Consider the following 72,089-nt stretch of genomic DNA (forward strand, 5'->3'; position numbering starts at 1 on the left):
AAAGGGCAAGTTACCGTTTTTGATCACTTGCATATCCCTTACAAATGGAGCTTCAGTCCCTCTATTCACTGATAACTTTTCCCTTTTAACAACAGTGGGTTTTTTCAGCTCTTTCTCAAATCCTCAGCCCTCTCTATCCTAAACTATCTATCCAGAACATTTTGGTTGTCAAAGATGTGTCCTTTATTGTTGAGGTGAAAGTGTCCAGAGCTGAATTTTACCCAGAACTGTTGCCTCTCCCGTGTTGTGCCATGAGTTTGGTTTCTCTGATTTAGGATTCTGAGCAGTCCGAGCTGCACTGGACAGCACAAACCACACGGCTCAGCCTTGGTTTCAGGGTTCCTTCTTTGGGTTGAAACTATTTTTTGTCTGATTGTGTTTGAGGGTTTGAAATTCACTAGTCTGTTATGTTTCAGAAAAAAAACTGAGCCTGATTGGTTCCAATCCTAGCCTATTTTTGATAATTTTTTAAGAAGATACAATACAATACACACTTTAGAGTTAAAGTTGTTTCCCTAATATGTAGTCTCCTTTTTCTTCAAGTCGTTGAAGAATATATTTGTTATATGTATTGAGAAATGCACCTTGATACCAGACTTAATTTTGCTATTTAACCATCCATCCATTTTCTGTCATGCCTATCCCAGTGGGGTGGTGAGGGGTGCTGGAGTCTATCTGCAGCTGTCTATGGGTGAGAGGCGGGGTCCATCCTGGACAGGTCTCCAGTCCATCACAGGGCAACACAGAGACAAACAGGACAAACAACCAATCACACACTCTCACACCTACGGAGAATCTAGAGAAGCCAATTAACCAGACATTTTCTAACTTTTGGGATAATATGGTCTGATAAAGAATACATTTATATACACGTTTAAGCCAGAATTATTTGAAATTTAAATATGACTTTCCTACGACTTTAATAATAAAGTTCCAGGGGGAAAAAAACAAGATCAGGAGATGTGATTGGTTCCTGCAGTGTAGCCCTGCCCACTCCCTCCTTAGTGATTGGTTTCTGCAGTGTAGCCCCGCCCATAGCTGTCCAGTAACCTGTAGCTACTGATTTCTTCGCTGGACATTAGATCTCAGATTGGACTCAGTTTAACATCATAAACACAGAGAACAGGTAAGCTTTGTCTCAGTGTTCAGCTTCTACAGTGGAAAAGTTTCTTTCTTGGTTTAAAGTTTCAGTTTATGTGTCCTAAAGTAGAAGTTAAGTCCAGCTAAACTCATAGCTGCTGTTCTGCTGTTTTGTGTATTAAAAATGAAACCTTTCCCAGCCTGTTTATCGGTAACATTTAGCAGGGCTTCTTCTTTCTTTCTTGGTAAATTATTGTTTTTTGTTTTTACTATTTCCTTTGAATAAAGTTAAAGCTGTTTATTAGTCGCCGGTTTAAAGCCCAAACTGAATCGGCTGTTCTCGGTTCTTTCCGCCGCCTCCATAGAGCCCGAGGCTCTGCTCTCCTTTATATCAACCTTTATATCACTGAACATCGATTATTATATGTTAATTAGTATAAACCCATCAGGCATGTCATTATGACCGCCGACGCAGGAAGTTCTTCTTCACTCCTGCAATGAATGTTTGGAGTAAATCAAACCTTTTCCTCATCAAAGCTGGTTAGTTTGAAGCAGGAAGTGTTTGGCTTCAGGATTTCAGTGACTTTCTATAAGATGCTCCATATAATAGATGATGCATGTTAATCTGCTGCATATTATTTAGGAACCACCTGGTTCCACCACATTCCAGCCATGCTGTGATCGGCCTCATTATGATTGCAAACATTTAACAATTGCAGAGGGGTGTTACTATAAAAAAGGGGCAAATATGCTGGTAAAGATTCTCAGGCATCCAGGTAACCCAGGTCATCCAGGTCAAAGTCATTCCAAAAAAGTAAAAAAAAAAACAATCCGCTGGACACTTTTTTGCAAGTTTGAAGACATTTCACTTCCCATCCAGGAACGCTTTTCAATTCAAAATATCAGAACCATAAACAGAGGGGTTGGACCCAGATTTCAGCTTTCAGAAACCTAAAATTCAGCAATTGAGTTTAGGGTTGGGAATTGAAAAGATTTTCACGATTCCGATTCCCTTTTCGATTCTATGAAACGATTCGATTCTTTATCGATTCTTTTTTCGATTCCAATTTGGGGGAAAAAGGAGAACAAACAGTTTGATTATCAGCATCAACTTTGCTTACTTAACTATTGCACAATCTTACAAACTCAACAAGATCAAGATGTCCACAGGAAATATGAAACTGGAGTAACATCCGTGTTTAAATGAAAAATAAATATACAAGAACAAACTTAATAACCAACAATGTCTAATAACAAATGATGGGATAATAACCTATTTTAAATAACAAAAAATACTAATTATAAAACAGTAGTAGGGAAAATTAACAGTTCTTTTGCAGAAAGATGAGCATATCTGCTTTTTCTGGAAGGATACGGGATCTTTCAGGGCTTATGGTGTCTCCAGCCGTGGAGAACACCCTCTCAGATGGGGTGGAGGAAGCCTGCACACAGAGGTAGTTTTTAGCCAGTCCAGATAGCAAGGGCAGCGTATCTTGCTTGTTCCACCACCACAGTGTGGCGCTATCCCTGCAGGGGATGGAGGGCAAGCTTTTACAGAGTTGGATTTCCTGATCTACCCCCTGGGCTAAGGAAAGACGGGGCTTTGATTCACAAAGTGACCGCAGCTCGTTGTCTTCCTCCTCGAATAGTTCTTCCAACTTGCGTAACTTGCGTAATAAACGTGACGTAAGTCGTGCTCCCCAGAGCCGGCGCTCTAGGCTCTGGTGCTGCGGGAATCGAAAAAAGAATCGTTCAGCGAGCTGCCAAACGATGCCATGGAATCGGAAAATACGGACCCGGTTCTTAACAGGAACCGGTTTTCGATTCCCATCCCTAATTGAGTTGATTCCTTCCTGCAATCATCGCAACCCCCGCTACCTTACAGGGGATCAGAGCACCTCTTCAACCAGGCCAACAATTCCCTCTAACGAGCCCCTTTTCAGAGACATAGACAGGTTTCTGTCATGTCTGGCTGAACCTTAGGGACTCACATGCAGAATCGGCACGGACACCAACTGAAGGAAGAAGTTTTATTGTAAACTCAGCCAAACTGGATGGGGACGGACTGGGTGCCCCTGGGGAGACACGGCCACAGGCTGCGCAGGTGGCTTGAGGCGCACGCTGTGGTGGAGAGCGGGCAGGCTGACTGAACCTAAGCTGCAGATGGGAGCAGCTCGCGGAGTTAGACGCTGAAGGAATCAGTCCAGGAGTGCTTCGATTGAACCTGGGAATCCAGAGACACAAGAGGTGAGCAATTAGGAACTTTTCACCCGGAATCAGACAGAACTTTCTCGTGGGGAATTTAACGTTGGCTAGAGTGGTACCAGAGTATGGGACCATCAGGCGAGGAACAGATGGCTGCAGCTCCTTAAATCCCTGACAGGTAGATGGGTTGATGGATCTCAGGTGCTCAGACAGCCGGCCACGCCCACCTGCAGCGCTCAGAAGGAATAAAAAAAACACTCCACACAAGGGTTCTTACAGTTTCAGGTACTCAAGATAACAAAGAACCAAACGACCCCCATTCCAAAGGGGTGGACCCGTTCGTCCGTTTCAATTAGCATGTTTTCTAAGCCAAAACAAGGCTTTGATTGGTCCAAAAACTTCCTGGATGGGAAGCGAAACGTCTTCAAACCTGGAAACAAAGTCCAGGAGAGAACAAATATTGATATTTGAGTTTTAAATATTACTTATTTGAGTCGGGCATCATCAAAATTTTGTCCTTAATGAAGCTTTACGTTTTAATAAAGGCAGAGATGCTCACAGGTCCTTGAAGGGCAGGTCCAAGACAAGTCTCAAGTTTCAAAGTCTCTAATGATGAAGAACGTTTCCAGTGAAATCCATGACGTCTTTTACTTCTTACCTGCAGCTCTTCCCTATTTGATGTTGATCTTTCAGCCTTTAACCCTTTATAGGGCAAGTTACCGTTTTTGATCACTTGCATCTCCCTTACAAATGGAGTCCCCCCCCCTGTCCCTCATTGAGTTCTAGAAGCACTAGATCTATATCCAGCCATTTAGCAAAGATTCTGCTACACGGCTGTACATCTTATTTTGGCATTTGACCAATTAGATGAGCCCTTCAATGATATATTAGCTACTTTAAATTAACTTGGCAAAAAAAGTTAAGTGAAGAAAAAAAGGTAAAAAGCAAATTGAAAAGTTAAAAAGTTAAGTTCAAAAGTTGATAAACCTAGTTAACAATTTTATTTAGGTTTATAAACTAAAAAATGTAAGTGCCAGTATCAGCATTAATGCCTCTAAGGTTATGTTTGACCGAAACAAAAATGTGTTTCCTTCACTTTTGTCATGAATTTCTTTTAGAAGCACTTTTATTATTTTACTTAATATATTTGGGCAAATGGCCGTTTCTTGTTATTACATTGACGTTAATTTTTGCCATCAAAATATCCATATTTTTTGAATGTTACAAAGGTAATAAGGTCTTTTCCTGGATTCCTATAACACTATTGGCTTGAAATTTAGATTTTTAAAGTATTTTAGGGTTGCGTAGTCCTATTATTGGGCTTTTTTAATACTGTGTCCCTGTTTACATTTGTTTTTTTTTCACTTGATTTTCTGGTAGGATGCTCTAAAGAGGCTTCACTGAAACTAGAGTTGCTGTAGATCCGCTTATTTTTCTGATATATTTTATTGCATGTCTAAAAAGGGGACGCTTTCACTCCACATCATGACATTTTATGTACGATTGATATTAGTAGTATTTGACCATTAATGCTCATCATGCAGCCCTTGGGCGAGCAGTGCTGAGGAGGATGGAGGAGGAGGCGGTGTTGTGGATTCTCTCAGTCTAACTCTGCTGGTTATAATAATAATAATAATGAATTTTATTTGTAACGCACTTCACATTTGACTTCAAATCTCAAAGTGCTACATAAAACAAAAAGGGAAAATTAAAACAAGGTTAAAAGACCATAACATTAAAAACAGAGTAAAAAGACACTCATTAAAATCAATACATTCAAAGGCATACGTAGCCTATTAAAAAATCTAAAATCAGCAATTGTAGGCATTTCTAAGAAGGTTAGGCTGTGCAGGACCCTGTTCCCCTAATATAAGACTCAGTCCAAGACAAGAGAAAGTCTGTGGAATGATGGTGATGGAGGCCGAGAAGAAATCCAGGAAGACCAGACAGATGTAGGAGTTTCTGTAGAAATGCACAATTTGGGCTTTTCAGAGCTTACCTCCGATCTCAAAAATCAGGATCTGCTGACGGATCACAGCATCACATCCATAAATTCTTCAAATGCTAAATGTAGACTGACATTGTATTATTAGGTATCATAATTATAGATGAGAAATTGTCATTAATTGACCACTGTTTTAGTGAAGGAGGCAGCGGAGATTAGCTTTTTATTTATATAAAAATGAAAGACAGAGAAAATAATGTTGATAAATGATGACACAGGGATGCTCTTTAGAGCTTTGCTGGTGATTTGTCCTCCTGTTTGGGCACTCTGACTAAAACAGACACTCATCGACAATGACCAGTACTTTAAAAGTGTGGTCTTCATAACGATCGGCCGGTTGCGGATCGTGGCCGATCAGGTGATATCAGACCGATGCAGGTTTCTGCTCCCTACGTGGTGAGGGCTTTGTGGACCACCAAAGAGACGCCATTAGTGATTGATCGGTTCCTCCGGTAGGCGTTGGCGCTCCACAGTGACAATGACATGGACCATTCAAGAAGTTAAGGTTGTAGCTCGGCAGCTATTCACACTGTCACTGTGGAGGAAAGAGACAACAGTGACGACTTTAAGCAACTTGGGACAGTGAAGTATGTGAAGATGTCTGCCAATTTTTTGCCCTTTTCTGTCCGATTCTTCAGTGATGCAAAAATTTTTTAGATCAGGCTGACTTTCAGGCTGATGGTGCGTCCTGCGTCTTGTAGTCAAGGCATTTTACATAGACAATTCAACCAGATCATACAGTCAGACTGGTTCAAAGTTTTCTATCTTAGGAAAACCAGCTGATTGCATCGACTCATTGACTCAACAGCAATTCCTCACGCCAAGGATTCTTGTAGCGACAGTGGAGAGGAAAAACTCCCTTTGAACAGGAAGAAACCTCCAGCAGAACCAGGCTCAGTGTGAGCGGCCATCTGCTGAGGCCCATTGGGGTTCAAGGAGACAGAAGCAGACATAGAAAAAGAAGCATAGATACAAAAGGCAACTGTCAACCAGCTCCACAGGCGGCCCCGTCCAGGAAACACACAGCCAGGCAGACGAGCTCCGAGCCAGCTCCCATGTCAGAGGATGGAGAGAGCACATCCAGTTAGTCACACTCAGAGAAACAGGACTACACTGGAAAACATGCCAAGCTCCAACATCTAGAAACAAAGGTGTTGATGGCAGCAGCACAGCTGATATTTCTCTCCAGGATGGAGTCACAGCCAAACAGGAACAGACCAGATGAAGCTACTATGAGAAAAAGCAGAGAGAGCAGAACGTTAGAGATTGAACTAACAGATTCTGCAGAGTGGGAGAATAGAGATAGAATGAAGCAGAATGATGAAAAAGGGGTCCCTATGTCCTCCAGCAGTCTAAGCCTACAGTATAGCAGCACAAACTCAGAAAATATCTCAGGATAACCTGAGTATTTTGGATGAGGTATAAGAAAGGTAGAGCCAATGTCACCTGTGATGGTCCGAGCAGTCAAAGGGAATTCAGGCACAGGTTTAGATTCAAAAAGTATTCTTTTTATTGAACCAAAAACAAATAACTTGGGTCAATAAAGAACAAATTACAAAGTTGAGACAAAGGGGAAACTTAAATACTGACTGATCAGGCCACATAGAAGATACAAAGGGGGAGATACACAAAAGCCTAACTGAAACTAACAGAGGAAAATCCCATTCCCCCCCTCCTTGCTGATGAGTAGTGGTGTAAACCAATTTGCAATTTCAATAGGCTGGCTCCACCCCTTCTCCACCTCTGTTCTCCTGAAGGACTGGAGCAGCCGGCACTGAGGTGATCAAAAACAAACAAAGATTAAATCAAGTATTCCAGAATACAGTGTTTTGCCTTTCCTTACAAAAATTATTCTGTAAATTAAATCCTAAATTTAAAGAAATCCCAATATAAATGTAATGAGACTGGCTGACCTATTGTGTGATGTGATTAAATGTTACCGCATTTGGGTGGCTGTAGTGGCAGCCATCACATCACCGTTGGGAGTAGAGCTGGGCGATATGGCGATATATATCGTGAGGACGAGAGAAACATGTCTATCGTGACCTTTCTCCTCTATTTTTTCTATCGTGATAAACTTTTTTATTATAATTATAACTGCTAATATACATTTTAATATAATTTGTTAATATAACATTTTGCGTTTTTGCTATGCAAACTCTAAGTGTATATAACGAAAAAAAATAGAATAAAAAGATAATGTGTAGAGAACGTGGTTTTGCGACACTACACCGCTTTACGTCACGCGGCTTTGCACCATATGTTTGCGACATTACTGACGGAGAGAGCCCGCGAAATTTCTTTCTGGCTTGAAAAAAAATGAATGATGGACACCCAAGAAGATGTTACCACAGCAGCGGTTACAGAGTCCGAAACGGTTGCCAGGTCACAGACACAACAAACACCACTTTTGCCCAAAAGGGGAGGCAGCTCGGTTGTTTGGTTATATTTCGGATTTCAGCCATCTGATAAAGAACAAACGCAGCCGATATGTAAACTGTGCAGCAAAGCCGTTCCAGCGGCTGATGCAAATACTTCCGGCCTCTTTTACCACCTGAAGAAAAATCATGAACAAGAACACGGGAAACTACAACCACTCCGATCAAAACAAACAAGGGATGAATATACAGGAAGCACTGGAAAGAAATTCTCACAGCCGAAGCTTAAGGAAGCATTCGCCCAAGGATCACAATATGAGAAGACGTCTCAGCGACACAAGCAGATCACAGGTGCTATTTCACGCTATATCTGTAAAGGCATGGCCCCCGTTTACATAGTCGAGAAAGACAGCTTTCGGGACCATATAATTACCAGTGCAGACACATTTCTTCTTAAATAGGCGAGGCGCCTCCTAGTGGAAAACAAGGTAAATGAAAGACAAGAGAAAAACCTTGCCTTGGAATTTTATAAAATGTCAATAACAAACGAATATTAAATGATTAATTACTGCAGCGCAATAGCCAAGATTCTATACTGTTCACTGTCATGGCCGCAAATTGCATAACTGGTGTTCTTGGTTTGGGGTTGGGATTCTCATATTAGGAAACAAGATGATGGGTAAAAAATAGGCGATGAAAGATTTTTTTCAACCCTGTCCATCTGACGGACTATGAAAACATAAAATGCAATATCAGTTGTGGTATATCGTGATATATATCGTTATCGTGATATAAAATAATCCATATCGTGATATAGTTTTTTTTCCATATCGCCCAGCCCTAGTTGGGAGATTTGCTGGCTGGGTGATATTAGCCTCGTGAGACCATCCTGATCTCGCGAGCTTTCAAGTTTTCACTCGCTAATCAGTCTGGAGACTCTCCGTTAAAGAAAATTTGGAGCCGTTCACCAAACGAACATCCAATCAGCGTTGGCTTTGATGCGCGACAGTTCAGTCTAAAGAACATGGCGGCTTCAGCCGATGAAACTAGCGTTAGCGTGGCTATCGAGCAAGTTTTATCGGAATTACAGAGTATTTCTTCACTGAAAGAAGAGCAAAACACTGCTCTGGAGGCTTTTCTCAGAGGAAAAGATGTTTTTGCTCTTCTCCCGACTGGTTTCGGCAAGAGTTTGATCTATCAATTGGCTCCTCTTTGTCGTCGCTCTGTTAGTACATCATATGCTTCGTTGATCTGATTGGTTTATTTGGCCCGTCTATCACCAACATAGGCCAATCAGCTAACCAGTATTTTCGCCCCTTCCCAAAATTACTTCAACAGAAGGTTTCCAGATGGATATGCGGAGCAAATCCATCTAGCGGAGTCAGGTTAGGGTGATATTGCTCCATAATATAATCTCACATTTTTCTGTCCTACAAAATCTGATTAATCTATTTGTCCCCTTTTATTTCATACTCAAAAGTGAAAAAAATTACATACATTACTTTAAAAAGTAACTTTTATTTTATTCATTACCTCTGAAGGATGACCTTACTTTAAAATTCAGGCTATGCAACATGTAAAACAATCATGTTCCACAACAGAGCAGCTAAATATTTGCAGCTGGTGGTTTTACACAGTGAGCTTGTTTATCAGGTAGTAGCACACATCTAAGAACAAAACGTGATGCCAGTCTATGAGTGGACTGCTGAAAAAAATCCAGGTTTTCTAAAAAAAGAAAATCTACCTAAACAGAACATTTGATTAATGATTATATTTCTTTTGAAGCTCGCTGCCTTTTGTCTTCTTCTGCTTTAGGGATGTTGGAGCCTGAAGAACGCAGAGCTTCAGTCTCGTCTGTTTCATCCATCTCTCTGATAGAGATCAAGGCTGAAACTCATCTTGTCCTCCAAGCTTTCCTAGAGCGAGCTTTGTCCACCCCCCACAAAGACAGACCGGGCCGGGTAGCGGGAGCCTATGTGGACCAGAACCTCTACAGGTAAAGTCGTTCGTCTCTGTGGGCTTTGACTTTCCTTCGGTATAAATAATATTCTCTCCAATTTAACTCTATTAATTACGACGGAGTCTTAGGGCCAGGCTAGAAATGTTTTTTTTTTTTTTTTATATGAGAGTAAAGTCATAACATTGTCACAATAAAGTCATAATATTATGAGATCAAAGTCATAATATTACAAGAATAAAGTCCTAAATTTACGAAAATAAAGTAATACAACTATGAAAATAAAGTTGAAAATTATGAGAATTAAGTCCTCATACCACAATTATTGCGAGAAATAAAAATCAAATGGACTCTCAGTCTCTGTTAACTAAAAATACACTTGAATAAAAACTAAACACAAGATAAACCACAGTGAAAATAAAAACTATATTTTTAACCAAAAGAGTACAGATAATGAAGTCTGTATATCATTAGATTTTAAAAAAGATAGGCAAAACGGCCATTTTATATATAAAAAAAAATTGAACTTGACCACATATCCTACGTAGCAGAGTAAAATCAAATTTCTTGTATTTCCTTCAGTATTTCCTCTTTAATACTGCTGTACAGTTGTGGAATTGCAGTTTGTGATATGTATGTTTTCCGGTGGAGTTCATCCTGTCTATCAAATACCTGCCACGTTTTCTGAAATGCTGGTTTTTAAACAATATTATACTGAAGAGGATTAGGGCCACTGAAAAAAAAAAACAGTTAACTGATTTTTAAATTTTATTTCAGTTTAAAATGGGAAAAACGTCAGAATTCTGACTTTTTTCTCAGAATTTTGACTTTAATCTCAGAATTTTGACTTTTTCTCAGAATTCTGACTTAATCTCAGAATTCCGACTTTATTCTCAGAATTTTGACTTTTTTCTCAGAATTCTGACTTTAATCTTAGAATTCCAACTTTAATCTCAGAATTCTGACTTTTTTTCTCAGAATTCTGACTTTTATCTCAGAATTCTGACTTTTATCTCAGAATTCTGACTTTAATCTTAGAATTCCAACTTTAATCTCAGAATTCTGACTTTTTTTCTCAGAATTCTGACTTTAATCTCAGAATTCTGACTTTTTTCTCAGAATTCTGACTTTAATCTTAGAATTCCAACGTTAATCTCAGAATTCTGACTTTTTCTCAGAATTCTGACTTTTATCTCAGAATTCTGACTTTTTTCTCAGAATTCTGACTTTTTTCTCAGAATTCTGACTTAATCTCAGAATTCCGACTTTATTCTCAGAATTCTGACTTTTTTCTCAGAATTCTGACTTTAATCTCAGAATTCTGACTTTTTTCTCAGAATTCTGACTTTAATCTTAGAATTCCAACTTTAATCTCAGAATTTTGACTTTTTCTCAGAATTCTGACTTTTATCTCAGAATTCTGACTTTTTTCTCAGAATTCTGACTTTAATCTTAGAATTCCAACTTTAATCTCAGAATTCTGACTTTTTTTCCTCAGAATTCTGACTTTTATCTCAGAATTCTGACTTTTTCTCAGAATTCTGACTTTAATCTTAGAATTCCAACTTTAATCTCAGAATTCTGACTTTTTTTCTCAGAATTCTGACTTTAATCTCAGAATTCTGACTTTTTTCTCAGAATTCTGACTTTAATCTTAGAATTCCAACTTTAATCTCAGAATTCTGACTTTTTTTCTCAGAATTCTGACTTTTTTCTCAGAATTCTGATTTTTTTTCTCAGAATTCCAACTTTAATCTCAGAATTCTGACTTTTTTTCTCAGAATTCTGACTTTAATCTCAGAATTCTGACTTTTTTCTCAGAATTCTGACTTTAATCTTAGAATTCCAACTTTAATCTCAGAATTCTGACTTTTTTTCTCAGAATTCTGATTTTTTTTCTCAGAATTCTGTTTTTTTTCCTCAGAATTCTGACTTTAATCTTAGAATTCCAACTTTAATCTCAGAATTTTGACTTTTTCTCAGAATTCTGACTTTTATCTCAAAATTCTGACTTTTTTCTCAGAATTCTGACTTTAATCTTAGAATTCCAACTTTAATCTCAGAATTCTGACTTTTTTTCTCAGAATTCTGACTTTAATCTCAGAATTCTGACTTTAATCTCAGAATTCTGACTTTAATCTCAGAATTCTGACTTTTTTCTCAGAATTCTGACTTTAATCTTAGAATTCCAACTTTAATCTCAGAATTCTGACTTTTTTTCTCAGAATTCTGACTTTTCTCTCAGAATTCTGATTTTTTTTCTCAGAATTCCAACTTTAATCTCAGAATTCTGACTTTTTTTCTCAGAATTCTGACTTTAATCTCAGAATTCTGACTTTTTTCTCAGAATTCTGACTTTAATCTTAGAATTCCAACTTTAATCTCAGAATTCTGACTTTTTTTCTCAGAATTCTGATTTTTTTTCTCAGAATTTTGATTTTTTTTCTCAGAATTCTGACTTTAATCTTAGAATTCCAACTTTAATCTCAGAATTTTGACTTTTTCTCAGAATTCTGACTTTTATCTCAAAATTCTGACTTTTTTCTCAGAATTCTGACTTTAATCTTAGAATTCCAACTTTAATCTCAGAATTCTGACTTTTTTTCTCAGAATTCTGACTTTAATCTCAGAATTCTGACTTTAATCTCAGAATTCTGACTTTAATCTCAGAATTCTGACTTTTTTCTCAGAATTCTGACTTTAATCTTAGAATTCCAACTTTAATCTCAGAATTCTGACTTTTTTTCTCAGAATTCTGACTTTTTTCTCAGAATTCTGACTTTAATCTTAGAATTCCAACTTTAATCTCAGAATTTTGACTTTTTCTCAGAATTCTGACTTTTATCTCAAAATTCTGACTTTTTTCTCAGAATTCTGACTTTAATCTTAGAATTCCAACTTTAATCTCAGAATTCTGACTTTTTTTCTCAGAATTCTGACTTTAATCTCAGAATTCTGACTTTAATCTCAGAATTCTGACTTTAATCTCAGAATTCTGACTTTTTTCTCAGAATTCTGACTTTAATCTTAGAATTCCAACTTTAATCTCAGAATTCTGACTTTTTTTCTCAGAATTCTGACTTTTTTCTCAGAATTCTGATTTTTTTTCTCAGAATTCCAACTTTAATCTCAGAATTCTGACTTTTTTTCTCAGAATTCTGACTTTAATCTCAGAATTCTGACTTTTTTCTCAGAATTCTGACTTTAATCTTAGAATTCCAACTTTAATCTCAGAATTCTGACTTTTTTTCTCAGAATTCTGATTTTTTTTCTCAGAATTCTGATTTTTTTTCTCAGAATTCTGACTTTAATCTTAGAATTCCAACTTTAATCTCAGAATTTTGACTTTTTCTCAGAATTCTGACTTTTATCTCAAAATTCTGACTTTTTTCTCAGAATTCTGACTTTAATCTTAGAATTCCAACTTTAATCTCAGAATTCTGACTTTTTTTCTCAGAATTCTGACTTTAATCTCAGAATTCTGACTTTAATCTCAGAATTCTGACTTTAATCTCAGAATTCTGACTTTTTTCTCAGAATTCTGACTTTAATCTTAGAATTCCAACTTTAATCTCAGAATTCTGACTTTTTTTCTCAGAATTCTGACTTTTTTCTCAGAATTCTGATTTTTTTTCTCAGAATTCCAACTTTAATCTCAGAATTCTGACTTTTTTTCTCAGAATTCTGACTTTAATCTCAGAATTCTGACTTTTTTCTCAGAATTCTGACTTTAATCTTAGAATTCCAACTTTAATCTCAGAATTCTGACTTTTTTTCTCAGAATTCTGATTTTTTTTCTCAGAATTCTGATTTTTTTTCTCAGAATTCTGACTTTAATCTTAGAATTCCAACTTTAATCTCAGAATTTTGACTTTTTCTCAGAATTCTGACTTTTATCTCAAAATTCTGACTTTTTTCTCAGAATTCTGACTTTAATGTTAGAATTCCAACTTTAATCTCAGAATTCTGACTTTTTTTCTCAGAATTCTGACTTTAAACTCAGAATTCTGACTTTTTTCTCAGAATTCTGACTTTAATCTTAGAATTCCAACTTTAATCTCAGAATTCTGACTTTTTTTCTCAGAATTCTGACTTTAATCTCAGAATTCTGACTTTAATCTCAGAATTTTGACTTTTTCTCAGAATTCTGACTTAATCTCAGAATTCCGACTTTATTCTCAGAATTCTGACTTTTTTCTCAGAATTCTGACTTTAATCTCAGAATTCTGACTTTTTTTCTCAGAATTCTGACTTTAATCTTAGAATTCCAACTTTAATCTCAGAATTTTGACTTTTTCTCAGAATTCTGACTTTTATCTCAGAATTCTGACTTTTTTCTCAGAATTCTGACTTTAATCTTAGAATTCCAACTTTAATCTCAGAATTCTGACTTTTTTTCTCAGAATTCTGACTTTTATCTCAGAATTCTGACTTTTTCTCAGAATTCTGACTTTAATCTTAGAATTCCAACTTTAATCTCAGAATTCTGACTTTTTTTCTCAGAATTCTGACTTTAATCTCAGAATTCTGACTTTTTTCTCAGAATTCTGACTTTAATCTTAGAATTCCAACTTTAATCTCAGAATTCTGACTTTTTTTCTCAGAATTCTGATTTTTTTTCTCAGAATTCTGATTTTTTTTCTCAGAATTCTGACTTTAATCTTAGAATTCCAACTTTAATCTCAGAATTTTGACTTTTTCTCAGAATTCTGACTTTTATCTCAAAATTCTGACTTTTTTCTCAGAATTCTGACTTTAATGTTAGAATTCCAACTTTAATCTCAGAATTCTGACTTTTTTTCTCAGAATTCTGACTTTTATCTCAGAATTCTGACTTTTTTCTCAGAGTTCTGACTTTAATCTCAGAATTCTGACTTTTTTTCTCAGAATTCTGACTTTTTTCTCAGAATTCTGATTTTTTTTCTCAGAATTCTGACTTTAATCTCAGAATTCTGACTTTTTTCTCAGAATTCTGACTTAATCTCAGAATTCCAACTTTAATCTCAGAATTTTGACTTTTTCTCAGAATTCTGACTTTTATCTCAAAATTCTGACTTTTTTTCTCAGAATTCTGACTTTAATCTTAGAATTCCAACTTTAATCTCAGAATTCTGACTTTTTTTCTCAGAATTCTGACTTTAATCTTAGAATTCCAACTTTAATCTCAGAATTCTGACTTTTTTTCTCAGAATTCTGACTTTAAACTCAGAATTCTGACTTTTATCTCAGAATTCTGACTTTTTTCTCAGAATTCTGACTCTAATCTTAGAATTCCAACTTTAATCTCAGAATTCTGACTTTTTTTCTCAGAATTCTGACTTTTATCTCAGAATTCTGACTTTAAACTCAGAATTCTGACTTTTTTTCTCAGAATTCTGATTTTTTTTCTCAGAATTCTGATTTTTTTTCTCAGAATTCTGACTTTAATCTTAAAATTCCAACTTTAATCTCAGAATTTTGACTTTTTCTCAGAATTCTGACTTTTATCTCAGAATTCTGACTTTTTTTCTCAGAATTCTGACTTTAATCTCAGAATTCTGACTTTTTTTCTCAGAATTCTGACTTTTTTCTCAGAATTCTGATTTTTTTTTCTCAGAATTCTGACTTTAATCTCAGAATTCTGACTTTTTTCTCAGAATTCTGACTTAATCTCAGAATTCCAACTTTAATCTCAGAATTTTGACTTTTTCTCAGAATTCTGACTTTTATCTCAAAATTCTGACTTTTTTCTCAGAATTCTGACTTTAATCTTAGAATTCCAACTTTAATCTCAGAATTCTGACTTTTTTTCTCAGAATTCTGACTTTAATCTTAGAATTCCAACTTTAATCTCAGAATTCTGACTTTTTTTCTCAGAATTCTGACTTTAATCTTAGAATTCCAACTTTAATCTCAGAATTCTGACTTTTATCTCAGAATTCTGACTTTTTTTCTCAGAATTCTGACTTTAATCTCAGAATTCTGACTTTTTTTCTCAGAATTCTGACTTTTTTCTCAGAATTCTGATTTTTTTTCTCAGAATTCTGACTTTTATCTCAGAATTCTGACTTTTTTCTCAGAATTCTGACTCTAATCTTAGAATTCCAACTTTAATCTCAGAATTCTGACTTTTTTTCTCAGAATTCTGACTTTTATCTCAGAATTCTGACTTTAAACTCAGAATTCTGACTTTTTTTCTCAGAATTCTGATTTTTTTTCTCAGAATTCTGATTTTTTTTCTCAGAATTCTGACTTTAATCTTAAAATTCCAACTTTAATCTCAGAATTTTGACTTTTTCTCAGAATTCTGACTTTTATCTCAGAATTCTGACTTTTTTTCTCAGAATTCTGACTTTAATCTCAGAATTCTGACTTTTTTTTCTCAGAATTCTGACTTTTTTCTCAGAATTCTGATTTTTTTTCTCAGAATTCTGACTTTAATCTCAGAATTCTGACTTTTTTCTCAGAATTCTGACTTAATCTCAGAATTCCAACTTTAATCTCAGAATTTTGACTTTTTCTCAGAATTCTGACTTTTATCTCAAAATTCTGACTTTTTTCTCAGAATTCTGACTTTAATCTTAGAATTCCAACTTTAATCTCAGAATTCTGACTTTTTTTCTCAGAATTCTGACTTTAATCTTAGAATTCCAACTTTAATCTCAGAATTCTGACTTTTTTTCTCAGAATTCTGACTTTAATCTTAGAATTCCAACTTTAATCTCAGAATTCTGACTTTTTTTCTCAGAATTCTGACTTTTATCTCAGAATTCTGACTTTAATCTTAGAATTCCAACTTTAATCTCAGAATTCTGACTTTTTTTCTCAGAATTCTGACTTTTATCTCAGAATTCTGACTTTAAACTCAGAATTCTGACTTTTATCTCAGAATTCTGACTTTTTTCTCAGAATTCTGACTTTAATCTTAGAATTCCAACTTTAATCTCAGAATTCTGACTTTTTTCTCAGAATTCTGACTTTTATCTCAGAATTCTGACTTTTTTCTCAAAATTCCGACTTTTTTTCTCAGAATTCCGACTTTAATCTCAGAATTCTGACTTTTTTTCTCAGAATTCAGATTTTTTCTCAGAATTCTGACTTTAAACTCAGAATTCTGACTTTAATCTCAGAATTCTGACTTTTTTTCTCAAAATTCCGACTTTTTTTCTCAGAATTCCGACTTTAATCTCAGAATTCTGACTTTTTTTCTCAGAATTCCGACTTTTTTTCTCAGACTTCCGACTTTAATCTCAGAATTCTGACTTTTTTTCTCAGAATTCTGACTTTAATCTCAGAATTCTGACTTTTTTTCTCAGAATTCAGATTTTTTCTCAGAATTCTGACTTTAAACTCAGAATTCTGACTTTAATCTCAGAATTCTGACTTTTTTTCTCAAAATTCCGACTTTTTTTCTCAGAATTCCAACTTTAATCTCAGAATTCTGACTTTTTTTCTCAGAATTCCGACTTTTTTTCTCAGAATTCCGACTTTTTTTCTCAGAATTCCGACTTTAATCTCAGAATTCTGACTTTTTTTCTCAGAATTCTGACTTTAATCTCAGAATTCTGACTTTTTTTCTCAGAATTCAGATTTTTTCTCAGAATTCTGACTTTAAACTCAGAATTTTGACTTTAATCTCAGAATTCTGACTTTTTTTCTCAGAATTCCGACTTTTTTTCTCAGAATTCCGACTTTAATCTCAGAATTCTATCTTTAATCTTAGAATTCTGACTTTTTTCTCAGAATTCTGACTTTAATCTTAGAATTCCAACTTTCATCTCAGAATTCTGACTTTAATCTCAGAATTCTGACTTTTTTCTCAGAATTCTGACAGCTAACAAACATGTCAGCATCAAGCCATAACCATGTCTGTTTTAGCGACTAGCTCTCTTGTTTTAATGACCTTCTGCTCCTCTATTAATGAGGGGACCCCTCGGGCACGTAAAAAGTTGCCTAAATCCGTCATTTTCCACCAATGTGTCACTGGCCCTCTCAAACAACTCACATCTTTGTCAGTGAAGTTGAGTGATCCCACATCTCTTCCTTCATGGTGCCCATCTACATTAAAATAAAAAATTCTGAGATTAAAGTCAGAATTCTGAGATTAAAGTCAGAATTCTGACTTTTTCCCCCCATATTAAACTGAAAGAAAATAAAAAAAATTAGTTAACTTTTATTTATTCTTTTCAGTGGCCCTAATCCTCTTCCGTAATATTAAATGGAAGCATCTCTTTAGCAATTAAATGAACTATGCTGTCTGTGAGCATGCGCAACTTTGTGCCGTCCTTTAGTGTGCTGCCTGTTGATTAATTGCTTCAGTGATGGTGGACTGTCACGAACTTGAGGACGCAGACGGGCCACCGCTTGTACTTTTTGTCCCCAGCTGGAGAAACTTCATAGGGTGGTTGTGCTTTAGGTGCATGTTAAGGTTGGTTGTATTGCTACTCTCAGTTGCTACTGTTTTATGACAAATGCGACATACTGGTTTGCATAGGTTCAGCGGTTCGCTTGAATCCGAAATACTCCCACACTGCGGCTGTTCCGTTCGGCTTTGAAACCAGTTCCATTTCGAGCTTTTCCCCCCTGCATAAGATGTGTTTTTTTTTTTTACCTTGCTAACTCCTCACTGGGCTCTAAAGCTGCAGAAGTACAAAATGATGCACGCTGACTACTTGATGCGATAGTCAACTCCTCCTCTCAGGGGTCAGTGGATAGCACCGATGTTAAGCCTTTTCATCCAGCGTCATAAATAGAAAGAGAAAAACACAGACAGAGACGATATAGCCGATATATTAAATGACGTGGATAGTTTTAATTTATCGTGCGATTAATTGATTTATTGATTATCGTGACAGGCCTACCAATGCATAAGTTAACTTCACAACATGCAAGATGTTGCAACTTTATACTCATAGCTAGGGCTGCAACAACGAATCGATAAAATCGATAAAAATAGATTTTTAAAAGCGTTGGCAACGAATTTTATCATCGATTAGTTGTGTCGCGCGATTAATGCGTCATCCGCCGCCGCCATCATCAAATCCACTTGACTGAAACGGGGGAAGAAAAAAAAGTACGGCAGAGCGAGCCAGCGCCGCAGGTGCTGTGTTGCCAACTCAGCGACTTTTCAGACCCCTCCAGCGACTATTTTTCAAAAAAGCGACTAGCGACAAATCTGGCGACTTTGTACGGTGTCACTGGTGGCTTTTGGAGACTCTTACGTGAAAGCATGTATCGTTCCTACTCTGCCGTGGGGCGCCTCCCCCATCCCCCGTTCTCCCGCTCCCGCAGGAGTCCCTCTCAGCGCTGCAGTCAGAGCCTCAGCGTCCAGACTGCAAATGAAGCGCGCATGCGCCGGGATTGACGGCGCAAATTGATCACAATAATTAAAATAGCCTGCGCTTTGTAAAGTGAAAAAAGTCGTAACATGCAACTTTTGTCAAAAGAAATTAACATGGCACGGAACCACCATGTTTGTTTGGTTTTAAAGTGGGGAAACGTAACGTTAGTTTCTCAGGTAGCTCATCTGATGCTTTCCTTACCGTGTTAGTAGGTTACAGACAGTGATAAGGTTGGCTACTTATTTTACTTTTAATTTCATTTGAATTAGCTTAAGCAGCGTTTATATTTTCTTTATAAATAAATTAACTTGCAAATTATGAGGGCAAGGCTTTTAAAGTTTAAATCTTCTGGCAAAGATAAAGTAAAGAAGATCCTGCAATTTATGGAAGTAAAGCAGAATAAAATCCAGCAAGATCAGTAATCTGTCAATTAATTATCTGCCGCATTTCCATGTAAATATCTGTCTTTGGAGGATGTGTTTTTTAGCACCCCTAGTTCTCTCATTTTTATTCCAAATACAATTTATAATTTGAATCACAGGGCTATTTTTATCTCTATGGTTCAGTATTTTCTCAAGTAGCAACTTTAACTGCTGTACTTTCCTGTCTTAAAAGGCAGAACTCTTCTAGTCTAAAAAAAACTCATTTGTTGAAATGGGGGGGCCTGTAGTTTGAACCCCTTAGGGGCTTTTAAAAACAAAAATGTCTTTTTTGGCGCTTTATGAAACAAAGTACCCTATATTTTGTGGATGTACAGCTACATTTCTCATGTAAGTTTGCGTAGTTTTAACACAAACATTTATTTTTCATATTGCACCAGTACAGTTAATGAGCAACCTGTACTTGTGTGCTTGTTTGTTCTGTCTAAAATGTTTATTTTAGAATAAAGAGGTTAATATAAAAAATATTTTTGTCCGATTCATCGATTAATCGAAAAAATAATCGGCCGATTCATCGATTTTTTAAAATAATCGTTAGTTGCAGCCCTACTCATAATATTATCTTTGTTTCATGACGATAACGAGAACTGATGAGCTAAACGCGGATCTTTGATGATGAAAACATGCCGTCTGTTGATGAGACTAAATAAAAATGTAAGCGGCTGGTCTTTCAGATGTTTAAAATCCATCATTGTGCTGTAATCTGTTAGGCAAGCTAAGCAGTATCAGCCGTGCAGCTGTGTCTTGTTTGGTCACCTGGCGTGCAGCGCGGCACATTCTGCATGACCTCAGATGGACCCTGGCAGCAGCAGCAGGGTACAAATAATCGTCCGGTACTGCGTGCTGAACTCTGACAAACTCTGATCTTCCAGCTGTGCCTGTGTAGAAATGCATCTCTGAGCAGCTTAGAGTCTGCGCTTTACGCTCCATACAGATGGTTCGCTCTCAGCAGTATGGCTCTTCCATCGCTACCTAATAACCTATTTGTGGCTGATCATTCTCTGCCAATGTAAAAAATCCTTTTGTTTAAATATCAAGATTTTATTTCTTCCAGTTCACAAGCGGTGATACTACACATTCTTTTTATTTTTATTTTTTCTGACACTGTTTTTATGCTTTTGTACGGTGATCTTGAGTGTCCAGAAAGGTGCCTTTTTAAATAAAATTTATTATTATTATTATTATTATTATTTAATTTCTACCAAAAGGAATCAATAAATGATATCCACAAACTGTGTATTATTATTAAAAGTTTTTGCATTCTGTTTATTTTTGGATAAAAATCCAGACGTAAAGGCACATAGATATTGGAATATTTCTCTCTTATAGTTCTTGTTTCTAACTATTTCAACATTTTAAAAAATATTCAAATGTAGTTCCTGATTGCTGTGGCATTATACGGCAAACATGTAGGCTTTCTGTGTATTTTTTAAATATCAGTCTCCTTTTAATTTAAATCTACTGAGCAGTGGTTACTAAGAGGTATATTTTTAAAAATAAAGCCAAATTTGCCAAAGTAGAAAGAAGAATGTGTTTATTCTTTGCTTTTTTAGCGCAATGACGTTTTTATTGATCTTTGTGTAATGCATGATCCATGGAAGATCAGGAAGTGTTTGCTTTGGGATGGAAACCTTGTATGTCTAAAACAGGGTTTTCGCGGGTCATTAAAATCATTAAAAGTCATTAAAGTATCATTTTTTAAATTAAGGCCTTAATTGGCATTAAAATTCATTAGATGTTATTATCTTTGCATTTGAAATGCTTTATTTAAAAAGAAATACGATTATAAAAACAATTTCGTCAGATATATCGCAATATATATGCGAGGAACTGCTTCTGCTTGATCGTAAAGCTGTATGTTCGGAAATGGAGCTCGGAGCGAAGAAAAGCCTAGAAAATGGGGAAATGCACATTTCAACAAAAGTGGCTGGAAAACAAGGAATTTGGGACATGGCTGCTGCCTGTCTACGGTAAATATGACAATGTGTATCATATATATATATATATGACCTCATAAAAAAAAATATATATATTAGGGGTGGAATGGTTCACAAAATCCACGGTTCGGTTCGGTTCACGGTTTCGTGGTCACGGTTTTTGGTTCGGTTCGGTATATGTTGATTGTATAGTACAAAACGTGTTGCACAATGCTTACACACTGTTGCACTTTTATCCACAACTTTCTTTCCGCCGTCATCGTAGGTCACTCTAAATGCGAAATGGTCCCATACAGCAGACCTATAAAGTGCTGCTGGCGCGTCTTCCAACTCCTGTTCTTTCCCACTCGCCATACCCACACAATTCTCCACAACAACTGATTTTTTTCTGCTACACCCGGTTACGCTGCTTCGCTTCTTCTACTTCTTGTTTACTACTGGTGGTTGGCTTTGGTCGCAGTACCGCCACCTTCTGCTCTGGAGTGTACACGCTTCGCCTATGAGAAAAAGGAGCAGCGCATGAACCGAACGCAACACACGCAATCGAACCGAGACAGTCGAACCGAACGGTTCGGGCGGTTTTCATAAACCGTTCCATCCCTAGTATATATATATATATATATATATATATATATATATATATATATAGTATATATGAGAGTCATTGGTACTTTTTGATAGCTTAAAATGATTTCTAAGAGCTTAAAAGAGCATTCAAAAGCATTCAATTTGAGTCAACCATTCCTGTATAAACCCTGTAAAACCATTCCTTTATTGTCCATTTCCTTAGCTTGTCTGTCGGCTATATTAACCAATATGATGTAATGAAAAAGATCTGCGATTTTCACAGCTTTTGTGAGACACTTTTGTATAAAGTAGGGCATTAGCTAATAAAAAAGTCTATTTTATTTCTATAAAGCTAAGTTTTGTACCCAACAGCAATGATGAACTGCACAGCAGCTTTCTATTACCAGCTATTGTTGTATCTAGGCTAGAGCTGTCAGTCTGCTAAGGAGCTTGAGTTTTAGTCGACTAAAACACACCAAAACTATAACATATAGTAATGACTAAAATCTGACTAAAACTAATAATAGTTTTCATTCTCAAGACCAAGGCCGTTTCTCAGTATGTGTACTTGTGCGTTCCCATGTACTCGTGAAAAGTCATCAGTCTCAGCCGTAGTACTGTTCCAATTCACAAAAAACAAGAAGAACGAGAACGGAAAAAGTCCCCAGATTTGTTCTTCATGTTCTCGCCCCTCCCTCTTTACCCAGCATGCATCAGAGCAGACTTGTCTGTTCTTTAGACGGACAGCTGTCCCAGCATGCACTGCGGCAGCAGCAGCTCCCGGGTTAGCGCTCACAGAGCTCAGAGTATTAACTTAAAAGTTATCTTTTCTGTTGCCGTTGTTCTATAAAAGTACGTTTTAAGATAATTTAAGTTGAGAACATTATACTTTTAGCATCACTATATGGCCCATTTACTGATTTAGTGCACAATTTCAGTTCAGTTCACAAGTTCAGATGTTGAGAGGACCATGGCAACCAGCGGAGGTCTGATGCTAACGGCAGCAGGGGTAACGTTAGCCCATCTGCAGCAGCCAGGGCCGACGTCAGCCCGTCTGCAGCAGCCAGGGCCGACGTCAGCCCGTCTGCAGCAGCCAGGGCCGACGTTAGCCAGTCTGCAGCAGCCAGGGCTAACGTTAGCCAGTCTACAGCAGCCAGGGCTAACGTTAGCCAGTCTACAGCAGCCAGGGCTAACGTCAGCCCGTCTGCAGCAGCCAGGGCTAACGTTAGCCAGTCTACAGCAGCCAGGGCTAACGTTAGCCAGTCTACAGCAGCCAGGGCTAACGTTAGCCAGTCTACAGCAGCCAGGGCCGACGTCAGCCAGTCTGCAGCAGCCAGGGCTAACGTTAGCCAGTCTGCAGCAGCCAGGGCTAACGTTAGCCAGTCTACAGCAGCCAGGGCTAACGTTAGCCAGTCTACAGCAGCCAGGGCTAACGTCAGCCCGTCTGCAGCAGCCAGGGCTAACGTTAGCCAGTCTACAGCAGCCAGGGCTAACGTTAGCCAGTCTACAGCAGCCAGGGCCGACGTTAGCCCGTCTGCAGCAGCCAGGGCTAACGTTAGCCAGTCTACAGCAGCCAGGGCTAACGTCAGCCTGTCTGCAGCAGCCCTCTCTCTGCATAGCCGTGTGTGAAGGACCGCTGGCTATGATAGTGATATTTTGTTTTATTTTTCAAAATGTTCATTTGATTTGTGTTTATATGACTAAATGAAAAAAATCTGAATTTTTTATTATGTAGAGACTATTAATAACAGGAGGTGAAATGCAGCTCCAGACGAGCTGAGCATGTTATGATGTCATCAGTACGCGTCAGCTCCAATTGACCCATATTTAAGCTCCATTCTCCCGTTCTCCCAGAGTTCAGACTTTTCTGTGTTCTTCTCAAGAACTTACTTGGCGACGACACAAGTCTGTACTCGCGTTCTTGTTAATTAAGAAACGGCCAAAAACTAAGACTGAATCTAAGATGGTTGTCGAAAACAACTCTGCTGGATAGAGCATATTTGACAGAGGATAAATTTTTTTTATTTAAATGCAAAATGTTAATATATAGATTTTTTTACAATATTTGATAGAATTAATAATAATATTTGAACGTTATTAATTATCACGCTGGAGAAATGTACCTCTAAATTTTAACCCATCCCGTTGGGGAGCAGTGGGCCTTTGTGGTGCTGCCAGGGAGCAGTGTGGAGTTAAAGGTGTTGCTCAGAGACCCAGAGTGCAAACTGTGGGGATCGAACCGGCAACCTGGAACCTTCTCAGAGCACAAGCTGAGTTGCTGTCTTAATACCTACTGCTGGTTTCTATTTCTGTCTGCAAATGTTTTACTCTTAACATTTCTCTGTGTCTTTCCAGTTCAAACCATCAACTTCATTTGTACTATGCTTTGATTTCTTTGTATTATTGGAAGCCTGCACTTCACCTGCTGTATTCATTAAAGTTCTGGTTATAGTGAATCAAAATGTGAAAACTCCAAGCATTAATGATACTTTTGATGCTGTACTGAGTTCCCGAACCAAACTTGAACAGATCTCACACTTCATTCTAAATGAAGGTCAGAACGACAATAAAATGTGTTTGCCTTGTTGTTGTGCGTATAGGTCTCCCCCTAGCTTGACGCCGCTGTCCAAACAAAAGGAGGAAAATGATTCTCAAGCAGAAAAGGAAGATGATAAGAAGACTGGATTTAAGGACCTCGTGAAAAACTTTCCTCTTAATTCAGTTATCCGTGGGAAAGGCTCCCTGGGAAAGAGCAGCAAGGCGAAGCAGTCCCACCTCACCGAGGTAAGAAACCAACGGTTGTTTTATTTATTTATTTTAAAAAGTCCGCTCCTTACTTAAAGCAAAGTAAATAAACATTGTGTTTTCTTCTGTTTCTATGGAGACAAATGATTTTCTTAAAGAGAAACGCCGTTTTTTTTACATTGGGTCCTTGATTTTCCGTTATTCCATCATGTTCTAAACACCCATATGAGTTTTGTGTCATTTTGGAGCCATTCTGAAGATATTCCGTTATATCCAAGTAACGTCTTCCTATGGGCAACGAGTTAAAGGCACAAACTAATCTGTTTATAATTTATTCTTTATTGTAATTCAGCATTCATAACATGTAGGCAAATCTCTGTCCCCCAGACTGAGAATCGGCACTAATTTGGGCGTATCAATGGTAGATTTAGTCATGGCGCAGCACAGAAGGACCCAGAATTCAAGGCGAGACAGACAATGGGATAAATCAAACCGTTAATAAAAAAAAAAAAGGAGCGGGCTGTGGGTCCGCGGTGTCAGCGGCTAGGACAGGGCACCGCACATCACTGGAAACTCTGCTTGGAGAAAAACACTGATTAGATAATCTGACGGAGAAAGATTATCCATATGAGTCACTAACCTGGTTTAACAGTTCAGTCCATATCCATAGAACGAGGTAGGATGCAGCCGGTGGGCTGCCCAGTGTCCTGATTCTGCAGCCGTAGTGAACAAGCAAGAGTCAGGAGCCCAGTCAGGGATACCGATAAAAACAGGAACATGCTCTTTCAGGGTTCCACAGAGAGATCAGGTAGAACATTCAGACGGGAACCGGCAGGCTCTGGGGTTGAGAAGCAGAACAGGTCAGGATATCAGGAACACTACGGAAACGCAAAAATACAGCTCTCTCCACTGAGCCAAGACAGGAACAGGGCAAGTTCAGTGGATAAGAGGCAGATCGGGATCAGCAAATCAGAAACACTATTAAAGACCTCTCTCCCCACTGCCCCCCGAGAATGAGCACTAGAAAAAAAGCATCAGCAATAATCTCGCCACAATGTTTGCTTTCTGTAACGTACAGGAAATTGGACCCAGCAAACCACTCAGACAGGTCAACAGATTTTATTAGTGACTCTGTGGCACAGGGAGCACGCAGGCAGCTCTCAGTCAGGGAATCCCCTCTTGGCGGAGACAACAGGTTATTGATCAGCAAGAGGAAAACTAGAGACGGGGTGAGGCTGGATCACTAACCTGTTACTGTGTCTCAGAGTGGGCAGTTGGCTCCGTGTAGGTCCGGGGCAGGAGTCCGTAAGAGGAAGGGGCTTGTGGAAGCAGTGGCCGATGAGCGGCGGATGGTTTGCTGAGGACTGAGGCCAATGAGCTCCAGAGACAGTCAGTTTACTGATTCCAGTGAATAGATCCAAGCAAAGGTACAGAGGGGCAATCCTGAAGAGAGGTCCAGGTCAGATCCAGGGTCCGTTAACTGGCAGGTTCAGAGAAGCAGAGGGGTCAGGCAGACTCGGTTACTCACTGACTGAGTGGGGTTCAGGCTCACAGGCAGGCAATCCAAGGCAGAACTGATGCAGGGGTCCAGAGGCAGATCTGGTTTGGATTCTGGGCAGGCAGACAGGATCAGAAAAGGGATCAGGCAGGCACGGCGAAAAAAGGCAGAAAACAGGTCAGGCAACAGGTAGGCAGGCAAAAGACTGAAATGCTGGAAGGTACTCAACGGTTGGTTTGAGACGATCTGGCACTGGGAACAGATCTAAATGAGGTATATATAGAGATGTATCCAATAAGTGATAACAGCAGGCCGGGTTGGAGTGAGCAGGTGTGTCGAGTCGGGGATTAAGCCAGTGCCGAGATCGTCACACCTTCCCCGTTTGTAGTTAAAACAACAAAACATTCTTGACAGGGCAAATGCATGTAAGTTAATACAAATAAAATGATGACATTTACATTTTTCTAACAGAAACTTTGCAACTAGCTACTACTCAATCTCTGCTGAATTTAGTCCAATATTTTTCTGCATTTTGCCAATGCATTATCGAATAGGCTGTGTTGTATAGACACTGTGACGGATTGTTGGAGGAGATGTGCTCTGCAAGGCATGTGTTCAAATTGGACTTCCTTGATAACTGGGATCATGTTCCGTGCACTGTCGCTGGTCAGCGTGCTGACTTCATCTTCAATGTTCCATTCTCGGCCTACGTGCATGATGTCCTCTGCGCCCCTGCTGGCGAAGTACCTGTCCTCTGCTTTCATAATAGTCAATGTATATGACTTAAGTCCCCACTTATGGTCAAAATAATGCGCTGTGACCCCGAGGTAACTGCACTTAGCTAGTGAGGTCAGGTAGTCTCCGGTCAGCGCAATTGTGCTTGTCTGCTTCACTGCCACCGCCACCGTGGCTCTCTTGTTTTCATACAGGTCATGGATGTTCTTGGTAGTAGTATCTCAACAAGGTAATTCATATGTCCAGTGTTGGATCCATGTGTATTATTTCACGCAGACCATCGTCCTCCACAATACTTATTGGCCTTTGACTTATTCCTTTGAAATTATCCAGCGTGCAAGGAGGGGGCTGACTGCATCCACTGTGTGCTTGGCCAACAAGTGGTATTTGAAACTAGACCCACTCCGGTGGTGCATAAATTCCTGCAACAATAAATACAAGCTACTTTTTTCCTTTCAGACAGCCATCTGGACAAACTTTATAGCTGAACTTGCCATTCAAAATGCTCTCTCACTGGGCTGTGGTTGATTCACAGCATTTTCCTCTCCATTGTCGCTACAAGCATGCTTAGTGTGAGGGATTGCATTTGAGTTAATGAGTCAATGAAATCAGCTGGTTTTCCTTAGATAGAAAACTTTAAATCAATCTGACTGGATGAGCTGATGAACTGGAAAGTGCCTTGAGATGACATGTGTTGTGAACTGGCGCTATAGAAATAAACTGAATTGAATTGAATTTAATAGACCTCAGTGCATTGCCTCCTGATTTGTGGAATTTGAAGTTGGCCGAGGTTTAAAGATAACTGCGTTAATCTCGGATTAAAAGAATTGGTGCAGTCTAAAGCCTGTTACGTTAAAGCGTTCATTTTGACAGCCTTAGTGAATTTATGCAAATTTCAAACAACTGGAGAAATGGCTTATCAACCGAAACAATGCACTTAAATAGTTCCAGCCTTTGTTTTGGGTCCATAATACCTTTTATTTCTTCCACTGTTTTAGTCTGGGACTGGGTTGATGGCAGACTTCTCTCTTTCCAGACACCTTGTCCTCCACGAGGAGGCGTTTCAAGGCTTGCCCGGAGATAATTACCCAATTTACACTACTGGTCCATGCCCAGACTGGTCCGAGCTCGGATCAGTTAACCAGGCCGAGCTCGGTTCTGACGACCGTTTACACATCACGCTATCTCGGCTCCTCGCCTCCTAGTGACGATCTGAGGTATTACTGCCAGTATTAAAGGAGGAAATCAAGCAGTTGGTGGCAGTAACGCACCAAAAGTTGTTTGCCAACCGCCATAAAACACAAGAAGAAGAAGAAGAAGAAGAAGAAGAAGAAGAAGAAGAAGAAGAAGAAGAAGAAGAAGAAGAAGAAGAAGAAGAAGAAGAAGAAGAAGAAGAAGAAGAAGAAGAAGAAGAAGAAGAAGAAGAAGAAGAAGAAGAAGAGAATCAAGCAAATCAAAATGTTGCGTGGAGAAAATTTCAATTGTTGTTTATAGTTGTTCTTCTTCTTCTGTTTTATGTTGGTTGGCAAGCAACTTCCGGAGGGGCATTACCGCCAACTACTGGAATGGAGTGTGAATCGGGATGTGCAGCCCGCGTTCTGCTCATGCGCTCTTGTTATCATAGAACCGATCCAGGGAAAAACCGAGCCGAGCCCACCTCTAGAACTGGTCTGCAGTTAGCTCGGTCCGGTTGTGTCTAGCTCGGTTCAGTTCAGTTTGCTTTCCATTTACACACGATAAGTTATCTCAGTCTCTGCACTGTTTTTCAAGGGTACTGTAAATGGGGTAATAGTCGCTCTGGCGCTTGCTGGACCAACTCCTCTATCCCTGGCATCATTCTCTGTATAAACTGTCTGAATGAAAAATTGTTTTGTCTTTTTTCACTAAGTGAAAGAAAACAACTGCCAGTCTACTGAGAGTAGTGGTTTAAGCCAATATTTTCAGTATTAAAACTGTATTTCAAGAAAAATTTTTTTTATGTTTTGCAGGAGTGTGTCTCTCCCTCCTCATCTTCAGATGAAGATGAAAGTGAAAAAAAGATGAAGCTGAGACAAGCAAAGATTAAAAAGAAGCTTGCTTCATTCTTCGGAAAGAAGATAAAAGAAATAAAAGAGAAGGACAAAGAACAAAGAGATTCTCCTCAGAGATCAAAGGGCTCAACACGTGAAAAAAAACACACAAAGGACCTCGCCTCTCCTGGTAAGCTAACCATTTCCACTAAAGTCATGAAAATAATCCTTAAACCAGATCTCGATCTTTATTCAAACTGCATGTAAATATATGACAATATTGAAAATTTTTTCCACACTGTGAGCAAAGGTTTGCCTGAATAACAAGTGCAATATAGTGTAAAATAAGAGGAACAACGTGTAAGCCTTCATTAAAGTGCGGACCACCAAACTGTGCATATACTGGGAGGAAGATATGCAAACATTAATACTTAGCACCCAATAGGCCATTGCAATTCAGATCTAAACACCAACAGCAACATGTCCGCGGTCAATGTGGGCGGAAAGAAGGGGTCGCTACGATGACAGAAGCTAGAGACAGTCTGCGAACACATAGCAAGAGCAGTAGAACAATAATAGGGTAGGAAATACATCTGGTCAGGGCGGAATAATGCAGCGTGAAGCAAGACAATTCTTATGAAATTAAACTAGGGCTGGGACTGTAGGACGTTTTATGTTAAAGTATGCAGTAAATTATATTTTATCTAAATACTAAAGTCCTGATAGGAACCTTTGTATTTGGTGGTTGTTGCACACCTTGTCACACCCAGGCATTGGTCCACTGGGAGAATTTAAAGTGTTGATGATGCAATATTGTTTTTTAATTTTTATTGAAATCATGCAGCAGGTTCTGAGTTATTATGAATCAAACAGGCTCATTTTTAACACAGATATCCTACATTAGTAGCTCCAGAGCAGCACGCTGATTAACAGCTAGTAAAAACCCGTCTCCTTGTGGTGACGCCAGAGAGAGAACGATTTTAGAGCTAGCTTAGCAATCCAAAATGGAGATGGATGGAAACAATGATTGTCTGGAACTGATTTGAGTTTGAACCATCTGCCGATTTAAGCTCAGGTAGTGATGCTGAGGAACACAGAGGAAACACCTTTCAGGTCAGAACTATCCAGAGCGGACCTCTGTCCACCACAGTCAGACTCAGCGTCTAAAGCCGGGCATACACTGTACGATTTTTTCAATAATTGCATGCAGTATGGAAATGTACACTTCCTGGCCAAAAAAAAAGTCGCCACCAAAAAAAAAAGGTCACTCACTCTAATACTTTGTTGGACCGCCTTTAGCTTTGATTACGGCACATATTCGCTGTGGCTCCCTGAACCAGTCTTTCACAATATGAGCCCGATGAATCCTGGCATTGTCATCTTGCAATATGCCTGTGCCATCAGGAAAGAAAAAGTCCATTGATGGAATCACCTGGTCATTCAGTATATTCAGGTAGTCAGTTGACCTCATTCTTTGAGCACATACTGTTGCTGAACCTAGACCTGAGCAACTGCAGCAACCCCAGATCATAACACCGCCCCCACAGGCTTGTACAGTAGGCACTAGGCATGGTGGGTGCATCACTTCACCTGCCTCTCTTCTTACCCTGATTGGCCCATCACTCTGGAACAGGGCCAATCTGGATTCATCAGACCACATGACCTTCTTCCATTGCTCCACAGTCCAATCTTTATGCTCCCTAGCAAATTGGAGCCTTTTTTTCACTGATTAGTGGTTTTCTTACGGCTACACAGCTGTTCAGTCCCAATCCCTTGAGTTCCCTTGGCATGGTGCGTGTGGAAATGCTCTTACTTTCAGTATTAAACACAGCCCTGAGTTCTACTGATGTTTTTCTTCGATTTGATCTCACCGCACGTTTAAGTGATCGCCGAGGACGATCATTCAGGATTTTTTTGCGGCCACATTTCTTCCTTGAAGATGATGGGTCGCCACTATCCTTCCAGTTTTTAATAATGCGTTGGACAGTTCTTAAGCCAATTTTAGTAGTTTCTGCATCTCTTTAGATGTTTTTTCTGCTTGATGCAGGCCAATGATTTGACCCTTCTCAAACAGACTAACATCTTTTCCACGATTACGGGATGCGTCTTTCAACACGGTTGTTTAGGAAATAAGAAACAAGTCATTGCACCAGTTTGGGTTGAATAACTTGTTGCCAGCTGAAAGATAATCGCCCACGCAGTAATTATCCAATAGGAGGCTCGTACCTATTTGCTTAGTTGAATCCAGGTGGCAACTTTTTTTTTGGCCAGGCAGTGTATGTTTTCACACTGTACGTCCCAAAACTACATCGGACTCAGCTCTGAAGTGAGACGTCACTACTGGGACTCGTCTATCTGGAAGCCAAACGAGTAGAAGAGGAATATGAAGCTAACTAGAGTGAAACGCGCTGCCTTGGCTATTTGTGCCATTTTGTGCTGAAAGCCCTAAAAAGAACGATGTATTTGGACAAAGACATGCTGAGCAAATGTGGCTACTATGGTCTGTCAATTTAACAGAAAGAACTCCATTTCACTCATTGCACCCCCACCATGCTTCTGGGTTGCCCTCTGAGAGGAAGAAGAATCCTTGTTTGGTCACTGAGCGATTTAACCCTATGACCACCTTACAACAACCGACTGCATTTCCAACATGTTTGATTTTCTCCAGACCTCACGATTCCTGATGGGGAGGTGGTCTTGAGAGGCTGATCACCCATTACCCCCTGTATACTACACGATGCACGATCAGGCAGAAAGTCAAGCCGAACGAAAAATTCTCGTACAACTGGAGAATCAGCCTGAAAAGGGCAAAAAAAACGTACAGTGTACGCCTGGATTAATAGACCCGCTGTAGCTTCTGTTGAAAACAAATGGTACGGAAACGCCTTGCTAAGCATCTGGTGCAGATAGTTTAACCAGTTATTAGTTTATAAATCTATAAAGTTTATAAATCTAAATTAGAATATAATTTAAATGATCATGATTTTAAAATAAATCATCAATCGCTGTTAAATAGAATTACATACAATATTCTTAAAGGTATAGCTAGCAACTCCAACCGCCCTTCACTGCCAGGATTGTCAGATCTGCCTGTTTCCAGACTAAAAACAATGTAAACCCCCCCACCAGTTCATTTCTGAATATTTTTATAATTTCTCATCATCGTCTCGGCTTTGATGAAGCTGGAAGTGAAAGCGCTGTGAGCTACATCAGTCCGTGTCTGACTCAAATGCCGGCTAATGTTCTTTCTCTCCCCCGGGGTTGAAGCCGTAGTTACGACTGTAGGCAGCATTACACCGTAGTGTTTTATTGAGCAACCAAGCAACCTTTACTCAAAATGTTCCAAGCACAGAAGACACACCATAGTGCTAAAACATCTCCTAATCTCATCTGACCTGCTTCCACTCACTTTGAAAACGGCTCAGGACGCTTAGGAAACTTAAATAAACCAACGCCATCCTTATTGGCTTTGAAGGAAACAGCTGCGGACGGCACTGTGCAAAGTTAAAGCTCAATCTGAATCCCCGAAAACTTCATTCGCTGTCCATAACAAAACCTGCTTACTCTGTCACTGGGTGGCGTTAGAGTCCTCTGAATGACAGTGTTGTTTTAATCAAAATTATTTATTATGGTGTGCTTGTAAGTATTACAATTTACAGTAAGTTATAGCCATTATGTCTACTGCCACTGGCAGTCAGAAAGGAATGAAACAAGTGTCATGATTTTATTTTAGGCTCTGACCCACATGCAGAAGACCAAACAGAGAGACCAGGGGAAAGTTCAACAGGTTTTATTGAGAGTTGGTGATAACAGTCCAGTGCTGCTCTGAACTCTGTTGAACCGGAACTGAAAAATTAAGGGGAAGATTCTGTGGTTAGTTCAGGCTCAGTGTGAAATTTGTGTCTTAGAATAGAAGAAGGGAATTAAGGTTGCGGACTCATGTTTCCAGAAAAAGGTGTCTCTTGTTGAATCCAGTCGGTGTGGGTTGTTCCAGTGAATTTCTTGCTCGTTGGAGGGCGGACAGGGCTTACCCAGATTGCAGTTTTTCCTTGAGGAACGGAGGAGCTGACTGCCACTTAATTTTCCTGCGGTACTTGAACGGTACTTGTGAAGATGAATCCCCTGCTCAGAGAGACGCCTAAATAATTCTTGGGGCAAAGGTAGATCCAAACCACAAGCTCGTATCCTCAGCTCAGTTTGGTGCTCTTCCAGGCGGGAGAAGGTCCAAAACATCCAGTTTGCAGGATGACTTCCTGCCAAGAGGCAAAGACAAAACAACAAGGTTAAACTAAGGTTGATAAAAACTCAGTTTGACTCAGTAAAATTCAGCTTGGCTAGAGTACCCAAAACTGGCAAACACTCTGACGTCGAGGTAGTGGCAGTCAGCAGCTTAAGAGTCCTCCGGTAATGAGGCAACCATCCGCAGGTGTGTTAGGAGGCCAACCAAAACCAGGCCCTGCCTGGTGGTGGAGGGAAGACAAACAAAAACACAACCCACACAAACTGGATCCCTAACAACAAGACTCTACTATACTGTGAGCAACACTCACAACCCTGATGTCAGATGCAGCCACATGTCCACGGATGCAGCCTGAACATATTGGATCAGCCAACGTAAGCAAGACCACATTTGAAAAAGTAAAGGAGTCAGATAAAATTGATTGTTTGTCTTAGTAGGTTGTTTAAGGTAAAAAAAAAAAAGTTGTCTTAGGATTTTAGATGCAGTAAATGTTGCATGTTCAATAGTAAACTTTCCGTAAATCTATAAATTTAGAGTTCATCTATCTTTATTTATTTGTGAAAGGTAATAATTAATATTCACGCACTATTCACACATAAAGAAGCTGCTTAAAATATCATACAGTGGGTGAAATAAGTATTTGACCCATTGTTGATTTTTCAGGTTTCCCCGCTTACAAAGAATGCAACAATCAACAATTTTACTCATTGCACATTCTAACAGTGAGAGACAGAATCCCAAAGAAACTTCCAGAAATTCACATCATATGAATTTATAAAAATTAATAACCATCTGATGACGAAAAACAAGTAGATGACCCCCTACCAAACAGCAAGTATTCTGGCTCCTATACGCCAGTTAGTCTTTCTTTAAGACACAGCCCCAATCCCAACCAATTATCTACATCAAATACACCTGCCTCACCTCGTTACCTATATTAAAGGCACCTGTCAACACCCAAACAACCAGCATCAAACATCACCACCATGGGCAAGACCAAAGAGCTTTCTACGTACATCAGGGACAAGATTGTTGATCTGCAAGAGGCTGGGATGGGCTACAAGAGAATCGGAAAGCAACTTGGAGAGAAAAGATCAACTGTCGGTGCAGTTATCAGGAAATGGAAGAAGCACCACACCACTGCCAACCTCCCTCGGTCTGGGCCTCCACACAAGATCTCGCCTCGTGGGGTGTCCCTGATCATGCGAACGGTGAGGAATCATCCCAAAATCACAAGGGGGAAACTGATGAATCAACTGAAGGCAGCTAGGACCACAGTAACAAAAGAAACGGTTGGTAACACACTACGCCGTCATGGATTGAAATCCTGCAGCGCATGCAAGGTCCCCCTGCTCAAGAAGAAACATGTACAGGCCCGCATGAAGTTCGCCATTCACCACCTGGACGACTCAGAAGAGGCCTGGAAGAAGGTGATGTGGTCAGATGAGACCAAAATAGAACTTTTTGGCCTCAACTCAACTCATCGCGTTTGGAGGGCAAAGAACACCGTGTACAACCCAAAGAACACCATCCCCACCGTCAAGCATGGTGGTGGCAACATCATGATATGGGGGTGCTTTTCAGCCAAGGGGACGGGACAACTCCATGGTATTGAGGGGAGGATGGACAGGGCCATGTATGGAGGAATTCTGGACCAACATCTCCTTCCCTCAGTGAGACAGCTGAAGATGGGTGGAGGATGGGTGTTTCAGCACGACAACGACCCTAAGCACACCGCCAAAGCAACAAAAGAGTGGCTGAAGAAGAAGCACATCAAGGTTCTGGAGTGGCCAAGCCAGTCTCCAGACCTGAATCCAATTGAAAATCTTTGGAGGGAGCTTAAAATTCAAGTTGCCAGGCGACAACCTGGGAACCTGAATGATTTGGAGGCTGTCTGCAGGGAGGAGTGGGCCAAAATCCCTGCCGAAATGTACAAAAACCTTTTGACCAACTATAAAAACAGTTTGACATCTGTGCTGGCCAATAATAGCTTTTCTACAAAATATTAACACGCTGTTTGTCCAGAAGGTCAAATACTTGTTTTTCCTCATCAGATGGTTATCAATTTTAATAGCTTTAATTTTAATAACTCTGGAATTTTCTTTGGGATTCTGTCTTTCACTGTTAGAATGTATATATGATTAAAATTATAGATTGTTGCATTCTTTGTAAGTGGGCAATCCTGCAAAATCAGCAAGGGGTCAAATACCTATTTCCCCTACTGTATATATTACATTTATAAAGTGAAACGGTTATAAATTTTCTTGATATATGGTTTTTGATTAAAATGTGATTAATTGCGGATAATTACGGGCTCTGTAATTACCTCAATTAAAAATTTAAATCAACTCCCACCACTAAAATAAACAAGAACAATAATGCAAAACCTAACCATGATAATTCTTCTGCATATCAGACTGTTTTCATCTGCGATGTTTCTGTGGTTCTTCATCAAATAGACCATCCTCCTACCTTCTATGAAGAGCTTGCTGAGAAGCTGGAAAACATTGCAAGGAGCTCCACCAAGTCGACGCCAAGTTCAACATTGCCGACCTTGACAGGTACTCACACATTCCTATTTTTTTTTATCACGGATCAAAAATAAGTACATTCATCTCACTGATTAAGTTGAGTTTAATGTACCATGTATATATGGAGTCATTGACTGAATTGCCTTTTAAAAACGGATCATCCAATTCAATACATACATTTCAGTTTGATTCCAGTTGTATAAAATTTGTTATGACCTTTAAGATAAAATCTTTTTTACTGAGTGTAAGCAATGCATTTTTTTTAATCCTTTGTCATTGGGGATGACAGTTCTATTTTCAGTTGGCCTGAATGGTTTCTTTTATACACAACGATGTGGAAGATCCAGTTGGGGAACTAAATCATTGCTTCCATATTTTTTCAGTTACTGATAATGATGAAGTGGTGAATGATCTGGTGAAGCTGCTGTGTTCAGAAGGAGATGCTATAGACACTAAGGTAAGTTTAACCTAACAATGACTACTGCTGTAATCTTATGAGCACTTGAAAACAGCAACGTTTGCTAAATTTCCTCTGACAGATCCAGGAGGACTCGCTGCTGCGCAACAAATTAAACCGTATGTCCTACAGATCCTTTAAGAACATTCTAGACTTCTTTGGCAAAAGTCAGGTCACTCAGGCCCCCCCCTTAAAACCGGCTGCCAGTCCAACACTACAACGGATAGCTATCTCTATGGATATGTCCCGGCGGATAGTGACAGCCACAGGGACGCAGCGGATGAGGGAAAATGCAGAACGCTACATGAACACCTTCGTCCCCTGGGTCAAGAGTCATGGAGGATGGGTAAGTGATCCCGATAAAGGCACATCTCAGATGGTCAAAACATGAACTGTAATGATCTCAGGAAGTTGGACCCAGAATTCGAGGCAAGACAGGCTGTGGGAAAGTTCAAAACATTTATTTTAACAAACAGGAGCGCGGGGCTGCTCGTCTCTGCAGAGATAGGAGAATACAGGTCAGTGACTGGATGTAGAGCTGAATACGTCTTGGAGCTAAGTCACTGACCTGATTCAAAGTTCAGTCCGTTCACGGAGAACACAGCTGAATCCAGGAGGGAGGTTACCGCAGTTGCGGCGGCCACGCCCCCAGAGTTCCTAGAGAGCGAGCGGAGTGGGCGCCAGCCAACGGCGAGCAGAAACAGAGTCCAGAAAGGAAATCCAAGGTCGAAGTCAGAAGACAGTTCCAGGTTCAGAAGCCTGTTGAATACAGGATCAGATCAGACGAACAGAGCAGACAGGGGCAAGGCAAAACTCGAGATCCTTAGGGTAGAAACTGGTCATAATCAGGAAAACAGACAGACTAAAGATTGGTAGAAAACGCCTCACCAAAACACTCTAGTAACCTGGCGCTGATAGAAGGCGAACACACAACCTAAATAGCAGAGGAACCAGGTGGAAATGATCGGCCATAATCAGCCGCAGAACCAATTAGACAGGGGAGCAAGGAGGAAAGGAAAAAAACAAACCATCAGCGCCAAGATCATGACATGAACAAAAAGTTTATTTTCCCCAAAAAGCTAAAACAAGAATCCCCTGGACTTTGTTTCCAAGATTGAAGACTTTTCGCTTCACATTCTGGAAGCTTTTTCAATTCAAAATGTCAGAAATAGCGTTGAGTTCGAGGCTTTATAGAGTGGACCAAAAACAAAGCCTTGTTTTGGCTTTGAATGCATACTGAACGGAAATGGACAAACGGGTCCACCCCTTAGGAATGGGCGTCGTTTGGGTTCTTTGTTAGCCTGCAATACTGGATACCTGTGTATGTCTCTGAAAGGGGGGTCGTTAGAGGGAATAGGTGGTCTGGCTGAACAAAAAGTTGATTGATTTTACTAATTTAGTTCAACGAGCCAAACTCCCCCTTATGTCATAAGATTATTAATTGATTTATTAGCACTGTAGCATTCAGCAATGTGGCATACCCACTCAGCAAAAATTGGTTGAAAACACTTTGAGTAGAGGGCAGGTCCAAACATCTACCTTTGGTTGAAAAGTGAACCCTTCAAACACCAGACGTCATTTAGACGTTGGTTTTTAGGCTACATCTGGCTGGTCGGTCATAGTCTGGATTTAGTCCAAAAATTGGGTCGGTTCGTCTGATTTTGACCCATTTTAGTCCAATAAAAGACATTGAACAGACATTAGAAACCCAGTTTTTATCATCTTTTCAATTACCTGAAAATAAGGCTTTTTACCCTTCACTTTCCAAACAATTGTAGACGTTGTTTGGATGTAAATCATGTCGTCTTTTCAATACAAATTTTCACTCAGTGTCGGATCGACCAGATTTGGCCTAAAAACCAAAGTCTAAATGACTTCTGGTGTTTGGGGGGTATGGTGTGGTCCCCTAAAATCATGTTTCACTCCTGCTTTGGCCTACATAATTAAAAAGAGACCTGCTTACTAAACATTTCAGGGTTTCTGCTACATGTAATTGATGGTGGCACACCGGGACACCTTCAGAATGAATGAAACAGTAAATCAATGTACACCATGTGTTAGAACATACTGTTTATCAATGAACCTATTCAATTCAATTCAGTTTATTTATATAAATTTACAGCACATTTAATCTCAAGGCACTTTACATTTCACCAGATCATCCAGTCAAATTGTTTCAAAATTTTCTATCTCATGAAAACCAGCTGATTGCATCGACTCATGTCCTCAAAGGCAATCCCTCACACCAATCATGTTTGTAGTGACAGTGGAGAGGAAAAACTCCTTTTTAACAGGAAGAAACCTCCATCAGAACCAGGCTCAGTGTGAGCGGCCATCTGCTGAGGCCGACTGGAGTTCAAGGAGACAGAAGCATATGTACAAAAAGACGCAGAGATATAAAAGGCAACCGTAGCCAGCTGCACAGGCGGCCCCCTCCAGGAAACACACAGACAGCCTTTAGATTTTCTAAATGGTTTTATTCTGTGCTTTGACTTTGTTTCTGCCATTGTGTTTGTATCTTTTATACGGTGACCTTGAGTGTCCAGAAAGGCGCCTTTAAAATAAAATGTATTATTACTATATGGCGTATTAGAACCATTTCAGTTGATGACATCATCACCATACATTTATTCCATTGGGAAAAATGTTACCCATAAAATCGACGGCCAGTGGGAGTTCTAGTAGTATCCGAACTCTTGGAGTCCTGGTGTTAAACAAAAACTGAATATCATTAACAAATAAAACAAACAAACAAACAAAAAAACAAAACAAAACAATGAACAGCAGATGCCGGGAGCGGGAATGCGTTCGCTTCACTCGATTTCCAGGCATAGCTACTAAATGCACCAATGAATCGGCCAACGAATACATGTATAAACTGATACGGATACAGGACCCCCCTCCTTGAACCGCCACCTTAACGTGGTGGAAAGGGTTTCAGTGCCTGGGTGATCCCAGAGGCTATGTTGTCGGGGGCTAAATGCCCCTGGTAGGGTCTCCCAAGGCAAACAGGCTCTGGGTGACAGGTCAGACGAAGAGCGGTTCAAAAACCCTTATGATGAGCACAACAACGAGGCAAGTGACGTCGCCCGGTACGGCGGAGCCGGGACCCCACCCTGGAGCCAGGCCTGGGGTTGGGGTTCGTTGGCGAGCACCTGGTGGTCGGGTTCTTCCCCGCGGGACCCGGCCGGGCCCAGCCCGAAGGAGCGACGCGAGGCCATCCCCCAGTGGGCCCACCACCTGCAGGGGGAACCATGAGGGACCGGTGCAAAGTGGATTGGGCGGCAGCCAGAGGCGGAGACCTCGGCTACCTGATCCGCGGGCACTTAAACTGGCTCTGGGGACGTGGAATGTCACCTCACTGGCGGGGAAAGAGCCCGAACTTGTGCGGGAGGTGGAGCGATACCAGCTAGAAATAGTTGGACTCACCTCTACGCACAGCCAGGGCTCTGGAACCGAGCTCCTTGAGAGAGGCTGGACTCTCTTCTACTCTGGAGTGACCCGCGGGGAGAGGCGGAGGGCAGGGGTGGGGCTGCTTGTCTCCCCCCAGCTCAGCCGTCTCGTGTTGGAGTTCACCCCTGTAGACGAGAGGGTTGCATCCCTTCGCCTTCGGGTTGAGGGGAGGACTCTGACAGTTGTTTCGGCCTATGGGCTGAACGGCAGTACAGAGTACCAATTCAATTCAATTCAGTTTATTTATATAGCGCCAAATTCACAACACATGTCATCTCAAGGCACTTTACAGTTCAACCAGATCATACAGTCAAATTGATACAAAGTTTTCTGTCTAAGGAAAACCAGTTGATTGCATAGACTCATTGACTCAAATACAATCCCCCACACTAAGCATGCTTGTAGCGACAGTGGAGAGGAAAAACTCCCTTTTAACAGGAAGAAACCTCCAGCAGAACCAGGCTCAGTGTGAGCGGCCATCTGCCGAGGCCGACTGGGGTTCAAGGAGACGGAAGCAGAGACACAAAAAGCAGCTGTAAAAGGCGGCCCCGTCCAGGAAACACACAGCCAGGCAGACGAGCTCCGAGCCAGCTCCCATTCCAGAGGACGAAGAGAGCACATCCACTCAGTCACTGTCAGAGAAACAGGACTACACTGGAAAACAGGCCGATCTCCAACATCTATAAACAAGGGTGTTGATGGAAGCAGCACAGCTGATGTTTCTTTCCAGGATGACGTCACAGCCAAACAGGAACAGACGAGGCAAAGCTACTCTGAGGAAAAGCAGAGAGAGCAGAAGGTTAGAGATTGAACTAACAGATTCTGCAGAATAGGAGAACAGAGAGAGAATGAAGCAGAATGATGAAATGGGGGTCCCTATGTCCTCCAAAAGTCTAAGCCTATAGCAGCATAACTATAGAGATAGCTCAGGATAACCTGAGCCACTCTAACTATAAGCTTTATCAAAAAGGAAAGTTTTAAGCCTAGCCTTAAAAGTAGACAGGGTGTCTGCCTCACGGACTAAAACTGGTAGTTGGTTCCACAGGAGAGGAGCCTGATGACTAAAAGATCTGCCTCCCATTCTACTTCTAGAAATTCTAGGAACCACTAGTGAACCTGCAGATTGAGAGCGAAGTGCTCTGTTAGGAACATAAGGAACAATCAGATCTCTGATATCAGATGGAGCTTGGCCATTTAAGGCTTTATATGTGAGAAGGAGGATTTTAAATTCTATTCTGGATTTAACAGGAAGCCAATGAAGAGAAGCCAGGATAGGCGAGATATGATCTCTCTTTTTCATTTTCATTAGAACTCTGGCTGCAGCATTTTGGATCAGCTGAAGGCTTTTAACTACAGTTTGTGGACTTCCTGATAGTAAAGAATTACAATAGTCCAGCCTTGAAGTAACAAATGCATGGACTAGTTTCTCAGCATCACCCCTGGACAGGAGATTTCTAATTTTTGCAATGTTCCTCAGATGAAAGAAGGATATTCTAGAAACCTCTTTGATATGGGATTTAAATGACAGGTCCTGATCAAAAATAACACCAAGATTTTTTACTTTATTATCTGAAATCAGTTTAATCCCATCCAAATGAAGTGACTGGCTAATCAGCTTCTTTTTCAGAGACTCTGGTCCAAAGACTATAACTTCTGTTTTGTCTGCATTCAGAAGCAGAAAGTTGAGAGTCATCCAGGTTTTTATGTCTTCAAGACATGCCTGTAATCTATGTAATGGGTTAGCTTCATCTGGATTTATAGCCAGATATAGCTGGGTATCATCAGCATAACAGTGGAAATTAATCCCATGCTGTCTAATAACTCTACCAATTGGGAGCATGTATAAAGTAAAGAGAATTGGTCCTAGCACTGATCCCTGTGGTACTCCACAGGTAACCTGTGAGCATGTGGAAGATTTGTCATTAACATGAACAAACTGAATTCGATCAGATAGATAAGATTTAAACCAGTCTAGTGCTGTTCCTTTAATTCCAACAAAATATTCAAGTCTTTCTAAAAGAATATTATGGTCAACTGTATCAAATGCAGCACTAAGATCCAACAGGACGAGCACAGATACAAGTCCATTATCTGAGGCCATGAGAATATCATTAGTGACTTTCACCAGAGCTGTTTCAGTGCTAGGATGAGCTCTAAAGCCAGACTGAAACTCTTCAAAAAGTTCATTATGGTGTAAGTGATCGCAAACTTGTTTGGCAACTACTTTCTCAAGAATTTTGGATAAGAAAGGAAGATTGGATATAGGTCTATAATTAACCAAGTCATCTGGGTCAAGAGACGGTTTCTTAAGCAGAGGTATAATTACAGCACCTTAAAAGCTTTAGGTACATATCCCTGTAACAGAGATAGATTAATCACATCTAAAATGGAGGAGGAGATCAAAGGGAATACCTCCTTAAATAACCTGGTTGGAACTGGATCTAACATACAAGTTGAAGGCTTAGATGAGGACAATAATTTTGCTAATTCAGAAAGTTCAACTGGATCGAGGCAGTCTAAACCCGGTTCAGATTCCATGACTACCTCAGGTACAATCGCGGATAGAGGAGTGCTTATGATCTTATTTTTAATAAGATCAATCTTATTTATAAAGAATCCCATAAAATTATTGCTGCTAAGAGCAGGTGGAATGGACGGTTCAACAGAGCTATGGCTCTGGGTGAGTTTGGCAACTGTATTAAAAAGAAATCTAGGATTATTCTTATTCTCCTCTATTAATGAGGAGAAGTATGCTGCTCTTGCTTTACAAAGGGTCCTCTTATACAGCAGTACACCATTTTTCCAGACTTGGAAGGACTCCCGCAGGCCAGTGGAGCGATATTTTCTCTCCAGTTTCCTAGCATTTTGCTTCAAAGTACGCAGCTCTGCATTAAACCAAGGAGCAAGCTTTCTATTTTTAACGGTTTTCATTTTCAAAGGAGCTGCGTTGTCTAAGGCGGTACGCAGAGAACTAGCAACCCCATCAACAAAATCATCAACCTGTGAAGGGGAATAAGCTATGCTTTTGCACACTGCAGCACTGCTCAGTGACACAGAGGCCTTCTTAGCATCCCTGGGGAGGGTGTTAGAAAGCACCCCTCCCGGGGATTTCATCATTCTACTGGGAGACTTCAACGCCCACGTGGGAAACGACAGTGACACCTGAAGGGGCATGATCGGGAGGAACGGGCCCCCAGCTCTGAACCCGAGTGGTGTCTCATTATTGGACTTCTGTGCAACTCACGGATTGTCCATAATGAACACCATGTTCAGGCATAAGGATGTCCATCGGTGCACTTGGCACCAGGACACCCTAGGCCGAAGGTCGATGATCGACTTTGTAGTCGTATCTTCTGATCTTCGGTCTGCATGTCCTGGACACTCGGCTGAAGAGAGGGGCGGAGCTGTCCACCGACCACCACCTGGTGGTGAGCTGGATACGCTGGAAGAGGAGGAAGCCTGAAAGACTCGGCAGGCCCAAACGTGTAGTGAGGGTCTGCTGGGAACGTCTGGTGGAACCCTCGGTCAGGGACGTGTTCAACTCCCACCTCCGGGAGAGCTTCTCTCAGGTTCCGAGGGAGGTTGGAGACATGGAGTCCGAATGGGCTCTGTTCTCTGCCTCTATTGTCGATGCAGCTGCCCGTAGCTGTGGCCGTAAGGTTTGCGGTGCCTGTCGTGGTGGCAATCCCCGAACCTGGTGGTGGACACCGATAGTAAGGGATGCTGTCAAGCTGAAGAAGGAGTCCTATCGAGCTTGGCTGGCTTGTGGGACTCCTGAAGCAGCAAGCAGGTACCGTGAGGCCAAGCGTGTCATGGCCCGGGCGGTTGCAGAAGCAAAATCTCGGGCCTGGGAGGAGTTCGGAGAGGCCATGGTAAAAGACTATCGGTTGGTCTCAAAGCGATTCTGGCAAACTGTTCGGCGCCTCCGGAGGGGAAAGCAGTGCTTTGCTAACACTATTTTCAGTGGGAGTGGGGAGCTGCTGACCTTGAAGGAGGATATTGTCGGGCGGTGGATGGAATACTTTGAGGATCTCCTCAACCCGACGGACACGCCTTCCATGGGGGAAGAAGAGACGGGGTGCTTGGGGCTGGAATCGTTCATCACCCAGGCCGAAGTCACCGAGATGGTCAAATAACTCAACGGTGGCAAGGCTTCTGGGGTGGACGAGATCCATCCAGAGTATCTTAGAGCTCTGGATGTTGTCGGGCTGTCATGGTTGACACGTCTCTTCAACATCGCATGGAGGTCGGGGACAGTTCCCCTGGATTGGCAGACTGGGGTGGTGGTTCTCCTCCACAGGAAGGGGGACCGGAGGGTGTGTTCCAATTATCAGGGAATCACACTTCTCAGCCTCCCTGGAAAGGCCTATGCCAGGGTGCTGGAGAGGAGAGTCCGGCTGATTGTCGAACCTCGGCTGCAGGAGGAGCAGTGTGGTTTTCGTCCTGGCCGTGGAACAGTGGACCAGCTCTACACCCTCTGCAGGGTGCTTGAGAGTTCATGGGAGTTTGCCCAACCAGTCCACATGTGTTTTGTGGACTTGGAGAAGGCATTTGACCGTGTTCCTCGTGCTGCCCTGTGGGGGGTGCTCCAGGTGTATGGAGTCGGGGGCCCTTTATTAGGGGCCATCCGTTCTCTGTACAAGCGGAGCAGGAGTCTGGTTCGCATTGCTGGCACTAAGTCGGACCTGTTCCCAGTGAATGTTGGACTCCGACAGGGCTGCCCTCTGTCACCGGTCCTGTTCATAACTTTTATGGACAGGATTTCTAGGCCCAGCCAAGGACCGGAGGGGGTCTGGTTCGGGGAACAGCGGATCTCGTCCCTGCTTTTTGCGGATGACGTAGTTCTGCTGGCTCTCTCCTGGCAAGACCTACAGCGTGCGCTGGGGCGGTTCGCAGCCGAGTGTGAAGCGGCCGGGATGAGAATCAGCTCCTCCAAGTCCGAGGCCATGGTTCTCGACCGGAAAAAGGTGGCTTGTCCCCTTCAGGTTGGAGGAGAGTCCCTGCCTCAAGTGGAGGAGTTCAAGTATCTTGGGGTCCTGTTCACGAGTGAGGGAAGAATGGAGCGGGAGATCGATAGACGGATCGGTGCAGCTGCTGCAATAATGCGGATGCTGCACCGGTCTGTCGTGGTGAAGAGAGCTGAGCGAAAAGGCAAAGCTCTCAATTTACTGGTCGGTCTACGTTCCTACCCTCACCTATGGTCATGAAATTTGGATCATGACCGAAAGAACGAGATCCCGGATACAAGCGGCTGACATGAGCTTTCTCCGCAGAGTGGCTGGGCTCTCCCTTAGAGATAGGGTGAGGAGCTTGGTCATTCGGGAGAGGCTCAGAGTAGAGCCGGTTCTCCTCCACATCGAGAGGAGTCAGTTGAGGTGGCTCGGACATCTTCTTCGGATGCCCCCTGGACGCCTCCCTCGGGAGGTCTTCCAGGCACGTCCCACCGGGAGGAGGCCCAGGTGACGACCCAGGACACGCTGGAGAGACTACGTCTCTCGGCTGGCCTGGGAGCGCCTAGTGCTTCCCCCAACAGAGCTGGAGGAGGTGTCTGCAGAGAGGGAAGTCTGGGAGTCTCTGCTTAGTCTGCTACCCCCGCGACCCGGTTCCGGATAAAGCGGGAGAGAACGAGTACGAGTACGAGGATACAGGACCAAAATTTAATGAAAATCGATTATTTGAACTCATCACAATGTGTGAAGTAGCTGTATGATGTTTGTGACCTTTTGAATAATTGTACTGCTTTGTAGAGACGGCCTTGTGTATTAACAAAGTTTTGGTGTCTCTCAGCTCATGCATGGTTGTTTTTTATCTGCAGGAAAATGTTCTCAGTGGAGAGGATACTGAAGAGTGGGATTGAGGGTCTCAGTGTCTTTTTATTGCAAACCAGCGATGACCTGGACGATGCCGACCGACAGAGGGGCAGAGGAGTCCTCTTTTAGATCTTTTACATGGAAGGAGCCTCTTTGATCTTTGCAGGTTTCGAGTTCTTCCAGTTCATCTTTTTTATTTTTACTTTAACACTCAAAGACTTATTTATCTCACTGCTGCTGCTAAGCATTTCTGTTTAAGGACTTGTCAGTTTGACATGTAATGTTACCTCAATTAGGGAAAGATTTACATTTAAATCACAGCTAAAGCCGCTCAAACCAGTGTGTCACATGGGAAGACTCAAAAAAAAAAAAATAACAAAAAAAAAAGCAAACAACCACTTTATTACCTGCTGGATCATCCCACAGTGAGACAACAAGCTCATTGTTATACATGATGCTTTATGGCAAGTTTTATTGTCAGATGTGAGTAGAAAAGCTGCAGGAGTATAAACAGCTTTTTAATTATTATTATTACCTTGAAAAACAGATAACTGCAGAAAAATGTTCTTATGTTATTTGAACCAAAAACGAAAAAAATTATCTGATTCCTTTTTGAAAAAAAAAAAAAGAAAGACTGGTTTCTGTGATGCTTTCTAAAACATATATTTAGATAAAGAGAGGGAGAGTTAGTGTTAAACAAATGACAAGCCTCTGTCTATCACTGCCTGTGTATATGGAAATAAAACTGCTGGGGTTTGGGATGATAATACTGCCTCTATACAAACAACTTCAAGATTTTTCTCCACATGTAAAAACCTTTGGGAACATTTTGTGCAGGATGACATTTATCTAACTATGATTAATGGGCATAAACACCTGAGCACACATTCTCTGCTAGATGCTAGAAATCCGTTTGTAATGGAGTCTCCCTCTGATGTGAGTGAGTAGGAGAGTTTACTGTATATCTGGTACGCTACGTCTTTATGTACTGATCTAAACTGTATGAGTGACGTTAAAAACCATGAATGAGTTGATATTCATCGTCCAAATGTCAGCTGTTACTGTCACTAAAGTCTTCACTGTTTTGCCTTTTTCGTTCCTTTTTTTTAATGGAAAAACTTGTTAAATATTTGATAATGTGAAAAAGGTTCAAGTTTGACATTGTTGTTGCATCAGAGTTTTATATATGATGTTTACTGTAAGCAGGATGCTCTTCCAGTCATTTTTGTTTACATCATGTTCTTTTAAATGATTTCCTGTATTAATGTGAATAAGTGTTATATTCACTATGTAATACCCCTTTCCCACTGGGAGAGAAAAAAACATTTAAACCAGGGAACAATGGGATTGTAGTGGCAGTGGGAACGGCTCACTGATGTGCATCTACCCGGGTCAAACGACTCGGCATAAGATCCCCTCGGCTGATCGGCATCTGTGGGAACGCCGGTGCCGGTGTCCTGTCAGACCAGCATACCCATAGTCAATACCCGTTTATCCCAGGAGTTCATCCCTTTAGTTTTGTATGAAAAATAAACTTTAAACTACCTCAATGGGCGTGTATTACTTTAGTCGTGTACAAAAAAAAAAAATATTTAATTACTTACTTTTTGGTGTTTTTTGAAGCTTATTGTGATCTGACCTTAAATAGTTTTTTGTTCATGACTAAAGGGATACAGGTAATTTAAAGTTTATTTTTATTTTTTATACAAAACTAAAGGGATAAAATCTGATGTCTTCGCATGTGTATCGACTATAGGTATGCTGGTCTAAGGGGGTATGCTCATCTGACAGAACATCGGGTTGACGCGCCAATTTACGTGCCTCCATTGCACACCAAAACACCGCGCCAGCCAAGTTTGATCTAAAAATCAATTATCTAAAAAGCAGAAACAACTCTGCTTACATTTGATAAACATGGAGCAGCTCTGGTAAGAGCGATTCAGACAGATAATAGAGCGAAACAATAAAGCACACTGACTATGCCCTGGCTTCCTTATGTTGCTCTCCATTGTTTGCTTTCCTGAGATGATGTCAGCAGTGAGGGGACAGAGGCCACACCGCTGCCAGCGAGGGGTTAGACCAGCTTTTTTTGCCAGTGGGAAGGGAGCCAAATGCTAATTGTTAGCAGGTTGACCCATGTTTAAAAAAACTTTGCATTAACTCGCTATTTTCAGGGGGAGGGAGGCCTAATGGGAATGACGATGATACAGTCAGAACTGAGCCTGCTGATTTCTGTTTGTATCAGAGGCAACAGGAGACGTGACTGTAAGGTTTAATTGTGTCTCTAAGCCATCAGTTACTCAAACTTAACTCTGCTTTGCACAGGAATTAAAAAGGGAAAATCATGTTCTTTCAAGTGTTACATGATCGTTGTGTTTTTGCAGTTTGCCTTTATGTTCAGCAGAGAGGAAAATATTCCGTATTTATGAAACTGTTGATCTGTCCCGTCATGCACTGTTTCCAACATCCAACCTCTGTGATTAACTTTGTAACATTAAGTGTTAAAATCTAATCTGTAAACTACAATCTGTTTCTTTTTTTATTAACAGATAAAGAAAATATTGGTATTTATTGTTTTATGTAAACTCCAACCTCTATAAAAATGTCCAACAGTAACAACTATTTATACATTTAATTGTGTTACATTCAATGGGCCCAGCAATCAGGGATGCCATATAAATGTTGTGATTTTATGTTCTTTTCTATTCCCAGCCCGCTGGGAATTTATGTTTCTGATACTTTAAGATGCTTATTGCCCTCCCCTGTAGGGATGGTAAAATATCTTATTTAACCAGATATTATTTCAGCTGTTATATACTGTTTATGACACACAGTCCTACTAACTGTGTGTTAGAACAATAGATGAAAGAGTGATTCAAGCACTAATCATGGTCAAACAGTTATTTCTGCACATACATGGAATAAATTCACCACAACTTCTGTTCAAAATAAAGAGTTTATTAACAAAAATCATTCAGATCCAAGTCACACATATTTCAGTTTAACACTCTTAACTAAAACTAGTGAAACTCAACTAAACTAAACTAACTACTATAGACAAAGAGGAAGGGGAAAAAGGGTTGAAAATCATATTACAGTTTAAGATGGATTTTTGTGTTTGAAACCAAAGTTTATCTGGAAGAATTTGGGATATGATCAAATTAGCTTTTCACTAATTTTAAAGAAATTCGAATGTTTTCAGACCAATTCACAAGCAAATCCACGAGGTGAATAAAACATTATTTGGCCAAATAATGTTTTATTGAATGATTTGCTTAATCAAGAACCAAAACCTTAAGTTAAATGATTCTTTACCCTCTTTGAAATAGCTAGCAGCGAATAGACATCAGAATTCCACTAAATGACTCTTGGTCAGACTTGGTAATGGAAATGTAACGAGCATATGAGGAACATATGTACACTAATGTTATATCAGTGTTTAAATCCTTAGTGAATAAAGCTGGTCTAAGCTTTAGTAACAGCTCAACACATATTCCTGTAGCATAGTGTAGCATGCAATCTATTCTTTAGCATCAATTAGCGTTGTCTTTACTCAGCAGTAAACACACGATATGATTAGCATCATCAAACGACATATTGCTTGTTCTGTTCCTAATCATACCAGACCTGCAAACCTTTTTCCATGTCCATTTGGAAAGCTTGAGTTTCATCCAGTTGCAGCTCTGCAGTCAGGGATTCTTTGTCTCAGTCTCACAGCAGGGGTACCCTCAGTCTCACACCCAGGGCATGGTCCTAATCCAGTTTGGCTCTAAAAGTTTTGAAACTCAACAGAAATGTGTTGCAAAAGGTCTGTTTGCAGCAGTTCGGTTCTGACTTATCCTTGATGGTTCTGGGGATCTGGTTCCCAACCACAGTGGAGACGTGGGCCCCAGCTTTGAGTGCAGGAGCAGAAGAGACCAGGAGCAAAAAGAGGCAAAAGAGAGAGAGTCTTGTGTGCTCTGTAGTTTTGTTCTGTCCTCACAGAGGGGTGTTGGTTGGTCACACCTCTGTGACTTGCCATGTGACTTGCATGTGGAGGCCTTCCCTGAAACAGGGGTTGTTGCAGAGATTCCACAGCTGATTCCACATCATCATGTCAAGATGAAATATGGACACTGGTTCCCAATATCCAAAAAGTATGATCATGGCATATGGCACAACATTCCCCCTTTTGATCTGGAAATAAAAGATGCAGTTGTTTGTTTTCAGATCAACAAATAGGTCCATAAAGCCATGAGATCTGGAACGGTGATGAGTCAGGTTCCTGTTGGCAGGAGGAAAGTTCATTTAGGGTTCTTATCTTCTCCAGTGTTTGTCCCTGGATGATTTGTTGCAGGTCTGGCAGAAGCTGACCCTATCTTATCATAAAACAGTTCATTTTCTCCAGAGGTTTTGCATCTGGTTGAACCAGGTCTGGCAGGAAAGTCTGACTCTGATACACAAATATATACATTCCAAACAAAATTTCCTAACACCTTCATGATGCTGTTGTTCGACCTTCATAATTTCTCAAGTTGTGAAACAAAAGAAAGAAAGGATAAAACAGGTTAAAGTATGATAGAAATTATCAGCAACTATCAAACACTTGGATATGATAAGTTTTACCATTAGCTTGGAATTGTAGTACTTTGTGATTGGTCAGAGAAGCCAGTAGCTCTGTAAGAACTGTTTTGCAGATCTGTTCTAAGTTTTCTTTTGTGGTTGTTTCTGTAGCTTGTTGATGTCCCCCTTTACCAGTGTAAACCTTTGGTTTTGCATTGTGATGTGAAGGTTTGACATTTATCTGGGGGTTTCGCACCTTTTGTTCAGTGGCATTGTCAATCTGGCCATGTTGGTCTTTGATCTTGTCAGCTCCTGACAATAAAATGTTTGCAGTGTTTACTCTGTGGAGGATCATCTGATACTTGGCTTCTAACTAGAGTACTGTTTAGCTTTTATTTAGGATTTAAGCTGATACAGAAGCGTGAGCTCACAGAGTACATCTGTTATCAGAAAGTTTTCATTTGGGTTTTAAATTAAGTTATTAATTCTTGAATCTTTTCTTCACATAGACTGAGGTTAAAATTGTTTAGGTTATCCAGCTTATCTGGAGATAAGTGGATAAGCTTTGCAACAATTTGTTTCTGTTTCTCTATGCCTATGGAGTCAATGATGTGCCCAGAATTTAGGTTGCTTGGATTTATTTTTAGTTGATGGCACAAAAACACAAGTTATGAAGAAATTTCAAAAGTACACAATCCAGTCAGTACCCACTATAATAATTCTACAGCTGATTCCACATCATCATGTCGAGATGAAATATGGACACTGGTTTCCAAAGTACGATCATGGCATATGGCACAACAATTGTTACATTTTCTCTATTCTATAATTACAGATTTCACATGTAATTCGGCCCCTACCTACCTACCTACCTACCTATCTATCTATCTATCTATCTATCTATCTATCTATCTATCTATCTATCTATCTATCTATCTATCTATCTATCTATCTATCTATCTATCTATCTATCTATCTATCTATCTATCTATCTATCTATCTATCTATCTATCTATCTATCTATCTATCTATCTATCTATCTATCTATCTATCTATCTATCTATCTATCTATCTATCTATCTATCTATCAAATCATTTCACCTGCTACTGGTTTAATAACAGAATGGCAGCAGTTTAGTTATAAAAGACTAATAATTGTTTTCTAGCTGTAGTAGCTGAGGCTCTGAGCTAACTCTCCTCCTAAGATTATTACTTCAGTTTTGTTTTTATTCAGTTCCAGAAAATGATGGTACATCCAAATATTGATCTGTTCTAAGTATTTAATCAATGCTTGGATGGGTTCATAGTCACCTGCTGACATTGTGATATAGATCTGTGTGTCGTCTGCATAGTTATGATAACTGATTTTGTTGTTTGGTATAATCTGAGCTAAGGGTGTAGATGTTTAATAGGAGGGGCCCCAGAATGGAGCTTTGAGGAACCCCACATGTGATTTTTCATATCTCTGATTTAGAGTTCCTACTAACACATAGAAGTCCCCTTCTTTCATGTAGGATTTAAACCAGTCCAGTGCTGTACCAGAAAGGCCAACCCAGTGTTCCAGATGCTCTAATAAAATCAAGTGATCAACAGCATCAAAAGCTGCACTAAGGTCCAATATTAGCAGCACTGTGGTTCTTCCTCAGTCTGAATTTTTACGGTTGTCATAGGACACCTTGATACTTTCACTGAAGTATAAGTAGTATCATTTAATCTGACATTTATACTGTCATAGCTGAAGATAAGAATATGGGCTTTCTGTATGGAAGTGAATTTCTGAGTACCTGGACCCAGTGAGAGTGCACATGTGCATGTAAAGTTTATCCAAAGGAAAAATGCTCAATAGTGGTTATGAAGAGCCGAAGACGTGTCCCCCCACCCTGCCCCGCCCCCCAAGTGGACAGGGTGTCTGCCTCATGGACTAAAACTGGTAGTTGGTTCCACAGGAGAGGAGCCTGATAACTAAAAGATCTGCCTCCCATTCTACTTTTAGAAATTCTAGGAACCACTAGTAAACCTGCCGATTGAGAGCGAGGTGCTCTGTTAGGAACATAAGGAACAATCGGATCTCTGATATCAGATGGAGCTTGGCCATTTAAGGCTTTATATTGTTGGGATCTGGAGATCTGCCACCTGTCGCCAGCAGAGAGCGCTGTGGGATTCCTGAGCTGGAGCTCTCTGCACACCTGGGAGTCATCAGCTCATCAGAAGACCACACTACTTAAGCAGCAGTCAGACCTTCCTTCAACGCCGCAGTGTTGACCAAGTTTGGTTAGCGAACCTGAGCCTCTGATTATCTTTGTGATCACTAGCTGACTCTTGAGAGAGACTAGTCATCTAACCTGTTTTTGTCTTCTTTGCTTATAGAAAGAGCCGACTGAAGTCTGAAGCTCTGGAGGAGCTTAACCTGGAAGATTGCCTGCCTGCCCAAGTGAGCCAAACCTGAAGATCTCAGCCTAGACTCTAATCAGCTCTCTGGGAAGAGCTAGGAAACAACTCTGATCCGTCAATCCCTAGCTAGAAGCTAGACGCTGCTGCTGCTGAACTCTCTGTTGGCCCCTCCGTCTCTGGACCCAACCGGTTCCCCCTCTCAAGGATCTATCAGAACCTCTTCTAGGTAGCAACATAATTCAACTCACCAGTTCAGCCATTTTAGTCCCTGGCTAACCAAACTCTCATCTCCTTCAGAAACTGTGAGACCTGTCCCGGACCGGCACCTGAACCAGTATTATTTACTTTGTGTACACTTCTTCAAATAAACATTGTTAAACTTTTCCTCCGTCTCCGTTAGTGTTCTGCATGTGGGTTTAACATAGTGGACCGATCATGACATATATGTGAGAAGGAGGATTTAAAATTCTATTCTGGATTTAACAGGAAGCCAATGAAGAGAAGCCAGGATAGGAGAGATATGATCTCTCTTTTTCATTTTCATCAGAACTCTTGCTGCAGCATTTTGGATCAGCTGAAGGCTTTTAACTACAGTTTGGGGACTGCCTGATAGTTAAGAATTACAATAGTCCAGCCTTGAAGTAACACATGTGTTGGGATCTGGAGGTCTGTCCACTTTTCTCCACAAGAGGGCGTTCTAGGTCTCCTGGAGCTGGAGCTGACTTCACCACCTGCGGCTCGTTTGCTCATCAGGAGACCAGTACTTAAGGAGGCGGAGAGCTACACTCCAGTGCCAGAGTGTTTGCCAGTTATGGTTAGCAAGCTCGAGCCAACCTGCCTGTCTTAATCTCTGACTCCCAGAAAACCTGAACCTGAACCTAATCTGTTTTGTCCTCTCTGCTTCCCAGGTTGTACCTGCCTGAAACCAGAATCCTGGAAGAGTTTCCCTGTTGGAAATCTGTCAGTCTGATCTCTGAAGAACCCTGGAGAATCAAACCTGTCAAAGACCTGCCTGCCCGCTCTCTGAAGAATCTGAAAGGGAAACTCAAACCTGTTGCCTGCAAACTCTCAAACCAAGCTCTGCCTCCACCAAGCCCTCTGCCTGCCGACAGCCTCTGGACCCTTCTGGTTCCCCCTCTCTGCCGCTCTGCTCAAACTGCAGATCAGGTACAGACCTGCACTCTCTAACTCTGCAAATTACCTGGACGTTGTCATGATGGATCAAAGGAGCAAGCCCATATGCAGAACACACACGGAGGAGGCAGGGAAAAAGTTCAAATGTTTATTAAAAGTTCTGAACACGAGATCATAAAGAAGTTCTGAGACTGGTTCACTGAAGTCTTGACTGGGACCGGAGACTGTTGGTTAGCAGAGTTCATGAGAAGCTAAGCATCTAGCTTCAGGTTTAGCATGGCAGACCTTGATCTGAGCTTCCAGCTCACTGCAGAGAACAACAGGGAATATCCACATAGGATTCTTCAGGCTGAGCTTCCAGCTCTTTGCAGAGAACAGGGGAATATCCACATAGGATTCTTCAGGCTGAGCTTCCAGCTCACTGCAGAGAACAACAGGGAATATCCACATAGGATTCTTCAGGCTGAGCTTCCAGCTCTTTGCAGAGAACAGGGGAATATCCACATAGGATTCTTCAGGCTGAGCTTCCAGCTCTTTGCAGAGAACAGGGGAATATCCACATAGGATTCTTCAGGCTGAGCTTCCAGCTCATTGCAGAGAACAACAGGGGATATCCACATAGGATTCTTCAGGCTGATTCCACATAGGAATCTTCAGGTAAACTCCACATAGAAGTCTTCAGGTTAAATCCACATAGGAATCTTCAGGTTGGCTCACCAGGGCAGATTAGCAGGTTAGGCTCACTTAGAGCTTCAGGCTAGAGACAGGTTTCCAGTGAGGCAGCTCATCCAGAGCTTCAGACTAGCAAGAGGTTTCCTGTGAGGCACAGACAAAGGAGAGATTAGAATCTGATCTCACACTAGAGACAACTAAGATTAAATCAGTAACAGAGGCTCAGGTAGCTAACCAAACTAAGATCAACACTGCGGCGTGGAAGCAAGGCCTGGCAGGAGCTTATAAAGGGGAGGTCTCCTGATGAGTAGATGCATAACAGGTGTGCTGGAAGACTCCAGCCCTAGGAGACCCACGGCGCACTCTGCTGGAGACAAAAGGTAATCTCCAGATCCCAACAGTAACTCCAGCCCTAAGAGAAAATAACAAGAGACAGAAGAGGATCCTCGGCGCCCTCTGGTGGGCAAGCCTGAGGATCACAACAGACTTCAGCTAACCACTCTGTCCCCCTCTGCAGTGAACCCAGTCCTGGATCAGATAACCCCTTGGATCTGTTCTTTATTCATTGTGTAGTTTCAATAAACCTTTGAACTTTTTCCCTTGTGTCCGTGTGTTCTGTATGTGGGTTAGCCTTAAACCAAACATGACAGAACACTCTGGCCAACAGTCTAACCCAGCAGACACACTCCGGAGAATGTTGGAACAACAAGGAGCTCTGATTCAAAGCCACGACACCGCCCTCCGTGAGTTAAACACACGTTATGATCAGACAAACCGCACTTTACAGGAATTAACCGGCTTTCTTTGAAATGCTACTCCAAGAGCGGAGCCAGCTCAACTTCTGGTTCAACAGGTTAATCCTCCACTCAGGTCAGAACCCGGTCCGTCACTTCCTGAATTCCGCCCTTCACTTCCTGAGAAGTTTTCTGGAATCCCAGGTAAGTGCAGAGGATTTTTGTTTCAATGCAAATTGATTTTTGAACATTCTCCGTCCAGTTTTCCAAACGACAAAAAGAAAATAGCCTTTACTCTATCACAGTTATTCGGAAAAGCCCTCGAATGGGCGGAGGCCAGATTTCCTTCTGAATCCAGTTTTTCTTGTACTTTTGAACAAGTTTTCAAAGAATTCTCTCAGGTATTCAACCAAGACACAGATAAATCCACTGAATCTCGAGGTCTGTTGAATATAATACAAGGAAATAGAACCGTAGCCGATTTTTCAATCGACTTCCGGGTCAAAGCTGCTACTTCCGGTTGGAATGAATCCGGGCTTAAAAGCGCTTACTTCCACGCCTTAGATGAAGAAATTAAGGACGAACTGGCCACAATTGATGAGCCAGCAACCTTGGAGGAGTTCATCAGATTAACTATTCGCCTGGATAACAGATTACGAGCCAGATCATCAAGTCTAAAGTAAGAAGCCACGTTTTTTCTGTTCATGCCCCAGCATCTAACTTTAACGACACCTCTGTCCTTTCAGTGTCCTCTGAAACTGATTTCAGACCAAGGAGCCGAAATCAACCTGTATCTGTTCCTGTTTCTAAGACTCTTTTCGTCTCTCTTCCTCCACAGAAACCTCTGAAGTAGAGCCCATGCAGATCGGTCATACCAGACTCACAACCGAGGAGAGACAAAGAAGAATTAAGGGGAATCTTTGTATGTATTGTGGAGAACCAGGTAACTTTGTTTCTACCTGCCCAGCTAAGGTAAAAGCCGGGGTCTGCCAGAGGAAATGAGGAGGCTGGCGGACCATCTTCAATCTGCTGTTACCTGCAACTCTGTTTCTTTTGGATCAATCCCTCACTTTGTCTGCTTTAATTGACTCTGGTTGTGAGAAGAACTTAATAGACTCTAATCTAGTTCAACAATTGAACTTAAAAACCATTCCTTTGAGTAAACCTCTTAGAGTTTCAGCCCTCGATGGAAAGAAGTTACCTCAGGTTACACACCAGACTCAGCCACTCGAACTTCTGATCTCCGGGAACCACAGAGAGACAATATCATTTTTTGTTTTTCCATCTACCAGTTCATCTTAAGTCCTTGAATATGAGTGGCTGGAGCTTCACAATCCCCACATTAACTGGTCTAAAAAACATGTCGAGTCTTGGTCTGCATCCTGCCATGTTTCCTGTCTCCGTTCCGCAGCTCCTTCAATTCAATCCCCGGCCTGTCGTCAGGAGGCTGATCCGCCTGATTTATCTTCTGTACCTTCTGACTACCACGATCTGGCACCAGTCTTCAGTAAGGTCAGTGCACTATCTCTTCCTCCACATAGACCATATGACTGTGCCATAGACCTGTTACCTGGGGCTCCCCTCCCCAGCAGTCGACTCTATAATATCTCCAAGCCCGAGAGGGAAACCACGGAGAGGTATATTAATGAGTCCTTAGCCGCCGGAATTATTCGGCCTTATCTTGGGGCCGGTTTCTTCTTTGTGGGTAAGAAGGATGGATCTCTGCGGCTGTGTATTGATTACAGAGGTTTGAACCAATTAACCATTAAAAACAAGTACCCCTTACCTCTGTTAGCATCTGCTTTTGAACCCGTCCAAGGAGCCACTGTTTTCACCAAGTTGGATTTAAGAAACGCCTATCATCTCCTCAGAATCAGAGAAGGAGATGAGTGGAAGACTGCATTCAAAACTCCTCTAGGGCAATTCGAGTATCTGGTAATGTCTTTTGGTCTGACTAATGCTCCTGCCTGTTTTCAAGCCCTAGTTAACGACGTTTTGAGAGATTTTCTCAATATCTTTGTCTTTGTCTATATTGACGACATCCTGATATTCCAAGAACATGTTTGAGCATAAGAAACATGTCCGTTTGGTTCTCCAAAGACTCCTCGAAAACAAACTTTTCATCAAAGCTGAAAAGTGTGAATTTCACCGTCCTTCTCTTACCTTTCTAGGATTTGTGCTCGAGGGCGGGCAGGTGAAGCCGTCCAAGGACAAGATCAAAGCGGTTCTGGACTGGCCTACCCCCGAAAATCTGGACTGGCCTACCCCCGAAAATCACAAACAGCTAGAAAGGTTTCTGGGTTTCGCTAATTTCTACAGAAGGTTCATCAGAAATTACAAACCTTTTAACTTTTTCCCTTGTGTCCGTGCGTTCTGTATGTGGGTTAGAAACCTTAAACCAAACATGACAACATGCCAGGCCCTAGCAAAGCTGGCCTGTCAGTGGGCATAGATTAATTTATATCTAGATGAATATCTTCCAGGATATCTCTATACTTGGCCGAATTAATCTTTCCTTCAATTGCAACCAACTGCAGACAGGATGCCTGGTTGCAAAACACCCCCATAGTATGATGCTGCCACAACCATGGCTTGGTTCTGACATTTTGGATTTACAAAGCTTCCTGGATGGAAAGCAAAACATCTTCAAACTTGGAAACAAAGTCCAGTGGATTGATTTTAAAAAAGTACTAAAGAATCAATGAGTCTTTTGCAATGTTGGGGAACTACTCCAGAGATTTTGCACTTTTCATTTCGGCCACTGTTGGTTTTGGTCTTTCTGACTGGGATGGGATCCTTTTGGCAGCTTCAGCATAACTTATTCTGAGCTCTAATTTCACTTTTCTGATCTCCTCAGCTCTTTTGCTCACTTCACAACTGTTATAAGCAGCAGTTACAGCATTTAATGTTAACTTCTTTAGCACACTTTCCATATTCATGCTCTCCAGCACACCTTCCACAGCGCTTTTCGCTTACATACTGCTGCTATGTGACCACATTTCTGGCATTTAAAACATCTCGAGGTGGAGGATTGACATTTTCACATTGTAGCTCGTATATCCGAGGAAAACTTTACTCGGTAACTGCTCTTCAACAAATTTGATCAATACGGATAAGCTGTCACAGCACTGCAAAAAATTTAATCTAAATAAGTAAATTTTTCTTAAAATAAGTGCATTTTGTCTTGAATTGAGGAGGTGAGACATGTTGCCTATGGAACGAGACAATTTACATTTAAAATAGTAAAAAGCAATTGCATTGTCTTACTACAAGTGCATATTACCTGATTGTCTTATTTTAAGAGTAAAAATACTAATTTCACTGGCAAATCATCCCATTTAACTACTGAAATTAAGGGTAAATAAACTTGTTTCAAGACATTTTTATTTATTCCTAGGTAATTTTTGCAGTGCACCTTTCCCAATTTCTTGTTGTTTTTAACCGTTTCACTTCTTTTACTTTTGCACCACTTCTGTTTTCTATAATGTCCTTGTCAGTTACTTTTAGAGGCACTCCTCCAATGACTCCCCTGCTAATCCATTTGTTCTCCACCAAGCTGCACTGAACTCTTTTCCCCTCAATCTTGTCAACCCGTAAGGCTTTGCCTTGTTGAGTGCTGTCGCTGCAGTTAATTAATAGGTCTCCACTATACAGTTTTCTGGCCCTTTGGACTCCTCCTACAAGTTTGTTTATAGTTTTTGTTAACTGAAAAGGATTCCAACCTCCAAAAGAGTCTCCCTGATTAACTAGTTTGAATATGACTTCGTAATAATTTAGTTTTTCCATGGAATTTCTAGATTGTTCACCACTAGATTGTTCTGAACTTGACTGTCTCCGCTTTTTCTGATTTTTTGACTTTAATGTCTTCCAATCTTGGTTTTCACTATTTCCTTCTATCATCCCACAAGAGTCGCTGTTTCCTCATTACTTACGACCCAGAACATTTCTCCACAAGCGACTTAGAAACAAGCGCCATGCACATCCATATCACCGTCGATCACCCCTTCCTGACATTCACTGTGAGCTTTAAGGTCTTATATAGTGTAAAGGAAGAAAATATTCTAACATAGTTAACTTTGGAAAAAGATTGGCTTCTGATTCTTCCCTTCCCCAGGTCCACTCGGCGAGCTGCGTTTGGTAATAAAACCAACATTGCGTGTTGACGTCACAGAATTACAGAGTTTAATCCAATATAAGACAATGCATACACTTTAGAAATAAGACAATGCACAAACCTACACCAGAAACTGCAGAACAACCAGTGACGTGCGGTCAGGGGAGGCAGGTGAGGCAGTGCCTCACCAGCCATCATGGAAAGAAAGAAAATATATAATCATAAAGTAATTTAAATTGTTATATTCATCCGGTGGTTTGTACTAAAAAATATTCATTTTTCATGTAGCTTCACCAATTTCGATTTTTATTTGTTCAAAATCGCTGAATTTTCTTATTTTCCCATTCAAATGCTTGGAAGCGATGCCGGTGAGGCAGCAGCGAGCTCTGCCTCACCTTGGATTGCGCAACCCCTGGCTCTGCGCTGGCTGCAAAGCGGAGAGAGCATGTTGCTGTACGGCGTCAATAAAATGGTTTAAACAAATGTAATATGTGAACTTATTTCTAATAATTTGGCTTATGTATATAATGTACAGAGCTTTTTGTCACCAACTGTGTTTGTGTAACGTGTTTCGTGTAATGAGCGATTATAAACGGCAGAGAACAAGTTCGAGGTGAGGCAGGCAGTTCTCTTGCCTCATGGCAGGGGGTGCTCAAGAGACTGAAAACATAAGGCAGGAACAGGACGGATCAAGGAAGGCTTTCTTCCCTGGCAGTGATCTCCATTGAGACAGAGAGACTTTTAAAACTGAAGGAAGATAAGGAGGACTTCTATTCATTTATAAGTAAAGGTAAGACAGTAATAACATTTATTTTGTTTTGTTTTTTAAGGAAATGTGTGTTTTGTGAGCTACAGTTTGTATGTGTAAGGATGCAGAAGTGAAACATAACCTGTAAACTGCTGTCAATCTATGCATCTATTTGCAAATCTGATTCTGATGACGTCAGTGCCTCACCAGCTATGAACCTCACCGCACGTCACTGAGAACAACAGAGACATACATTCCATTACCTGACATAGGAGGAAAGAAAGCAAAGAGTACAGAGACATCTTTGGAGAGTTGCAAGGGCAAATCTGATCTTTTTCTTCTATTTAGAAAGCTTTATCCTCTTGTATCTAATCCATTCAAAAAGGGGCTGGCCCTCGGTCCTCCAACCAAACGCCATCTCTGACACTGCTAGGGCTTCCCCTTATTTACTGCAAACATCTGGGGTCATTTGCTTCTTTGTTTTAACAAGAAAAGGCGGAAAGCTTGTCCTGGCATCTAGCATTCCAGGGTCATAAAACACAAGATAAGCTCTCACAGACAGCTTGTGGAATGGGCGGGGCCTCCTGTGCTTTGAATACTTACCCATTAGTAGTTTTAAATCATTAACACAGCCTTGTTCAAAATTAAGAAATATGTTCAAGTGAGAGTGTTTACACATGCCATAAGATTAACTGTAATAAAGTCTAAAAATAATCATTTTTCTTTAACAATAGACAGGTGTGTGCCATTCCTAATCAAGTCCAATCAGTTTAATTAAACACATGATCTGCCATATTCCATGATCCTTTGTTTTTGGACAATGGGAACCAGTGACATGATCATGAAGAGAACATAAGTTTGGTGAATAACCAGCTATAATATCTCTCCAACCCCCCTGTTTTTAGCCAACTCCTCCACAGGACCTCCCACAGAGGTGTGACTTGCAAGCCCCCTCTCTAAACACAGAGAAAAATTACAGAACATTCTCTTTTTCCCACGAGGCTGCCTGGGTGCACGTCAAAGAGGCAGCTAAAATGGAGATCCGAGCCCAAAAGACCCAGATCTCCAGAACCCTCAAGGCGAGTCATTATGGTGACCATTCAGAACCAGACTGCTGCAAAACAGACCTTTTGCATCACATTTCTCTTGAGTTTCAGAACTTACAGAGCCAGACTGGAGAGAAGGCCTCCTAAGGACCCCTGGTGTGAGCCATTGAGACAAAGAAAGCCCTGGTTAATGTGGCCTGACTGCTGAGCTTGGATGAAACTCAAGCCTTCCAAATGGACATCAGAGGTGCCAAGTACACTGTAAACCCCAACAGTTATACTAGCTCATAACTAATAAGGTCACAACAGTCAAATGTCGTTGTGGAGTTGACCAAACTATAAAGTGTTGAGCTCTGTTGAGATTTATGCCACTTATAGGGCTCAATATTTTATAGCTAATTTGTGTGGAACGCTCAAAAGTTTTAGAAATCATACAGCAGGGTCATGACGGTACTCACGTCATGACGTTCTGGTGGGTGGGTCTTATCTCTCCCTCAGGTAAGATGAGTCAGCCATCTTGAATTCGCCTTGATGCGGAGAAGTTTTGGCCAGCCTGTGAGGATGTGGAAGATGGTTTAATTTATTCTTATTTGTTTGCAATGCGCATATTTTACCCCCACCCCACCCCGCTTCAAACCACTACCACCTCAGTTCTTTTCATTAGTCTTATTTCCCTCCTTTTCTTAATCGCCGTCTTATCATCAGCCCTGATTTGGTAAGTAAGAGAACATATTTTTTTTTAACAAAATTTCGATAAATAGTCTTAAATTTATTTGAACAATGTGCACAGTGAATGTTTGTAATTTTAACTTAAGAAGTTGTTGAATTTGACAAGTACGTTATGTTACTTCCACTTACAACGGTATAACGTTTTCAGTGGGTTTCCTGGATGAACTACATTTCCCATAATGCATGTTTGCCCGGGATATTGAGTGGAGTTAAGTCCGTGAGTTTGAATCGGTTTGAAGCATAACGTTATCTCTGTTTTCCGGTTTCTGCTGGTTGTTTCCTCTCATCGCCGGTAATGGGCGAGCGTACTCTTAGTATACTTCTTTCAATAAGTTACCGCGTTACACAGTCGATAGTCGAGCTGTGCTAGTGTTAAACGAACAATACTGAACAACACAATGTGAGTGTCATGATGCTGACCGGGCCTGTGTTTGTATTTCTTCATGGGTTCAAGTGTGTGGTTGTGAGATCATCTCGAAACAGTTCAGGTAGGATATATTTTGAAATAGTTCCAGTGAATTTGGTTTTATTTTTTGTGTTTCCACAGTCATTCTTTTGCTATTTCTTTAAATGTTTTCAACTGTGGGGTCCACAACAAAATAGTTTGATCACTTGGACTCTTTATTAATACTTTGTTTAAAACAAAAAACATCAATAACCGAATTGGCAATTCTAAAAGCCCACAATTAAGATGTTTTGCTTGTTAATAACTAACTTGCTCATTTTTTTACATTTCCATTTTTTTATATAATTAATGTATTACAGTGCATAATTAGTATATTTTATTTTTACTATTTAGCATCATGTATTATTTAAAAATTAATTTTGAAAATGAATAAATCATCTTTGTGTACAGATATCGGGGTACAAAGAGTGCTACAGAGAGTCTGCGTTTCACCATCAGGCAGGTGCAAATATGTTAGTTTTGAAAATTGTGGGCTAATTTGACAGAACAGACAAATTCAAATTACTGATGTGTTATCAACTGGTTGGCATAATCTTTTTCCCCCTCATTCAAAATTTACACAAACTTTAATTTGTACAAATACATTTTTTGAATAGCTAAAAGTGCAAAACAGGGCTGACATGGTTTAGACTTTAATTGAAAAGATTGAACTTACATGGTGAAGTTGGCCCAATGGCGTGGACGTGCAAGTTGTGTTCTGCAACTTCAAACACCTGGGGGAAATTATTTTGGCACTATACTGTACAGCATAGCCAATATTCAAGTGTCCCCCCTGCCATGTCTCTATGACAGTTGCATTTGTACTTTTCCATCATTAGAAGCAATGAAAGCTCATCTGTCAAGATCTCACAATGATTCATGTAGAGTAGATGCAACTGAAGGACCATGTGGTTTTTTTACATGTCCTTTGTGTAACTTCAAAAAGCCCTTTTCTAAGGAAATTTGGTCATTTGAGAAGTCATTTACGAAGTCATGAGATGGTAGCATGCCAATTCAAGAACTGTAATTACAAAACAAATAGCTACTCAGGGTTCAATGCACACAAAAGTAGAACACATGGTGGTGATTCAAATTTTGGTGAATGTGTTGTATTGGTAGACAATCATAGTGCCCAGGTTGTAGTTGCAGCAGAAAGTCTTGGGGAACCTGCTGAAAGTGACAGTGCAGGGTCTGTGGACACATTTGATCTTGACAAGATAAACAGTCAGTGTGACACAGACACTTTAAGAGCCCAGTTGAACCATAACTTGGCATCATTATTCTTGAAGATGCAGTCTATTCTTCATGTATCTGACATGACATCTCAGGAAATAGTCGAACATTTGACTCAGATATTTTCCGTGTCCCAATCAATACTGAAACATGACATTAGAGAAGTCTTACATAGTCAAGACATCACTGTCAGTGAAACACTTCTAAATAAGGTTGTCAGTTCTGTTATGGAGAATAATGTTATTGTCAGTGCCACAGGGGAAGCAGTTATCCTCAAGCAAGAGAAGGAAAACCTTCATCAAAAAGAATTACCCTGTAATAAAGCCTCTACAATATCTGCTACAGTCAGGACACACAGCAGTGCATGTTCCCATTCTTGAGATGATCCAAAAAATCTTCAATCATACAGATATTTTGGACAAAATTAAAGAAACAAAAGTGGCACAAAACAGTTGTTATGTAAGCCACCAAGATGGTTTGTACTTCAAAGAAAACTCATTCTTTTTTTCAGATGAGTTAAAGATAACACTTATTTTGTACACTGATGATATGGAAATAGCCAATCCACTTGGCACATCACGCAAAATACACAAAATCTGTGCAGTATACTGGATGCTTGCTGATCTTCCCAGTAAATATAGATCAGCCCTACATGTAATTCAGCTTGCAGCTTTATGTAAAGTGGCTGATATACAGACATTTGGCTATGAAATAGTCCTTGGTCCTTTGTTGAGAGACCCTTGAACAAGATGGGGTATTCATTGGGTCTATTGGTAAGGTAGTTCAAGGAACAATCATGTGTGAGGTGTCTGACAATCTTGCAGCCCATGATTTGGCAGGCTTTTCAAAGTCTTTTAGAGCAGAATATTTTAGCAGATTCTGCACAGCGACACAAGCTAAACTTCAGACTCATGAAGTTGCAAGTGGCGAGTTTAGTCTTAGGAAAGACAAAAGACAGCCATAATAGTGATGTGCATGCTGTAATGCATGGGAATATTCAGAGTCAGAATGGTGTTCAGGCAGATTGTGTCCTGAGCCAGCATCTAGAGCTTTTTCATACTGTCACTGGCTTTCCACCTGATGCCCTCCACGATTCTTTGAGGGCATTGTGCCTGTAGAGCTCGCCCTGTGTATCGGAGAGATGATCCGTCGCAAATACTTCACCCTTGAATATTTGAACGAGAGAATTCTGTCATTTCCATGCCAGCACACAGACAAGCTTAACAAACCTCATAAAATACCACAGACCTTCGCTGTAAAGAAAAGCATTGGTGGTAATGGCCATGAAAATGCCACATTGCTTAGACTGCTCCCTTTGATTATTGGGAATGCCTTTCCTGAAGAAGATGGAGCATGGACTGTGCTAATGGACTTGAAAGAGGTAGTAGAGTTATCGCTGTGCTCAGAATTCACAGAGGAATCTATCCAGCATTTACAGTCCAAGATACAGGACCACAGAGAGATACTGAAAGAAGCCTTTCCAGATTTCAAACTCCGTCCTAAGCATCACTTCATTGAACACTATCCTGAGCTTATTTGGCGTTTTGGGCCCCTTGTACACTTGTGGACAATGAGGTTTGAGGGAAAACACAAGTTTTTCATGGCATCTCATGACACACCACACTTTAAAAATGTGTTAAAAACACTTGCAGACAGGCATCAGTACATGGTAGCATCAGTGTTGTGCCTGAACGTGTTCATTGAATGAAAGTTCATGAACTCGTTCATTTTTTGGGCGAACGTGAACTGAACGTACTGTATTACTGCCTGATGAACGTTATTGTGAAGTCGTTCATTCTGGTGTCTGTGAACGGCACGCTCTCTCAGTTCAACTTCATTCAATAGGTTGCCAAATTTCTATAGAGTCCTCCAGGCGAAAACCCGGCTTAATCACACCGTAAACAGGCCTTAATATGTAGCAGGAAAAACACACAGTCTGGCAACACCAGCTACCAGTGTCGGAGCCTACAGCCGCGTGCGTCATGAAAACAAAATGCAGCGTGGAAGCCACGGCAGCATGGAGACGACCATGGAGGCGACAAAGCAGCAGTATGATCACTTAAAACAGGTTTATGACCAGGTGGTCGGTGAGGATGATGGCAACAATGTTACATTTCTCTGCATACTTTGCCCGCCGGCTTTCAGTAAAAAAATCCGCACTTAAACCTGCCCGGTATAATTTTCCAGGATTCCAGTATTCCTTTTTAGTATGTAGTGAATTGGGATTTCAAATGGAAAAAATAATTAAAATAAAAAAAAAACATTTGCACCTTGAAGACTACTTTCCTGTTTTTCTTTGAATAATTCCTCATAAAAAAGACCATTCAAGCAGCACAGTTTTCTTGATGTTTTTGAGAATATACTGTAGGGGTGAAAGCTGCAGCTGCTACTAGTGTGAAGTGAATGGACAGCAACAAAGCATTAAAGCAACAATGGGGAAATGCTGTCCCCTCAGTGCTAATGTAAACCCTGGTTGGATAAGGATTCAAAACTGGGTATGAAGATTAAATCTGACGCACAGTTTCAGTGTTACAACTGATAAAATAATTGCTGTCTGTGGTTCTACAGTAGGCTATGGTATAATTGAGCAATATATGAAAAAAAAAAAGAACTATGAACTAGTTCATTTTTTGGAACTGTGAACTTAGTTCAAAATTTTGAATTATGAACTATGAACTGAACTACTTCATTTTAAAATGTGTGAACTGAACTTTGAACTAGTTCACGTAGAAAGAGAACTTTCCCAACATTGGGTAGCATACCATCTCAGCACCTCAGGATTCTTCAAACCTCACCGGCAGACATCAAATGTCTCTTCTGTACTGGTATCAATGCTTCCAGATGTTGCCAAGACATACATTGAACAAATAACAGAAGGGAATGTTATTTACAGCACATCAAAGGTCTGCATTGAGGGAACTGATTATAAGTAGGAATGTTTTTGTCTGTGGGACAAGAGGGAGGACTGCCTAATTACTGTAGAATTGAACAGGTTCTTCTAGTTAACAGTAGTGTTGTCTTTCTTTGCCAAGAGCACACATCACACTACAGTGAACACCTGAGATCTTACAAACTTTTCCCAAAGAATCTGTCCGTTCACACCCCATCAGAGCTAAATGACAAAACACCTCTCTGCGCTTACAACATAGATGGAAGATTGCTCTTGACACCCAAATGTTTCATATTATTACTCTGAAGATTTGTTGAAGCAGGTAAACAGCTGACTGCAGCATTCTCTTTGAGCTGTGCAGACCAGTGGGTCTATGAATAAACTGCCCCACTCCAGCAGCTGACCTTGCATACATGTTCAGGTGGTCCCAGTGTTTGTGTGGACATGTACGTCGTTTGTGTCCCCTTCACTCTCAATGAAAATTAATATGTTTTTGTTTTTTAGGAACTAAAGATGGCTGCTGCCCAGAAGTATGTGCTGCGTGTGTATGTTGCACGAGACACCGCCCTGAAACTTACTCTACTTGAGCAGCCAAAGTCAGTGGAGGAGCTGAAAGAAATAATGCAAGAGAGGTTCAAGCCAAGACTGGATGGGGACTTTAGCCTGCACTATGAGGATCCGGACTTCGATGGTGATCTCTGTCTTCTTGGAGTTACCAAAAAAGGGCACATTGAGAGTTGTCAGACCTGAAGGTGACACTTCATCTGTTGCATCTTCAGACACAGACATACTCCCTCATGTACCTGCGGTACAGCACCAGAAGAGTTGGCCTGATAACTTTGTTGTTGCTGGTGTAATGATCTCAGAATGTAGGACCCAGAATTCAAGGCGCGACAGGCAGTGGGAAAGTTCAAAGCGTTTATTTACAAACAGGTGCGCGGGGCTGCTCGTCTGCTGCGGTGCGGATATCTGCAGCGATAGAAGAATTCAGGTCAGTGACTGGATGAGGAGCTGAATACGACTTGGAGCTAGTCACTGACCTGATTCAAAGTCCAGTCCGTTCGCAGGGCTTTGACCGCTGTTGCGGCAGGCGACGCCCCCAAAGTTCCTAGAGAGCGAGCAGCAGACGCCGAGCAGCAACTGAGTCCAGAAGGGAAATCCAAGGCCGAAGTCAGGAGACAGTTCAAGGTTCAGAAGCCGGTAGAATCCAGGATCAGACAAGACAAACAGAGCAGACAGGGGCAAGGCAAAAACTCGAAATCCTCAGGGCAGAAAACTGGTCAAAAAACAGGAAAACAGACAGATTACAGAAAGCTAGGGAACGTCTCACAAAAACACACGAATAACCTGGCGCTGATGGGAGGCAAACACACAAGTTAAATAGTAGAGGAACCAGGTGAAAATGATCGGCGATAATTAGCCGCAGAACCAATTAGACAGGGAAGCAAGGAGCAAAGGAAAAAACCAAACCATCAGCGCCAAGATCATGACACCTGGGTTTGATTATGAAATGGAACATGTACTAGCAGAAGGAAATCGTGTTTATGAAGAATCGGGAAAATTGCTGAAGTTAAAGAGGTCACAGAAAAGTGAAATCCTTAAAAAATTGGCTGAAACAATCTACAGTTTTAAGCCATACCCAAATGTAAAAGAATTTGCAATGGCTGCTGAAGCTTTGATTCCAGCTTATCCATGTCTCAGAATGACGGCTGAGACATCACATAGGGTACAAGCTTGGGTCTTACCGTAACAGTCTTGCCAAAACTGGGGTTGTAGAAGTTGCCATCAATACAGGGAGGCGGAGCCGAAATAACACCAACAATGAACACCCTCATCAAAACATAAAGAAAGCTTGAAAAGCTGAGGTTAACTACATCATCAACCTACCGAAGGACCAAACCCCAGCCACTCTGGAAAGAATGAGAAAAGAAATCATACATGAAATCGAAAAGGCTGAGAAAAACCACTTAGTCATAGGCAAGCTCATTAATACAACCTATGCCCTTTGTCGCCAAGAAATCGTTGGAGCTGTTGTAGCTCCACGGGTGAGAGACGTCGTGAACAGATGGCCAGCCCTATTTATGGAGTCACAGGTAAGAAAAGAAAAATCTTGTACAGTCTATTTTTTACATGATCTTGGCGCTGATGGTTTGGTTTTTTCCTTTGCTCCTTGCTCCCTGTCTAATTGGTTCTGCGGCTGATTATCACCGATCATTTTCACCTGGTTCCTCTACTATTTAAGTTGTGTGTTTGCCTCCCATCAGCGCCAGGTTATTCGAGTGTTTTGGTGAGACGTTTCCTAGCAATCTTTAGTCTGTCTGCTTCCCTGATTATGACCAGTTTTCTGTCCTGTGGATCTCGAGTTTTGCCTTCCCCCTGTCTGCTGTTTGTCGCATCTGATCCTGGATTCTACCGGCTTCTGAACCTGGAACTGTCTTCTGACTTTGGCCTTGGATTTCCCTTCTGGACTCTGTTGCTGCTCGGTGTCTGCTGCTCGTTCTCTAGGAACTCTGGGGGCGTGGCCGCCTCAACTGCGGTCAAACCTCCCTTCTGGATTCTGCTGAGTTCTCCGCGAACGGACTGAACTTTGAATCAGGTCAGTGACTTAGCTCCAAGTCGGATTCAGCTCCACATCCAGTCACTGGCCTGTATTCTCCTATCCCTGCAGAGATCCGCCCAGCAGCAGACGAGCAGCCCCGCACAGCTGTTTGTGTTTAATAAACGGTTTGAACTTTCCCACTGTCTGTCTCACCTTGAATTCTGGGTTCTACATTCTGAGATCATTACAGAATAACCTGGCCCAAAACATGGACCCATCGGCAGACGGGCAGTGGCAAAATGACGTGGATCAAAGCATTTCCCGTCTAGAATCAGGCATGCAGGAGATTCTTGATTACCTGCGTAATCAGGCTGCTCCAGCTGCCCCGCCTGGGACAGCTGCTGCGCCCTCGTCTGCTACTGATAGTCCAGCTTCTCTTGAACCGCGTCTGTCCCCTCCTGAAGTGTTTAAAGGGGATCCTGATCAATGCAGAGCCTTCCTGACTCAGTGCAAGATTCATTTTGAGTTACAGCCCTCTGCTTTTCCTTCTGATCATGCCAAGGTGGCCTACGTTATATCTCTTTTAGCAGGAAAGGCTAAATTATGGGGAACGTCAGAGTGGCTGAATAATCCTGAACTCTGCAGCTCTTATAATATTTTTTCTTTGGAACTAATCCGAGTTTTCTGCCCAGTTCTTCCAAGCAGGGAAGCCTCCAGGGGACTTTTCACTCTCAGACAGGGAGATTGGTCAGTGATGGAGTACATTACTTGTTTTAGCGTTTTGGGGAAAATAAACTTTTTGTTCATGTCATGATCTTGGCGCTGATGGTTTGGTTTTTTCCTTTGCTCCTTGCTCCCTGTCTAATTGGTTCTGCGGCTGATTATCGCCGATCATTTTCACCTGGTTCCTCTACTATTTAAGTTGTGTGTTTGCCTCCCATCAGCGCCAGGTTATTCGTGTGTTTTGGTGAGACGTTTCCTAGCTTTCTTTAGTCTGTCTGCTTCCCTGATTATGACCAGTTTTCTGTCCTGTGGATCTCGAGTTTTGCCTTCCCCCTGTCTGCTGTTTGTCGCATCTGATCCTGGATTCTACCGGCTTCTGAACCTTGAACTGTCTTCTGATTTTGGCCTTGGATTTCCCTTCTGGACTATGTTGATGCTCGGCGTCTGCTGCTTGTTCTCTAGGAGCTCTGGGGGCGTGGCCGCCGCAACTGCGGTCAAACCTCCCTTCTGGATTCTGCTGAGTTCTCCGCGAACGGACTGAACTTTGAATCAGGTCAGTGACTTAGCTCCAAGTCACATTCAGCTCCACATCCAGTCACTGACCTGTATTCTCCTATCCCTGCAGAGATCCGCCTCGCATCAGACGAGCAGCCCCGCGCACCTGTTTGTGTTTAATAAACGCTTTGAACTTTCCCACTGCCTGTCTCGCCTTGAATTCTGGGTCCTACATTCTGAGATCATTACAATTTTAAATTAAAAAATGGCATTTAACCTTCTATTTTGACGTTGGGTTTGACTCATCCCTAATAAAATTGATCTTGGAACTGAAAAATTCTTAAAATATATTTACAGTTCTGTTCATAATTCATCTTTGTACATTTCTGTGTAATTGTGTCCATGTACAGGTGTTTGCAGAGTTCCACCGAATCAACAATGTTAACCTGCGCAATCAATTCTACAAGGAGATGGACAGATACACACCTAAACTCATCAACTTGTTCAGAGCCAAGGCCACCAAGACTGGCAAGATAGCGGAGGAGCTAAACAAGCTCATGAGGATTTATGACCTTCAGATGAATATTTAACTTTGTCTGATTCAGAGACTGTAAGACAGCTGTCATAGTATAAAGTGCCTTAACTGTGCTCAGAGGTTAGGGGATTATGCCATGAACACATTATCATCTCATCAGAAATACAGGTCTTGACAAGATGTATTCTATCAACAAGATGTATCTTTAAAAAGATACTTTATCAGCTTCAAGTTGAAGAAGACCTAATAAATACTGTTTTCAGGCCTCACTATCAATCCCTTGTGCAGGAACCCCGTAACTCAGACCAGCTGTTCTTGAGTTGAATAGAGTTTAACTTCACAGAGTAAGTCAACTCAGAGTTCAGGTTTTGTTGAACCTCCTTTCTGGAATAGGACCTGTTTGTGAAGTTCACTTATGCTAATAGATAAGTGTGAAACTAACATAAGATATAAGCATATGTAAAGACAGCTGATTAAAAATGTAGCTAAGTTGCAGTCTAAGTCCAAATTGCTAGGTGACAGTAATGTTTAGACATCATTAGCACGATTTGTATGCTTGAGGGGCTGAACTCATTCTTGTATTTGTGTTTTGTAGTCAGCAGATGGCCCAAACCTCACTGACACTCCGGTGGCTCTTCTGACCATCGTCACAGATGAAACTACTGATGCAGCCCTGTTAAGCCCTGAGAGCATCTGTATTGTCGTGGAGGATGACATACTTGTGTGTGGTCCCACAAATCTGGCTGACTCATTTCTCCTGCTCTTTGGGTACATCTATGTGCTAGACCTACAGTACCCAAAGAATCTTGATCTTACATTCACATTTATCCAAAAAGTTGTGATGTGTCTTGAGGACAACAAACCACTGAAAGGGCGTCTCCTGATGCTGAAGAATGATTTGTTCAATGAGTGAATCACTCAGAATGGAGTATTTGTTGAAATGAGTATTGGGAAAGTTTTTTATTTTTTTCCCTTGTACCTCAGATTTAAAACATTGGCGTATTGCTCAAAGTTTATGCACTGATTAACTTGTGAGAAACGACTGTTCAATTCATGCATCATACATGTTTAATGTTCTGTTGCCTAATGCCTACCTTGATGCACTACCAGATGTTTTTGTTTGGTATTTTAAGTTGCAGGAAGTGCCAAAATGTTTCTAAACAGTGTTAAATGGCTCGACATTCTAATAGTTGTCCTTGTTGAGAATGGATTATACTTATAATTTTGAATTTTATTATGAAGCTTTTGTGAGTTTTTATCGTAAGGTTCTGGAGGCATCTCCTTTTCCATTTGTTTTAATTTATGACAAGCCTTTTGTTTTGACTGAGCTTCTTTGATACATGCCTTTTAAAAAGCACATTGTATTGAATAAAAAAGTTGTTTAATTGTCACTATGGTGTCACTTCAGTATAGCGTTAATTGTGAGTGCATGTTCCCCGGATTGTGAGTTGAGCAATATTGAAAAATTTGAGTGTATTTCCAGCTTTATATGAGTTGAAAATATTGAAAAATTTAAGTGAAGTACTCCCTAGTCATAAGTTAGGAAATATCAATATTTACAAGATTACATTGAGATCATTTAAGGCAATTGTACATGTAATTTTTATTTCATGTAAACTTAAAAAATGTAAAAACATCACTAAAATATTGTTGTGTAATCTGTTACAAAATAATTTTTGAGTTCTATGAACTTATTAGGGTTTACAGTGTAACGAAGTACAAATACTTAGTTACTGTACTTAAGTACACTTT

General features: G+C 40.9%; 1 protein-coding gene across 1 annotated transcript; it reads left to right on the forward strand.

Moving 5' to 3' along the window:
• The first annotated feature begins 1,026 nt into the window (after positions 1-1,026).
• bcl2l12 (BCL2 like 12) lies at positions 1,027-45,847 on the forward strand. The gene is made up of 8 exons (XM_038308425.1): positions 1,027-1,126; positions 9,484-9,664; positions 24,490-24,673; positions 28,856-29,066; positions 35,576-35,677; positions 36,031-36,104; positions 36,187-36,450; positions 45,373-45,847. Exons 2-8 carry the CDS (start codon positions 9,486-9,488, stop codon positions 45,412-45,414), a joined length of 1,056 nt encoding a protein of 351 aa, XP_038164353.1. The 5' UTR covers positions 1,027-1,126; positions 9,484-9,485; the 3' UTR covers positions 45,415-45,847.
• Positions 45,848-72,089: the final 26,242 nt, after the last annotated feature.

This window comes from Cyprinodon tularosa, unplaced genomic scaffold, assembly GCF_016077235.1.
Source record: "Cyprinodon tularosa strain WSP-4 unplaced genomic scaffold, ASM1607723v1 ctg637, whole genome shotgun sequence".
Classification (NCBI taxonomy): domain Eukaryota; kingdom Metazoa; phylum Chordata; class Actinopteri; order Cyprinodontiformes; family Cyprinodontidae; genus Cyprinodon; species Cyprinodon tularosa.

Coding starts and splice junctions, on each gene's coding strand:
- bcl2l12 (XM_038308425.1), top strand. CDS start 9,486: ATGTTGGAGCCTGAAGAACGCAGAGCTTCAGTCTCGTCTGTTTCATCC. Junction 35,678..36,030: donor AACATTGCCGACCTTGACAG/GTACTCACACAT, acceptor ATATTTTTTCAG/TTACTGATAATGATGAAGTG. Junction 36,451..45,372: donor TCAAGAGTCATGGAGGATGG/GTAAGTGATCCC, acceptor TTTTATCTGCAG/GAAAATGTTCTCAGTGGAGA.